The following is a 72089-nucleotide window of genomic DNA, read 5'->3' as shown; positions in this document are numbered from 1 at the left end:
ATGCTCCCTAAATAATATGGGTTTTAGGCTAGCCTCTTTAATCATAGTGTTCATCCAAAGTTTTTTTTCCTCAACACAGGAGGAATTCAAGAGGAAGGGGACAGCATTCTGCTCATAGTTCCTTTTCCCTTTTGCAGGACACTTGGTTTAAGTATTTGTCTTCTTTTGAGCTTTTCACCAAGCTTGTAAGGTCAAGATACGGATTTTCTTGCTCTTCTGCTATATGTTGTTTCTACTTCAGACACCCAACTTTTACAAAATAAGACCTAGAAAGACTTATCTTTCCATGGATACAAGTGTAGTGTTGTCTGTGGTTCATACTGAGGCTGTTGAGGTTGAGTTCCACAAAAAGACAGTTCCTTCCAGGTGAGAGGCAGCAGCTATATTTAATCCATTAAAAGCACCTTTGCATCTTCTCACCAATGTCATGAGTCTACAGTGGTGGTAGTCTAAAGAGTATGTCCTAGACAAACAGAAAAATGGCATCTATTGCAATTATAGTTTAAGTATAATTACATAATTATGCAATTCCCTCTTGTCAGAATATTTTCATTTTTCTATTCTACAATTATTTTATTCCCATTCAAGCAGTCTTGAAAGTATATAAATAAAACTTTTACCCCAATGTGTGCTTTTGTAATACAAGAAATTATCTAAAAGGCCTGAAACTTTTGCTGCAATCAGCACACTTTCAAATCCCTTATGTTGCTGTAGCAATAGAGTCTCTAAACTAGAAGTTTAATGTCTCTTATCATCTGTTTCCCATATGAAAAACATTTTAAAATCCAGAAAAGCAAACTCTGAATGGTCATAAGAGCCTTTGTAACTCCAGGAATGCTAAACTATACTCTGGTGACAATGGTTTTCTGCCACAATCTCACCAAATCTAGCTGATGTTATGCAGTAGCTGCAAGCTTAGAAGTAATCTTCTTGTTGGGAACTAAAATCCTCCCTGATACTGAATATCCAGAAGGAGCAGCTGTTTCAGGTCCCCTCCACTGTCATTGTGTCAGCAGAAACTCTCCCTTCACTACAAATCTGCCCAAAGCAAACTGCTTTTTCATTAGGAAATACTCCCTTTCTTGGGAGTTTTCTTGCAGCCTGATAGACTTAGGCTTGTCTCAGGCCACCCATAAGCCCACGAGGTAAAGACCATGGCTTTTGATGTGTGCAGCAGAACTGCTCTGCTGAGGAGTTAGGGGGACAGCTCCTTCAGGGCATGTCCCCACAAGATCCATGTGCCAGTGTCATGTTGAGATGCTTAAAAGCAGTTTGACTATTCTCTGCATAGCTGTGCTCAAGGTATAACCCCTTGCCCCATGACAGTGGGGAAGCAGCTGCATTCAGTGGCCACTGAGGGCTTCATTCTGCCCCTGTGAAACAGATCTTTCTATAGAGGTTCAAGAGATGTTTGTTAAATCCAGAGTGGAAAACTAGCCTGCAGAGGTCCTTGCAGCCTTGAACAGGATGTGAGGCTGCCCTTTTTCCTCTGAACAACCAGTGACACCCAAGGTGATGTGACAACTCATTCTCACCTTCTTGTAATTCCCAGCTCCCCAGATTATCTCTTGTACACACTTCAGCTAAGCAGTGCTCCAAGACCACCTCTCTATACTTTAGTTCTGTGCTGCTTTGGCAAGGAGCGGAAGGACAACTCCAGAAGCCTCGGCAGCAGAGGTTTGTAAGCCATTCTCAGCACTGAACAGCAAGCTTCCTGCACTTGTCTCCACTCTTCTTTCCCTGCTAGTTTTCATTTGTCTATTTGCTACATCTGTTTACTTAGTCTTGCTTTCTGGCTCACAAGCTCCATTCTCCTGTTTTATGTGCTCCTCATTAGAAATGTCTAGCATACAAGGGGGAACAGATTCCTACTTCCCATATACCAACATTTGAGCAGTTAAAATCCCTTTGAGATCCTAGGCCAGTTTCAGCCTCTGGGAAGTGATTTCTTTGTCTGAAAAGCTCCCATGGTATGTTACTTGTAATGGTGCCATTCCCTGCTCTCTGCAAACCAGTTGTCTACATGTCATTTTACTCACCTGTGATCCATATTTTTAAAGAATTTTCACAAGCAGGGTTTGTAAGACATGGTTTTCTGGCACTTACTCAGCTATTAGGCGTAATGAAATCCAAACTGTTTATTAGCTCATCCACTATCTTGATTACCCAGAAATATAGCTCAAATTCCAGATGTCCAATTTGCAAACCAAACTTTCCCAACTGTTGGACAAATGCACGTTTCCCTGTCATTGTCTCCATTTGAGACCAATTAGTTGGTTCACATTTGGACAGTCTACCTCTTACTATTTTTAGCATGTCTGCTCTATTGATGGTTATCCTTTAGGCAGTGTCCACTTTTTCCATGCATTTCACAGATACCACCAGATGATTTGTAACCAGTTTCCTTCTTCTGAGGAGAACCTTCTCCTCAGTTACTCAGGGTCTGAACAAAAACTTGTGGCCTCATTTGTGTATCTCTGGGCTTCAGTGACTTAATGTGGTGTCCTCGCAACTCTAAGACTGGGAAAGAGGCTTTTTACTAGCCTCTTGTGATGTTTTGTTCTGGCCCAGACTCCTATTATAAGAAGGTGACATTTTATAGCATTTTTTTCTCTGTACTAGCATTTAACTGCTTTCTTTCCTTTATGCATTATTGACAACTTCTCTTGTTTTACAAACCGTATCTATCACTTTTTCTAACTGTTCCAAAATGTCACAGACCAGACTAGACTTTTCCATTTGACATATCTGTCGTTGTGGGGTTCATGACAATTAATGTCCATCTTGCTAGCAGCTGCTCCCTTTCCTGACTGGCTGTTGCACAGAAAAACTCAAATGATGGGGCAAATTCCCCAAGCAAATTCCCTTTCGCTGATCTGGCCCAGCAAGTTGAAATCCAGCTAAATGTGTATAAGTTGTTCCACTGCCCATTTATCCTGGGAGTCCTTGTTTGCACCTGACTAAACCATGAGCAGGTTTTGCCCAGTCCTCAGCCAGGCCAGGGGATTCAGCTTTCCCCTTACTGCTGATTTTCTGATCTGTCTCTTTCTGTCTGATGGCTGCCTGTGCACCACTTCTCAACAGCTCCTGCAAACTTGGAGCACTTGGTTGTCTGCCATGGGCTGCTCTGTAGCATGGATGGAGCTGGCACGTGCAGGCTGCCTGCTGGAAATGTCTCCTATTCCTTCTACTAGCCACTTGCTTGGGTGAGACACTGAGCAGAGCCAAGAAGCCTGTTAAGGAGTTTTGTCTCAAAGAAATCAGGTTTTGAATTATTTGAACTGGACAATCTCCCTTCTCTCTGAGTGGCCTCTGAGGGTTACAAATGGAGTAGAAAATAGTTTTACTGAGGCCATTTGGCTAACCCACTTGTGCAGCCAGGTGGCTGAGTGAGGTCTGCTCCGACCTCTGCCTCTTTCATTGCTTTCTCAACACAGTTTCTGAGATCTGTCATTCCTTGCTGCTGCTCATGTCTATTAGCAGGTTTTGTGTTGTCAAGGCATCCTTCAGTTTCCCTGGCTCCACGGAAATTCTCCTCATGCAGAGCAGACAGGTCTATGCTTCCAACTATAGGGCTTCCCAGTCTGGCTAGACATTGTGCAGCTGTTGCTCCAAAAGCAATTCCATCGCCACATACAAGTCATCTCTCCACCATTATCAAAAGTTTTCTGGATCCTTCTTTCTTTTTTGTTTGATAATTTCTCCCTTAATGATGCCTCACGCTGCTGGCTCTAGATCAACAGAGTCCTTTTTCATGGGGAAAGTTGAATGAGTTCAAACATGCTGAGGGTTGTCCCAGTCCTTTCCGAGCACCATGGCACCAACACAGGCAACAATGACGGACACATGGTTGACATGCAACAGAGCTGTCCTTCTGCCACTTGGCACCATGACAGTGGAGGGAGAGAGCAGTAATGGGGAGAGGAAGAGGCAGAAGCACCACGGAGGGTGAGATGGAGGGATGGGGGTAGAGCAAGGACTTTGGTTCCCCATAGACTCTGCAGAATGCAGATGCAGACCAGATGTAGCCTGTGACCTCATGATTCCCACTTGGCTTTCAGATTTGCTTTTGCCATGGTTGGTTTTGAAGGCATCTCCATTACGCTATCTCTCTTGAGCCTGTGCACATTCATCTTCTCAGTTTCTCTTCTTGGAGCCTGATTCTTGCTCCTGACATGCACAGTAATGCTTTGCACCCCAAGTCACTCACCAAAATTCAGAGTACTGTGGGCTGTGTTGGTTAGGAGATGGAGGTGATGATAGAATCAGGCTTCTTTTATTATGATCCTCTGTCTACAAGGAATGTGCAGTGTCCCCAGACATGGGAGGAACTAGGAGCTGCTTTTTTTTCAGGTTACAATTGTCTTTTAATCAGCTTAGACAAAATCTCTCTCCTCTCCCAACCTGTCTGTGTTCTTGGAGCAATAATCTTGATGTTTAGGCTATGTTCTTAGCTTCTCCTGTCTGCTGTGCCTCCTTTCCATAAGTACACAAAACTAATAACTAGTGCGATATGAGACACCTGTAAGTAGAGGTTACTTCTTCATATTATTTTAGCAGGAATGCATGTCTCTGCACAGAGGCCACTTCGCTTTTTCTGGTTACAGAAAGCATCTTCAAGGCTTTTGTCTGTTAAATTTATCCCAAAGGGATGGTGGTTCTTATAGGCACCCTTGACTCTGATGAGGACAATCTCAGTGCTTGCCTGGCTGTGCAACTGGCATCTCACTTTCAAGAAATGGTGGGGTTGGCGTTTTGTAGGTAACAGCCATTTAGTCCCAGTGTCACTAACTTGGTTTAGCACTAACTAAAAGGGCACAAGATTACCACACAGTCAGGTATTTTTATGGTGGCCTTAGTCTAGCCCAGTTAGTTGCTGTCTGCAAACTGCTGCTATAACTGGAAGCTGTCTTGGGACCATCAACAAGAAGTCACAGTAACATGTAGGTCTTGGAGACCTGCCTGTCTGAGATGGATGAGCACATCACCAGCCTAAAGGCAGCTCAGAGGTTTCTTGTGCCTGCTATGGGCAGCAAATGGAGCCTTCAGCCTCAAGAACAGCCTATCAAGGTACTTCTGCAAATGACAAATTCAATTATTAGCAAAAAGGTACTCACTGGGGACCTGTTCAAGTGTGATGCAAAGTAGTATGGTGGGGAAAGAGGGGTGGAGAACTAAAGAGTGGCTGGATGAAAGCTCTGACTTTGTAATTCAAATGGAATGAGATCAAATCTTTTGAAAGTTACCCATTTGAAAACATTTCTGCTAACTTTTTCCTCACATCAATTTGCTTATAGATTAATTTTCATAAGCTTTCCATGGGGGGAAAATTGATAACGTGACCCAAAATATTTCTCTTCCAAAAATGTCCAAGTTACAGTGGAAAAAACCAGTTCAGCCACATAAAGATGTGATAGTTATAGAAGCAATGTGAAGGACTTGCACAGCTCTCCACCTGCAGTGGCTAATTAAGAAGCAGAGGCTGAAGCCAGGTCTTTCCCCTTGCTCAGAAAGGACTGCTTCCTGTCCTCCAGCACAGCAAGAACTGGGGTTTGCTTCTGTGATTATCCACTGACTCCAGCAGGCTGTCAGCATGGGGGAGACTTAAAAGCCCTTTCCCAACAGTGATTGCTCTTTCCTGGAGGCAGCAAATAATTGCAGAATTAAGCCTCAATTCTGTTTTTTTCATATGGTTGCAGCTAGGTGAGTGATAAAAGCAGCAGAGTCTTAGGAAAGGGTTAAGTGTCTATATAGTCAAATAAACTGTATAAAGAACCCACTCCAGTGCCGCTGTGTAAGTTTTCTATTTCCATGTGGTGGGACAAAGAGAGAGCAGCTTGTCCCTGGCCATGGCTCTCTTGTGGCTCAGTTCCTGCGTCACAGCAGCACTATCCAGGGTTTCACAGAATCACGGAATGGTTTGGGTTGGAAGGGACCTTAAAGTTTTCCTAGCTGCAAGCTCCCTGCCGTGGGCAGGGACACATTCCACCAGACCAGGTTATTCAGCACCCCATCCAACCTGGCCTTGAACACTTCCAGGGATGGGGCATCCACAAGTTCTCTGGGCAACCTGTTCTGGGCCTTCACTACCCTCACAATATAGAATTTCTTCTTAATACCTAATCTAAATGTACTGTCCTTCAGCTTAAGGGCATTCCTCATTGTCCTATCACTACATGCCCTTGTAAAAAGTCTCTCTATACCTTTCTTGGCAGGGGTCTCTTTACATACTGGAAGGCTGCTAGGAAATCTCCCAGACCCTGCTCTTTTACAGGCTGAAGAAACCCAGTGCTCTTAGCCTTTCATCGTAGGAGAGATGTTCCATTCCTCTGATCATTTTTGTGGCCTTCTCTGGACTTGCTCTAACAGGTCCATGTCCTTCTTACACTGGGGGCCCCATAGCTGGATGCAGTAATCCAGGTGGGTCTCACAGGAGTTGAGTAGAGGGGCAGAATCACTTCCCTCAACTTGCTGGCTGTGACTCTTTTGATGTAGCCCAAGATATGAACAACTTTCTGGCTGCAATCACATATTGCCAGCTCAGTCCAGCCTCTCATTCATAGGCACCCCCAAGTCCTCTACCCATTCTCTGCCCAGCCTGTATTTTTAATTGGGACTGCTCAGATGGTGCTCCAAGTACCCAGTAAATGCCATGTAGTACTGGCTGTGGCACCTCTATATGTTCCTGCAGGGAAACAACATCGGACAGGATTAGATCTGGGTTGACTGTTCTGTGAAGGCTGCTCTACACGGCACTCTAGTTCAGCTAAGACCAAAATCTGAGTCTATTACCTGCCTGGATCAAGCCACTCATTTGAATCTGGCCTTCCACTTCCAGCTATCTTCTGCAAACCTTAAAAGTTAACATTCATTGCTACCTCTGTCCTCATCCCAATGACATTCAGTTGCCTTTAGGGAGAGTCTCAAGAGAAGGATGTTACATGACAGGCTAAGATATTAGGCTGAACCCGAGTAACGTCCCACACAGATGGCTTCAGCAGTTGGCCTCAGGGCTAAGTGTCAGGTCTGTTGCCAGCCTCTGCCTGGCAGGAAGAGAAAGCTTAGTGACAACTTCCTCCTTCCTGTCTTGGTGTTGAGCCTCAAGTTCACCACATGTCCCTGAACTTAGACAGAGAAATTATTTCTTGAAAGCTCCAACTCAGCTGCCATGGCTGTGCATGAAACTAGTTGTCCTTTCTGGTTACTGTGGTTTCAGTGTGCAGCATTAGTGTAGGTTTGTTCTCCAATGTCTGCTAGTGCTGTCCCAGTGCCTTCTGTGCCTTGCACAAAACCAGGCATGACCTCTGCCCAAAGGAATTCCACAGGCAGCGAGATGTCTAGCTGCTAGAAAATCACCTGCAATTATTCACACCCTCGAAATTGCAGGAGCAAAATGAGAGCCTGCGTTTCAAAATCAGGTCCATTATATGTCTGCAAAGTATATAATCTCCACATAATTCATCAACACCATTAATCTAAACTCCTAGGTACTAAGCTCAATAGCGCATGTGTTTTCCATGTGTGTGTAGTATCAAACAAACCTGTGTTTAACTTGTCAGAATATAATCAACTTCCATCAATTACTTCAGTATGAAGTCTCCAGTACCAATGGTTCTTCATATAATCACTCAAAAAGCTTTTATTGTGGAGCTAAACAGCTCAATAACACTAATTAATTGTGTTTCTTGGACAACTGAGATTGCATAAGCGAAAAGGTGGTTTTGGTACATTTCCCACCACATTGATTTTCACATTTCTGGAACGCATTTCCCCATAATAGTCATTAGTGCACAGAGAGAAGAGTTGGAAAGGTGTGGTAGAAGCACAGCATTCCTAAAATATGATTTGAGATTTGTACTGGATCTGCACTGTTTGCCAGAAATCCAAACTCTGGCAAACAACTTAGCCTTTCTAGGCTGTTTGCCCAATAGGTTGAGAGAAAAAAAGTGCAAATCTAAAAATCTGCCAATATTTATGTACCAGTGTGTGATTCAATTGTTTTATTGCAGACTAAAAGTGACACAAGAAAAAGAGGAGGACGGAAACTCTGCAAGTCTAGGGGGAAAATATGAAGCATTTGAATGCTAGTGTTAAAGAATTTTAAGACCTTTAATTAAACCACCCCAAAATTCACAAGTTCCACAGAACCAAAACAAGAAAGAGAAAGAGTGCAATTGCTCTCCTGGGGCTTACAGGGCTTTACTTCTACACATATTTTTCTAATTCCACATAGAGGAACAAAGAATGTGCTTTTCCCACCTGAAAAGTGTTGTTTGGTGATTCATGAAGCTTTCTCCCTTGTCTGAAGCAGAGGGTTCTCAGTTACATACCCCAGGGTTGTGCCACTGCAGAGCAGTGGAGAACCGGCTGGGAGGGGAGATTGCCAGTAGGGAGGGTGTGAGGCCTGGGGGAACATTTTGGATCAGCAGGATATTACTTGGTGTTGTGTGTGTATGTATTTATATATCAGAAGTAAATGAATTGTTGCTCTCAATGGCAGAGAAGAATAAACAAAAAGGCTTTCTCAGCAGGATTGTGAACTCTGGTTGTGGGTTTGGATTCATGTTTCAAGGCTCCATTCACTACTGGGGTTTATGTTTTGAGGCCCTCTCTGCAACGCCAGTGTTATCTGCAAAGCACCATCTTTTTGTCCACAAATATAGCAGCACTCAAAATGCAAAGCTGCTTATCCACCAGTTCATAGCTTCTTGTCTTAGAAGTGTTAGCTCTACCCCAACATAAAATGCAGATTCACCTCAATGGAAATGCGTGGTAGAACCAGTGCCTTGGTAAATCAAGATCAAAGTGGGCTTAAACCCTATAAGATTATTCTTATTCAGTAGCTGCTTCTTCTTTAGTAATAAACATTGTGATAAAGAAGCCACCCTTTAGTCCTGTGCTCTATGGAGCCAGGCCCTTTAAAAGTCAATTTATCCAGGGAAAAGCTTCATCTGCTAGGTGGCAAGGATATATTGGGAAGTGCAAGGAAGGAGGGAAAAAAATTGTAGACAAATCAATTGTGATGGTTTCGGACTTCACATTTTCCCTTGGTCTAAAGGGCAGAGTTAATTCCAACCTGTAAGTAACTGATGAATGAAGTTTGTATTTGAATTCAGTTCAAAGAAAATAATTAATAATAATCATTGTCAGAAAATGGAACATCCGTTGCTGTGTTGCTTTTGCTGGTAATTTGAAAAATAGGTAGTTGGCAATTCCAAGAAATAGAGAAAAAACCTGTCTTTACATACAATCAGACTGTAATTTCCTAAAAGACCAGTTATAATTTTGGGTGTTTCATGCTCTTTCACTCTGACTATGGAGTTAATACCGCATTCTCTAGGCAAATCTAATAAATAAATAAATAAATAGGTTGGTGCCAAGCAACAGACAACACTATCAGTATTATGCATTGCTCCTGCAAGGGTCTCATGAGACTTTTCTGCCATTTCCTTAGGTAAGTATGTTCTCATAAGTCAGTTTTTCCAACTCTTGTTAAAGGAGCAGAATCTTAATCCAAGAAAATAACTGTTGATCTAAATAGAGAACTAGATTTGCAGTCTCACTGAAATATTGGCAAGTGACAATCAGGGGCTCTTCAATCTCTGACACCAGGTGAAGATAAAGGGCGAAATTCATATTCTGTCAATAACAGGTAATGTATTAGGTTGGTCAGATCTTGCAGATTTAGGATATAAGACTGATTTCCATCCTCTGGTAGTCAGTAGTTTAATTCAGTAACCAGCTCCCATTAGCAGATATTCCTCTTTCCTACCTTGAGAGCCAAAGTGTATTTCTATCATGCTGTACTTGGATCTGTTTCAGGTTTCATCATCCTCCTGAACACTTCTGTCCAGATACGCAAGTTCTTTGCATCCAGAATAGCTCTTTCGGCACATACAATAGCCGCTGTCAGTCTCAGTAGTGAACACCTTGTGAATCATGTAGCTGGCAGAGGAAGGGGGTTGAATTTGCTGTTGTCACTGGATTTGATATGATGGTAACAAAATACTTGTCTCTTTTGTATCAAAAGTGACTGTGTATCTCTGGCTAATGGTTGCTGGTGCTTGCAGAAAAAAATAAAAAAATAGAATCTTACTGTAGTGAATGTATGCAAGACTCTTAAATTCTGTTTTACTTTCCTTCTTTCTATTTCTGGCTCAGTTTCCATCTTTGTGTATAGCCTGACTTTGCCTCCCACTCCTGCCTCCCCATTTCCCTGTCCCCTAGTTTCTTTCTGAAGTGAGACACTCATTCCTAGGAATGTATTCAAAGTGTCCCTTGGAGTCAATATACCGAGTCTGTACATTTCCAGCAGAGCCTTCCATCTGAATGATCTATCTTGTCATGTAAGGAACATTCCTGATGTTTTTTCACACATCCTGCCAGCCTGCATGCACTCATAGGGCAGCTCTGGGGATTCTCCAGCAGCAATTTCCTTTGTTTTGTTGCACAGAGTGTGAATCCCTGCTCGGACAACAGGCATTTGTTTTCCTGTTAGCAGCAGCGACTGCAAACCTGTCAAAAGGGGCATTGGTTAAGATGTTCAGCAACCCCTTCTGAAGCTTGAGGCAAACTGTGAAATAGTTTCTTCCCCTTTTGGCATCTTTTGTGAAACTGGAATTCCTCAGCATTCACCAGATGCTCTGGAGCAAGTGTTATTTGAAGCAGCTTATAGGATCTGTTCCCGTGTTTTTCTTTGTGGTCTGTCTGCCTGTGTCAGGCTCCAGAAAACAGTGAAAACATTCAGTCTCCCATGACATTGAGTAGAGGCAATATGGGCTAATCCTGCAACACAGTCTTCAGAAAGCTCTCTGCAGAAACTCCAGGTTCTGCTCAAAACAAACATACCTTCTGGAGGGTTTCTGCCCAAGTATTTTCTATGGAGGCCAAAAGCACTTACAGATCCTTCAGGAGCTGTTCCATTGCACCTAACTGGAAATTTCCTTGCTTTTTTCTTCTGGCAATTTGAACTTTCATGTTAAATGTACATCCTTCTCTGTCAGCTTCCACCTTTTTCAAGTCTCTTGTCTTCCATCTGGGAGGCATCTTTGTCCTTTATGTTGGACTCTGAAAGGCTGTGAAAGTTAAGCAGCCTCCGATGGATGGCTGCCCGGTCTCCTCTGCTGGCTGGCTGATGGGATCAGAACTCACTGTCCTTCCCCTCCACTCTTACAACTGGAATGTAAACACACCTCACAAAAACAGAGGAATAAACCAGCTGCTATTCACTCTTTTAACCATCTATTGAGCAACAAACCTTCATGCCATGTTTATAAGGCAGACTCCTGAAATGGAAAATCAGAGTGGAGAGGTGACCTCGAGAGGCCATCCTGTCTCAAAGTAGGATCAATTACACCTATTTAATTCCTGATTAATATGTCTCTAACTTGTTCTTTAAAAAAGGCTTCAATGATGGAAAGTCTACCACCCATGCAGACAACATATTCCAGTGCTTCCCTATCTGATCCCCCTTCTTGTTTTGGCATGTTCTATCCAGGAACTCACCTCCCATCTCCTTTGCTGCAATTAAAACTCATTATTCCTCATCTGTACTATGGTACAAAGAACAGATTTTTCTCTTTGTGTCTCTGCTGACCACATATAACTGAAGATCATTAACTTTTCTATACTTAAAACCCCCAGATCAATCAGTTTTCCCTTACAGGACATGGTTACTCCTAATGTAATATAAGTGGGTCCAACTAAGTTGGTCCTTATGTCTTTGAAGTGCAGCCCCAACAGAATTCAACAGAGCAGAAGTCATTCACTTTCATTTCCTATAGTCCAACACCTACACATACAACCCAGTGTGTCCTTTTTTCACAGTAACAGAATGGTTTTGGATCATCTTCACCTTGTGATCACTCATCATCTGCAGAACTCCTGGCTACTTCGCTATGCTTTGTGCAGTTCATACCTTTTATTCACAGGTTCCTGCAATACAGTTGATGAATTCTGTTATTCTTCAGGCCATGTATCAAGGTAATTTTGAATTCCAACCCTGGCCTCTGATATACTTGCAAGGAGTACCAAGTTGACAACAAAAAATGTACAGGATTCTACTTTGCAAGAGCTCCACTTTTTTTCTGCTCAAGACCACCATGAAGAACAGTGCAGGCAGGGGGTGCACGCCCCAGCAGCAGCAGCCAGAGGCCTTTTCCAGGCTACATGCACTGTAGGAGCTGGTTGTATAAAGCTAATAGAACATATTGTACAGCTGGAGAACCTTTTCTCTGTTCCTTCAGACAAGTTATTGACACAAATACCAAACACCATCTGCCAAGGACACACCTCAGTGGAAGTCCTTGATGGATACTTCAATTTTGTCAATGAACTCCTAATAACTTCTCTGAGTTTTCCACTTGTTTTATACACTCTCAGTGGCAATTTCAGCTCCATGATATTTCCTCTGCTAATTTATAAGGATGTCATTGCCAAAAGCCTAACTATAGAGTCCCAGTAGCTGTCTGATCTACTGTGAATCTTCCATACGCTGTTTGCTCTACTGCCACAGAAGGAAATCAAATCAGTTTATGTGATTTGTTTATAAGTCCATGCTGACTGTTACTTTCTATACTTTCCTGCCTTATGCACAGCTTGACTGGCTGTTCCTGCAGATCCTTGAGATGTCAGCCAACTGTCTAGACATCCCCAATTTGTCCCTTATATGGATGGGCAGCACAGGTTTTGAAGGATCCGTGGACACCCTTGTGCAGTACAAACAGCCAGATATGGGACTGTTGATCCTGTCCTACAGGATCAAGAGTAGTTGTGTCTCTTACTGCCCTGCTATTATGAAGAAAGTCTGGCCAGGATCAGGGCACAGGTGAGCCTCAACTGTTTGTTCTGGTGGTTTCCTGGTTAATCTGTAGGGGCTGAAGAAGTGGATGAAACACAGATGAAGGTGACTTGGCTGCATCTGAGAGCACTTTGCCCTCCTGTCTGGGTTGGTGCAGCAGTGCCTCAGGCTAGAGTGATACTCAATCACCAGCACCCGAGGGCTCAGTGTGTCTCTGAGCTACAGCTTCTCTGAAGTATACTTCCTACCTGAGGAATGGGAGCCATCAAAACAAATTACTGAAATCAAGACTTCAAAGCACGTTGCTGGGATTCTCAGTAATAGGTGAAAAATGGAGGCTGGGATTTTTCATGTTCAAGTGGAAACCAGTATCAAAGCTCCATTGGTTTTGATGAAAGGAGAATTCAGCCCAGGGGCTGTGACATTTAAGACTTCACAGATGAAAAAGTAATGACTCCTCCTGGTTCTACATGGAATTGATTTTCTTTTTATTCTCACAGAACAAGCTGAAAAAATTACACTTGGCCTTTGGTTTGCATGCTACTATTTTGTTGCTGTTGAGGGAATGCAGTAAGAAGTAGCTCAGTATTAGTTTACATAATAATGTTTCCACATGCCTGTATTTAATTTCTAGTTGTAAATCGAGGTTCCACCAAATCCCACTCTCATGCTGGTACATGTCCTTGTGAAACAGATACAGGGAACATTTCATGTTATAAATTGGGTATAGAGTTCCCACCTCAGCTGCCCATTAGGAAATCTCAAAAAAAAAAAAGACTGCAACCTTCTCGTATTTTTGTTTCTGAAGGGGGTTCTGGTTGATATTTCTTAGAAGAACGTGTTTGGTATTAATTGCACTATACAGCACTGCCTATACAGTTGTTTTCATAGTAAACACTTGTTGCAAGTAGCCTTGTTTGAGATAGCAGTAAGAGAGAGATGGTTTTCCAGGAACTCAGACCATAAAGAAAAGCTTTTTTAAAAAAAAGGTGAAAGAGGGTGGATAAATATAACTTGTAACTGTAACACTTCACATACTTCAAAGTGACAAAAGCACCAGACTTTCCAGCTGAGTCTCTTCCAATCTGGCCCTGGGCAAGGCCTGATGGGGTTATGCCAGTTTGGGCATGCTCCTCTCAAGAACTTTTTGCTGTCCATCTACAGACACCCTTCTCAGCAAATGTCAGCTTCAGGACTGTAGTCAGGAGTCTAAAAGACTGGAAATTACTAAAATTTTCTTTGCTCTACATCTTGAAGCATGGTGACACCCCACTGGCTGTTTTGGGGAGGTGGGGGTGTGTTAACTTTTTTTTGCCTGTGTTTTCACTGCCAGTGAAAGGTTGGCACAAATCTTGGAGCACTCTTGAGTTTTCTGGTTGCCATTATACTGCTCACAGAGAAATACATTTATTATTCCTGTTGCAGTCTCTTTTTAAGTGATGGGGATGCCTTCTTCTGTCTGATACCCTTTCTTTCTCTTGCTTTTTCTATTATTTGTAATCAACATGCATGAACAAACATCACATAGGTTCTTCCATTACCACAGTGGGTGTCTGTTCTCCAAGGCTGAGAAGTACTAGCAAATGCTGTGCTCATAATTTTCATTTTCCATCTGAAGGCAAATTCCTTTCAGTATCCCAGACAGCAGCAAATGTCTTACAGTTTCTCTTAAACCTGATGTTTTTTGAAGGTAAGAGAATGTTGATACAAAGGTGACCTACAGCAAAAGCAACACTGTGCTTGCTGAAATGATTCAGCATGAAAACTAATACTCTGAAATTGAAGCACTGAGATACAGACTTTTATATCCACAGGTCACCACACACAAGTGCTCTTGTTTAAGACACTAAGCATTAAAACTTCTTCCATGCAACTCTGGAAGGTGTATTTTTCCACTCTGTAGATACTTTTGAGATGGTAAAACTCTTTTTTTGTTTGTTTTAAAATGGATTAGAAAGTGTAAGTACATTTAAAAATGAATAGAAATAGCCAAAAGACGACTTCTAAAAAGTCAGTAAACATAATGTGGAAAACTCAATATTTTTGTAAGTTTCAGTGATTTCTATTTTGGTGTTGATTTCAATCTTTTTTTACTATAATTATCTTACATTTCAAGACAATGAAAGTAAATCTGAAAAAAATAGACTTCTTCATTTAAAAAAAATTTAAAAATTGGTGATTTGATCATCTCCAAGCTTTCTTAAAAGAAATACATAGAAATTAAGCACAGTTGTCCTGACCCACAAAATGTTTCCCCTTTGCTGACCTGGCATCTAATTCACAAAGATCTAGCTGAAATGCTGCTGACCATTTTTCATGTCTACACTGGTTGCCACCGAGTACTTGGAACATTCTAAAATCTGGCCACGTATTTTGTGGCCATTTCACAAGATTCTCAAAGTTAAGATTCACATTTTAAGAGCTTCCTGAACCATTTAGCCATGTACTTCAGTTACACACTCTTGCTCCACCCAGTGAGTAGGATTTCTCTCTGTACACGAAGAGAGCAAACATGCATAGGAAATCTATCGTTGCAGAGGAACCCATCTGTGCAGAGCAGTGAATGCACTGAAGACCCCAGTGGGGTGTTTGCTGTCCTCTCCCACCATGACAGCACAGGGCAGGGTTGTCTGGTGCTGCTGACTTCTGGATTTCTTCTGATCGTGATGAGCAGACTCTCTTGTTTGCAGGCCTGGTAGAAAAATTCTTTAAAAGGTGCAAGAAGGAGCTTAAAACCCCTTAGAGTGAAGATTCTCCTCCTCACACCAGGTAATATGAGGAAGATCAGGCAGCTTTGCTGAACATTCCCAAGTCACAAGTCAATGAAACATCATATCTTACACCTGAACTTGCATATCCACAAATTCCTGGACAGCAAGAAGTCTTTTTAATAAAAAGACACATTTCATGGTTTCCAGGATGAGGTTTTCCACATGTGTCAGTGTGCTCCTCAGTTGATGTTGCAAAGGAAGGCAGGTAGTGATGGTCAGAGCCCATTAGGTCTCTTTGTGGTGTGGATCCCAATGGCTTGTGTCTTGAGAGTGTGGTTTGTCTTCCCCTTCAGCTGTCAGATTTGGGCATCTGGTCTCAGTGGCCCATTCTCCTGCTTCAGTCAGTGAAAAGATGGAAGTGCTGCAGAAGGTGATGCATGTGACTGAGATGAAATTTTAATGATGCTTAGCATCAGGTACCTACACTTCCTTCAGTGCATCATGTTGAGTGTGCCACTTACAAAACAGCACTGCTCTCTCCTATCACAGCAGTGGGGTGAGACAGTGAGGAACATGTCAAGATGGGATCCTCATCCCACATTTCCTGGTGTTTAGAGCATTCCCAGTGAAGCATCAGCTTTTCTGCATAGACCAAACTCAGGATGAGGCTTTTCTGGGGTCACACAGGAAGCCTGTAGCAGAAAAGTTCTTCACCAGCAAACTATCTTTCCTATGCTCAAGATAATGTGTCTTTACTGTAAAGAAATGTCCCTAATTTGTGGTTATTTACAGCACTGTAAATCAGGCACATGCCACAAAGTACCAATAAAAATTGTTTAAAATCAGCCTTAAATAGCTAAACTCTCAACAGCAGCTCATAAAATGAGACTTGGCAGTTCTTAGGTAGTTATGGTTAAATTGACAGTCCTTTTGGGAGTTAAGATAGCCAAAAGCAGTAGTAGTTAGGAGTGAAGTGATAGATGGTGGAACTTGTTGGTTGAAGAGCATCTATTGCACACCCTTGAGGCTTCATATGTTCACCGGCCCTAGAGTGGGAGAAGGGAGATACCAGACTTTGTCACTGAACACCAGTTTGTTGAGTCATACATCCTGTACAGCCCTAGAAATGGCATAGCGAGAAAAATGAGCTTTGGCCCGAAAGGTTCCATTGCTGCCTGCAGACTTTTCAGTCAGGAAGAAAGATAAAAGGACAGTCAAGTCCAAAGCAGGCCGAAAGTTAAAAAAATCTGGAGAAGGGACCAACACCACGAACAAAAAAAGCCCATCCATAAAGAAACCAGATCTCAGCTCCTTTTAAAAAGTCAGGTGCACAAGTTATATTAGCTTTGAGCCAGGTTTAACTTCCGCTGCCAATAACCACTTCCACTGCCAATAACCCAAGCTGACATAACAGCAACATTAAGAAGGTTTGAGTTTTTTCTCTGTTGCATTAGGCATTCGTGTCTCTTTTCCACTTCTTTTTTTTTCTTTTTATTTTTTTTCCCTCAAGGTACTTGTATTTTAGCCAACCACCTCCCTTCTTGTTAAACAAGAGGAGTTTCAAGATGGGGCCCAAACCTGAACACTGGCTCAGCAACCCAGCACTACGAAAGCTGTGGGTTTGGGTCTCAATTCTGCAGTGTGTCAACGCAGTACTTTCATGCAATTCAGCCTTTTGTACCATGCTTCATCTCCCTTTCCTGCTCCAGCTAACTAGGGTGGGTGTTTAAACAGAGCAGCTCCCAAATATCAACGTCCTCCTACACACAACAGCTCAGCCACACAAAGCTTTATTATTGTCCTCTTTGAAATGCTGCAAAGAGAAACTTGTGGACATAGTGAAAAAGCGAAGGCATAGAATAAGCAATGAACCAAAAACTGCACAGACGTATTCTCACCATGCTGAGTCCAGTGCATGCTCTGCTGGGGACCTTGGTGTAGCAGTTAAGGCTTGATGCCAAACTTGCTTACCCAGTTTCTGAACCAGGCCAGGTTTCTGTCTAGATGCCTCAAAATAGGCATGTAGTACTTGGCCATGGAAACATGACTTGGCCCTTGGACCTTCAAAAGTGTCTGAAACCCTATGAGGTCCTTTCTGATTCTCCAAGAGTCCCGTACATTGTTCATAGTAATACAGATATGAAAATGGGCTTAACATGCTTCAAGCTGTCACTGTGACTACTAAATTGGTGCACACTGGACTTCAGATCTGCTTGTGGAATACTAGAGGATCTGGTATTCTCAGTCTGTACCAAGTCTGGGCTCTATTTTCCTGCAAATAACAAGCCCAGTTTTAAAAAAGCACATTCAAACCGAGTGGAAGAACACTTGCAGTGAAGGTTTCATAGCAGAACATGGGGTTTCACAGGAAGAAATGCTGGGGTGTGTCAGAAACTCAGCCATGATAGAAAGACAGCTGTACCCTTCCTTTTGCCATATAGCAAGGGGGCATTGGAGGCAGTGCTCAGCCCCAGAAGAGTGGCAAGCTTTGCTGTTCTACTTTTCTCTCAAGGCAGTACCGGGATCACGGCTCTGTCAGGGCCACTCTGAGGTCCTCAAATTCTGAATAAGACTTGTATAGAACTCGTGGAGCTCAATTTATAGAAGTTTTTTTTGCAGCTTTGGAAAGTTGGATGACTAGGCACATTTACTCTCATCTTCAGCTCCACACAAGGGATTCACCAGCAGATACACCCATCTTGTCCAGCCCTTGGAAGCCATGGAGGGGAACGTGGCCCAGGACTTCCTCAAGACTGAAAGAAACAGAGGCATTATGGATCCTGAAAATCTCTGGGAGGATTCATGAAGGAGGATGTGAGTGTGGTGGCTGCAGTCCTACTACTTGGCAGTGCCTTGGTAGGGAGAATATGGTGTGCCTCACTGGCATGCTCCCTGACTGGCTCTGAGTGATTTCTCATGCCAGTATTCACTCACTGTGGTGAAACAGGGAGAGAGGGCAGTTGCCTGGAACTTCAGAGATCCCCAGGGCAGTCACAAACTGCTTTCCCTGGTGCAAGGCCACTAATGCAGAATTATTCCCACACTCTCTCTTATTGCTGGGGATGGCACAGGGGTACAAAGAAGGACTTTCTGAGCATTAAGAGTACAGTAAATTCAAGAAGCTTACGATTATTTTTATAATCAAAGCTGCTTCCTTTAATAGTATCTCATATTTGGTTCTCCACTGGTGGATCTCCACTGAGATTGTTGTGGATCTCCAGTGATGGATAGTTTAGGTAGATAAAAACATAATTCATCAAAGCCAGAGACCATAATCAAAACCTATCTGAGTAAAGAGATAATTAAGAAAGAGGTTTAAGACCACATAACCTTTCCCTTAGACAAAGCTAAATCATTCTTCCTTGCACAGTACAGATCTCCTACAGAGCTGGGAAGGGAGACTGTAATCTTGATCCAAATGTATATTCCAACTACTGAACTGAAAACTGGAGCTCCCCTTAGTCTCAGTGATTTATAAGATGTTGTGAGTCCTCAGCTATTTCAAATGATGTGACAGAGTAGATGGGAGCAGACTGAGTTGGTTTCTTCATGGCAGACTCAGGTACAAAGTAGATGCCAAGTAGCTCAGCATCATTAGTATGTGAGAGTTTCAGCGTGTTCCCAACAGCAAAAGTCAGGCTGTACATATTCCCTCAGGACTCACATACCAACTGAACATCCAGATCTCCACTGACATGTTGGATGGCCGAAGATGTTACAGCCATGTACAAAGACCACAGATTAACAAGAAATAAAGCCCCAAAGTGCTGATTGCCCACCAAACCTCAGCTATCACCCCTCCCATGCAAGCGGAGCTGAGGCACAAAAGTTAAGACCACTTGCACTGGGTCTCCACTATGATCACTGAGCTTTTGGCTGGGTTGATTGTATCTCCTCCACAGAGTGTCCACAGTCGAGTATGCAGGGGAACCGTAGGGTAATGTGGCCAAATGTAGCCTGTACTCCCCAAATCCCCTAAATAACCAAAGTCTTTCCCAACTCCACCAGTGATTCAGGTCAGTGACTAGATAAGCCTTTCCTCTGCACTGCTGCAGTGTGGAGGATTTATGAGCATCATGCCATGTTGTAATTAGCAGTCATTACCCTAACCTTGCTGCAGTCATTTTCATCAGGGATGCACTCAACCACTTCACAAAATTGCATACCACCAGGTGTGTTAATGAGAAGACAAATATTTCTGTTTCATCTTTGTCTATCACATGCTGGTATCCCAGCACAGAGAAACCCTGAACCCAGAAATCCAAATGCCTAAGGACAGATAAATGAATATTTAATTCAAACCAGCAAGATGTTGTTTGCAGTTATTTATTTTACTAAAATGATTACATATGTTGAAACAAAGAAGAGCAATAGTAATAATGATTGTTTTTCCAATATCATAAATAATTATTGAGTTTTCATCAGCTGTTGGCTCAGCACTGATCATGACTTTTGTTACTTAAAAAAAGACACACACATAATTCATTAGAATTTGTGTTTTCAGAAAACTCTAAAGCAGCAGTAGAAAAAATAAATTAAAGGAAACAGTAACAAGAAATTAGGCCAAGTATTTCTTAAATTTAAAACCCACTTGATGTGTTTTACAGTTATTCTTGTGCTTTGATCATTTGAAAAAAGAACAATTAACAAGATGTTTATACAATGGCTTATCTTCTCCAGTTTTACTTCAGAGAAGTCCCCAAAAATACCTTTTTTACATGACAAATTTTGTTGTCATTTATACAGACAAAACACTGAATATTTCTAACAGAAAAGTTTGTCAAAACCATGAATTTATTGTCACAAAATATTTAATATCAGAATAACTTACAATAGTATGAACAAAAGTGAAGTATTAACTCTGCTATTAGTTATAAACTCACATTATTATGTCAAAATCCAGTAAAGTATAAAAAAATTAATGTCATGGAATCTTAGACACATAATGATGCAAGTCAGTAAAACATATACTTCAACTGTTCATACAGTCACAACATACATTTCTTGCTTGGCACTTTTAAGTCAATGCAAATCAGCAATTTAGAAAACAAAGTAAAAATATATATGTACAAAATATTTTCATATCAAATAATTTTCATTGTACACTAAATAAACCCAACAACGTTATGTTACATCAAGGAGTTTTCTAAGAAGTCACACCAAGGCTGATATTTGCAATGTATCTTGACTACTTTAGTGCAACTGAAACAGCCTCGACTTGGAAGTTAATTTCATCATTAGCATAGTCCTGCTTCCACTGAAGTGGGAGTTCTGCCATTAAGCTCAGCAGGAGCAGAACTAAAGTCTTATCTTGTTCCTTGACGGCTCACCAAAAAGAGAAACAAGGAAAGGGGTAAGTAGGAAAAAACCTGACAGGATACCCACAGGAAAAAATCCAAATCCTAGCAACAATCAGCTCTTTTCCAGTTTTCTATAACCGATTTAGGAAATATTGATTTTGGCTTTGCCACTGTTTATTCAAGCACTGTAAACCTCATTAGACCATTGTTATATGACTTAAGAATAACTTGTACACCTCCAAATAAAATTTAAAAATAAACCTGGTTTTATGCTAGTTATTACACTCAATAGCAGTGAAATTTAGAGACGTGACATTTAATACATGGTTTAGTATCTTCTTAAAACCCTTCTGCCTTAAATGCTGAGATTTTTCAATCTTTCAGTTCTCATTTGTGATTCTAGCTTGGGCTTTGATAGTTTATATTATAGATTTTTCTCACTGAAATATGAAATGTCAATCAACTATCCTCATTTATGCAGTACACACAAAATAAAAATGTTTAAACCACATTAAAGTAGTAAGTTTCACTATGGAAACATTTTTGAGTTCCACTGCAAATAATAGATGGCACTATAGATTTAGTTTTGTACCAGAAGAACAAATCAATTTTACTTATATCAAAACTTCAGTAAGTCACTAATAAAGCTTTAAAATTATAGAAATTCGACTTGAATTTATAGCTAGTCTGGCTAATACCTTTTCAACTAGAAATCTTTAATGAACAACACAGCTGGGAGCATATGTATAAGTTCAAAAGAATCTGAACAATAAACTTATTTCCTAAATTTTTGTGTTCTAGAGTATTGCACTTTTCAAAGGAATGATTTTGGTATTTTAATATACTGCATATACAAGTAAGAAACATGCATAACAACCTCATTGTCACTTTGACAAAACATACTGTACATTTTTATAACACTGTTGATTAAAAAAGAGAGAGAGAATGATGTAACAATTTCATTAAGATTCATCAGTTTGTACAAGTCAAATAAGCACAACTCTCCAGGGCTTTCAGCAGTAATGTGTTTAGCCCTCGGCTGCTTAAGCCCACTTGGAATAATATACAAAGTTTAAGCATTATGGCATTGTCATTTTGAGGCATAACACTGTTGTACTATGCCCACGTTATAGCTTATTTTTTCAAAGCAAGGCACTTACTGTAATAGCAATGCAAACATCTTATGCGCACTTTGCTTAACATAAAATAAGTTAATGTTTTGATAAAAACAGGTTTTTTTATAATTTACATGCCTTTTACAGAAGCAATTGAACATTTCATTTAATACAATGGAAACGTCTGAGTCAAAAGGGACCTTATTTTTTTTAACTGACCATTCTGTAAAAGGGGAGCTGTTTTCCACATTTGCCTCATCTCTGTGACTCTGATTTTGCTGAAAACCAATCCAGTGAGGGAAATGTCCATTCGACATGAAAAAGGACACATCTCTTAAAACTGCTGAACTAATGGCACTTTAACAGTCTTTACTTCTGATATATGTGATGATTTCTGAATGATGCAGCTGGTGGTTCCCTGCAGTTTATCCTTCCCCTGGGCAAGGTTCGTTAGGGCCATAGCTGCGTTGATCTCCTTCCAGTATGTTTCATCTTTGCTGGTTCCTTTTCTGTTAGCTGCACTAGATTCAAGCAATAACAAATATTTACACATACAGCTTACATAACTAGATGATATCAGGAAAGCTGTAATAACAGCAATAACTTTGGAAAACTGCGAAGCCCCTTACCTTTCACACTTATTTGGTCCATTCTCCAGATTTTCTGAAAACAGGAAGAAAAAAAGGCTATTTTATTTTAATAGTTTTAAAAACAAGCATGTTCAGGGAATAGGCATGTTGAAAAATTACCCAAGATTTATTAAAAAATTGCTGCCAGATTTAAAATAAAATCTTTGCTTTGACACATATAAAGGATGAGCTTCATGAAAGCATCTGCCTCGAGAAAGATACACTGAGCTTGGAGCACATGCCAACTAAAAATGCTGTGGAGAGGTTCCCAAGACATGCCTTTACTAAAATAAGCTTTTGTGAAGCAGAACCTCACTAAGCCTCACCAGACCTGACTGGCAGAACTGGTGCTGGACCCTGCCGACCATATCCCACACCAGTCTATGTCAAGGGAAAAGTTATTTTGGTAATAGTGAGAATAAAGTTGGTCTTGAAGGTTCACCTACATTTTCCGGGGCGATAGAGCAGTTTTTAACATGAATCCCAAGGACATAAGGAATTGCAAAACCTAAAAATAAACATCAGCTTCATTGCCCTTCAGTGAATGCCTTCTTGTATGCACTAAAAATAGAACTCTCACCCGTGCACACACCATGTGTGTGGGTTTCAATGTGCCCCTTGCCCAGGATGTGCCTCAGTCCCAGAGGCCGCCTGAGAAGGATACAAGTAACAAGCACACCTGGTTAACAGCCTTCAAAGATGAAACTGCATCACAGGCATAAGCAACACATTTTCATCAAGAGTCTCATTTGTTCATTCATAAATCCTCACATTGCAGAGAAGCCAGAAATATTTACCAAGCAGAAATGTATAAGCTTTATTCAGTGGATTTGCTATCCTGACACAGAAATATATTACAGAGGAGCAAGAAGCCAATGTCCAACTGCAACACCTAGAAAAAGAAGTCAAACAAAAGGAACAGCAACAGCACAAGCACTAATGGCTACAAGACCCCAAAAGCCTCTAAACACAGCATAAATCTCATAAGCTAATGCACATCTTTATGAGACCAGATTCCCAACTACAAATCAACATGACTGCTGGATTTCCATTAGATTATTAGTTAAAAGTTGACCTGGTATTTAACAGAGCTTCCAGTGGAACAGGTACCAAAGCACATGGCAACCCTTGGTAACCCTTCACTTACGAGCAACCTTGCCCACCACAGTCCATCGTCTCATACAGCAGTAACTCAGCACTGCCCAGCACATGGGGGTGACCACTGGAGACCACAGCTGCACCAAAGATATGCATGGAGACCAGCTGTAATTTCAGAGGTCAAGCTGTTTGCCAAGCTGTTTGACTTAGCAGTCTTCCATCCTTCAGCAAAACAGCTTTATAAACAATTGTTCACAGGAGACTAAAGTTTAAGTTTTGTTTCAAAAACACACATCTTACATCAGTATCTTTTAAGCTCTCCTAGATCAATGTTTGAATGGGATTCAAAAGGGGGAAGTCCAATCTATGAAGAGGACAGTGAAAGAAAAAGAAACATTTGATCCAGAAAGAGATACTGAATGACACCAAAATTAGTCGACTTCACACTGTACTTAGCTACAAAGAATTTTTCAGCTCTGCTTCATTGTTTTTTTAGTTAGAGACAATTTTCAAAAAAAGGTTTGGACTGAATAGGTCAGTAGGCATAGAAATGGAAATGGCATGTAATAGAGAACATCACTGCCAGAGCAAACCTGGATATAAATACACTTCACTCAAGCATCTGTCAGTTTCTTTCACTGTTGGAAAATATTTCCTATGAACAAAAAAATTGCTTGTACAAACTTCTGAGGAAAGTAGGTGTGAATGGTGACACACATTCCAATTCCAGCATTCATTTGAAGGAGTATTTGCAAATATGTTTTACTGGTGCTCTAAAAGAAAGTGGCCAGCCCATGGTATATAAAAGCAGTAGCAAAACTAAAGAATAAAATCCAGGAGGAAAAAGCTGCCCATTCTTTAACTTTGCTGAAGATGTTTCCTGAATTATAAGTATTTTCTTATTCCATTCAGTTTTTATGTTTTCTTCAAATAATTTATATCAAAGAAACTCAAAACTGGCTTACAATAAAAGCACCATTGATAATTTGCAAAGCTCTTGTTAATAATTGCTGTAAAAGCATGTTAGTACAATGAAGTCTGTAAATCCATCGTTTCAAAGCACAGGCACCCTTTTTCTTTCCAAAAATTCTATTCTGCTATACCAAACCTCTGACAGCATACCCCAGTTTGCACTACCATAGCATCCAAGCAGCTCACATCTGTCTGAACTGCCCTTAGTGAAGGAAATAATTATTACCATCATTTTTTGGTTGGGGATAACCACACTGAGAGAGACAAAGACCATTCCTTACGATCTCCTTGACATCTTGCCAGTCAAACCATCTTGACCTAACTCAAAGCACAAGAGGGGTTCACCTCACATTCCTAAGTCACGTATCTTTATCCAGGCTACTTTTCCAGACTCCGCTCCTAAACAACAGAGATGTCTGTCCTTTAAGAAGTGGCTTCAGTCCACCTACCTCACATCACAGGCAAACATCCCCGAGTGCTGCTGCAAAGCCAGATGGCTAAGCAAGCCTTCTGTGGCCACTTCCTCGCACTTTTTCCCTTTGGACAGCATTACCATTCATGTGGATATGCTGTGAGCTGGATGAGGGGAGGACCGTATCTCTCCTTTGGATATCTAGTATATCCACAATCCGTATCTATATTTATGTATAGATATTTGGTATGCTGATAGTATAACTACAGCCTTAATGGCTTAGCTCAGCCTGGAAGAAAAGCAGTCTGGTCATGCCTGGCTCCTCACCCACCAGAGACAGAACATACATGACAAAATTTTGTCAAATTTGTAACAACAAAAAGAAAGTGAATGTTACCCAACATTTTCTTTTTCTTCATATGTCATAATCTATCTGCTCTACCCTCAACTACTAATTAAAGCTTTTGATATTTTACATATCTGCACCAGAATTTCCAAGTATATTTCAACTGTAAAGCAACATTTTGGTGAGATTGTTTCATGAAAATAGCCAAAGAACAGCATTTTCAAAAAAAAATTTCTTGACTATCGTACAACATGTTCCTAGATTTCTTCTCTGATGCAATGAGGAAATGGCGCAGGAGCTGGGTAACTTTGGAAATGGTGACAGAAGGAATGGAAAAATGATGCAGCATGCTGAATCTCACTGAACAGCCTCAGCTAAGGACTCACCCCAAAGCACATGCTGATGGGCACTTCACTCATGAGCTTTCTCTTTCTGCAAAATGCCAAGCACCCAACACGGAGAGTCAGAGAGCCTTCTTGCAAGGGAAAAGGGGGGAGGGAAAAAACCCTGAAAAACCAAACCCTGAAATGGCAAGCTTCTTATAGAGAAGAGAGAAAATGTAAAACAGAGTATGATATATATTCAGATCTGGAAAAAACCCCAACAACTACAACAGCTCCACCAAATTGCCCACCCAACAATACAGACCTCCACCACCTCAGTCCACAAAAACACCCCAAAAGACTCCCCCAAAAGACACCTGGCAAGACAGGAGAAAAAAACATTGACAAAAAATGTTTTCTTCCCAAACCAAACAGCTTTGAAGTGGTGGCAAGGCCTAACACTACCTGCATGGTGATAACATGTTCACTCAGCATCATCCATGAAGGAACCTGTCTGAAGTCCCTTCCACACCTGTTTTTATACTTGCTGTGATGTCAGATTATGGTATGGAATAATATACATACATATGTATATACACATATATACATATACACATATATACATATACACACACACATACACCCATAGCTAAACCCGTAACACATGAGAAGCAGCACTTTCTATGAGGCATCAAGGATGCACCACAGCTGTCCTCTCCAACACTGTGGTTCCCGTTAATCTCACACGCCTGAAGGGGCAGCCACCATTGGTCCCTTCTGAAGGAATGTGGCCATCTCAGTAGTTGGAACAAGGCAAGCTGTCACACAATTTTAAACCCCTATACATATGTCAAGCTTAGATCAATGTATCAAATGACTCCAGGAAAAGCCAGTGCTGATGAATTCTTGTATTCCACACTGTTCCCAGGACTAATTTCATGGGATAAACAATGACATTTACCCTACTACATACGTACATACATGCATACATACATCTCAACAGCATAACACTAGCCAGCACAAATAACTTGCCTGAACAAACTACAGTTGTGTTCAATAGTATATTTATCAATTGAAAGGCAAAAGAAGCTGCTGCTGAAGGTGCTTTGTTCTGTTTTAGAAGGGATTATGTTTCTTATCAAAGGACTTTAGTAGGCTTTCAGCATATATTGAGAACCTACAGTAAATCTATTTAATATTAAACATCAGAAACATCTTTTTGTTACATGTTTGGAAATCACTTAAATAGTTGTCATTTGCTCTACAACCAGGAAGTTTTAAACACTGTGAAAATGGAAACTCAATCATTTATCTTTAGGGTTTGTCATTTATACCTCACTTTCTGGTGCTTCATTCCACTCCCAGTTTCAGGCATCCAGAGAACCAGCTTTTGCCCGGCCAGGAATGTCTCATTCTGCTCTCAACATCCGCCCAAAGAAACCAGCAAGGCGGGATATTTGTTCCCTCATGTTTATAATAGGAAGTCACTATAAATCACTTACCAATGGAATCCTGTATACCTTTCCATTAGTATGAGTTTTCAGTATACAGTTTACTGTAGGATGTAGTGCCAGGAGTGAAGACACCAGACAATATCAGCTTTGTAATACAGCGTGGTATTTTTCAGGACTCACATAATTATAAATAATATACACGGCATTTTTTTTCACTATGAAATTTCTTCATAAATATTCACCAGCTTGTCCTGACAACTCTCTTGCAAGGTAGCTTGCATCCCCTTTTAGCAGAGATGTAAATGACCCTCAGAAATCTAAAGTCAACATGCACAGGCAAAATTCTGCCCATTTCAAAGGCATTTCACAACACAATTTTCAAGGACTTCTCTTATATTTAAAATGTTTTCTTTTGTTGTTCTGCTATCAGAAAGGCCACTCAAAGAAAGTGAACTCCAGGGTTCTTGAAGGCAAATCATCCTTTAACTCCACAGAAACATCACTTACCTCCAATTTACTACGTACAAAGGCTCTCTGGCTACATGGTGCTTGTGGCACATTCAAATATTTCAGAACAATTCAGGTTCTTATTGTTCACCACATCCAAATTAGTAATTTTTATATACTTGGACAACTTCAGAGGTATGCTAAGAAATGTTAATTACAGTTATATTTTATCCTTTGGATATAAGAATTCTGACCTAAGAATATTGTATGTGTGAGGTGATGAACTGACCTTACCTGAAGGCTCTGCCAGGAACAGCGAAGGCAACACCGGTCACCTACGTAGGACCAAGAAGCATCCACATTGCTCCCCCTCTTGCTCTTATATCCAGCTCAAGGTGAACTGCAACAACTGGCTTAAACCCTGCTTTGTATTATCCAGTAACACTGACAAAGCAAAGATGGCTTGAAATCAATGTGTGAATGAGAGAACGAGACAGAGAGAAAAGGGTATAGAACATTATGTAGTGGGGAAAAAATGGACACTAAAGTCAAGACAGAGTAGGTCAGTCTCACATGACCTTCGTATTTCTTGAAGCTACTTAAACATGTACAGATTCCTGATGAATTACACACCTTCTATTCTAGCTCAAAACAGAGGAGGACAAAAAAAGAGGACTGTTGGCCTCAAATGGTGAACACTGTAAAATATTTGCTGGTTCAATAAAAGGTCCCATATAACTTATCTTCATTTTAAAATTGGCAACACTATTCAGTTGTTTATCTTGCTGCCTCTCCTGAACTTCCTGTTGTTGGTTTTGGAGACTGGCTTAACATGTGTTGACCAGCATTTTCAAAACAAACAAGAGGAAAAATATGAACAGAAAATAAACTGGGGCATCTGAAAGAAAAATGAAGTTTATATGCGTGAGTAAATTAGTGATGAGATGAGGTATTTCTGTAGGTTACATACTCACACACAACCTCTCCTTGATTCCAGTAATTTCCAAACTGCAATTTCAGGGCACAAAAGACTTTCAGAGTTCTTTCTCTAAGAATAAAATTAGGTTAATTCGAATTAATATTTCTGTATTTGTCTGCATTGCTGCAGCTTCTTTACCCATGAAGGGATCCCAAAATAAACCATGAATCACACAACACCACTAACTTTCACCCACATTTGATGTGGGAAGGCATTGCAAGGCTGCTCAGCAATGCAAGGGAGGGGAAATTGTAGCCCAAAGTACCTTCCTCTTATAAGAAATGTCATTTAATCTTGGTGTAAAGACTGTAGCATCTTTAAAAAAACAAGAAAACTTCAGTTTCTCCAGCTTGACTTGGAGGAATCAGGAGTTGGCTGTCCCATGCTTACACTTGCAGGCTCCTGTTCTGAGCCTGATGTAGACAAATGAGTTTCTAAACCAGGATACTGCTCAGCCAGCAACCCACACTACCACAGGCTTTCTACACACAGACAGGACTCATCCCATCCAGTACTGAACCTCCTAAAATCCTTTCCTTTTTGCCCCATCCTCCCAGGTTTCCTCAGGGACAAGAGACCTATTAAGGAGGAATTATGGAGAAGTGCAGACAGGAAAGCTCATGCTGGAAGAGACTCCAAACCACAGAGTCTTCTACAGAAATATTCCCCACACTTGCTCTGGTGGCTGACCTCCTGCAGACCCTGGGCCACCTCCACAGGGGATCCGTTCAGTGTTGTCCCTTGTGAGGCCACTCCTGCCCAAAGCAGGTCCTGGGCTGGGAAGGTCTCTGTGAAACTGCCTTGTTGGGGCTGGCAGTGCTCATGCAGCAGAGCCCTTTGGTGGAGGGATGAAAGTCCCTGTTGGAGTTTCAGGTGACCTGTGGCTGCAGACACAGCAAGGCAGTGTGACCTGGGAGAGTGTATGATACTGATCACTGCTGGTCCGATCTCAGGGGGGTACTGGATTTCTACTGACAAAGATTTATTACTATACCTTTTAGTTAGGTGGGAGGAGGAAAGCTGTCAGAAACTTGCAGGAACAAGCTCTGGGCCCAGGCTCTAGAGAAAGCTCCCTTTCAGCAAAACTTTCTTCCAGGAGGAGGTTACAGAGCAGTTTGTAGTAAAGTCACCCCCACAACCTCCTTACCTCACTCCTTTGGCTTCACAGTGACAGCAAGTATAACAACTGACCTGTCATCAGCTGTTATGTCTTTTCAGATGAACAAACTGCATAATGACATTTTATGTTTACAGTGACAGCTAGAGTGAATAGTTTTCCCTGTTGACCCTGTGTTTTTTTTCCCAGGAACAGCTACAGCCCTGGTCTTCTATTGAGACCCACAGGTTGGGTTAGGTCTTGACAATGTTAGAAATATCCCTTTCCCATCATGCCCTAGGGCCAAGACTTTTCTGTGAAAATATTTTATTGAAATTTGCTTCTTGCACCAAAATTTCATATATAAGCTTTAACTGTGAAGGACTGCTACCACTCAAGTGTTTTTCCTGAATACCTGGGAACCCAAAGACTTTTTTACCCTGTGCAGCTTGGAGCCTGCTGCAGTGGGAGTAGGCATCTAGTTACATTTTAATATATGTGATTTTTTATAAAATGATTGTACATGCCCACAGAGACTGCAATAGGTGTGTTTTATAAATCATAAAAGAGAACTGAGTTTGAATTTCTATATTAATATTTGTATTAATAAATGCACTGAAAGCCTCACATAACAGTAGGTCTGGTGCAAATAGTCTTACACTCTGGAACTATGCACAAGAATGTAAGAATTTATGAATTAGCAAACTAGATTAAAACGTGGTGTAAATCACTTTATTGTTCAGGCTGTCATGGCTGGCTCTAAATTTCCCATGACCAGTGACAGTAAATTCTCCTTGGTGTGATGCAGGGCCCTGTGTGAGACTTGTTTTCTCAGTCAGACCTTAGCAGAGCTTATAATGGGAGCCAGGGCTGGGAAGTGTTGAGGCAAGCTGTTAACGAACTGATGGTTATGTGGTATTACTTTCTTTTCAAGTTTGCTGCAAAGCCGACTGAAATAAAATCTTTTCTCATTCAGTTGGCATGTAATTAGCAGTGCAATGTTGTCAGATTCCTTGGTGATAGTCTCCCATATGCATTTCACAACGGATATACGAACATCTGACCTGGGCTTCTTTTCTTTTATGTGTTATTTAGGAAGGCACTTACAGCATGCGCTGTGCTGACTGACGGGATGAAGTTGTTCATCCTCCTGCTGCAAACCTTTAGGGGTTAACTGTGAAAACCATGTTTGGCAGCAGATAAGGAGGAGGGTGAAATAAAGAAAAGAGGAGAAAGGGGAAGGGAAAGAGAAAAAACAAATAAAGGGAAGAGTGTGGGAGATCTTACAAAAATGACAAAACAGCAAATGAAGATTCATCAGGAAAAAGAAGAGTAAAGAATACAAAAGGAGAAAACATACCACTGTGTCAATTTTCTTCAGTTTTAATACAAAAATATCCTTTTCCCCCCCAGGAAACTTGCTGTTGTGCAGGCAGGCACGTTCAGGCTTTCACTCGGGATCTAAAGAGTTTAATTGGGAGCTCTTAAAAGTCTAAAATAAGGCTTTAAAAATAAAAAGCTAAAGGCAAATGCAGCCAGTATAAGCACTATTACACTCCAGCACGATTGTTTTTCATTTAAAAAGTGGGGTGAAAGGGAGGGTTTCAAAGCCATATTTCAACCCTAGGCTGACATTACAGCAGTAAAATCTGATTTTGTTATGCTAGTTGGCTGTGGGTTTGGGAGCAGACCCTACATATGTGGTGTAACATTATGATACGAATGCATGCACACAGGATATTTTCAGAAGCCTCTCACAGAATTTAGAGAAGTGTCCCCCATTCCTGTGGCTCCACTTGCAGAAGCCAGCTCCTCTTCTGCCCCTGGGAGCCAAGGAGGATCAGACATGGCATATGCTGCACAAAAGGCAATTTAAATTACAAGGTGCTGTATTTTCAGGCAAGTGGAAGAACTTCTAAGTTAATGCCAGAACCTATTTCCATGCTGTGCTTAGCCAGCAGCATGGAGTAAAGAATAGGTGAGTCATCTGAGAGAGGAAATTCTCAGTTTCTTTCACTTGCCTGTAAGATAAAGAACCAACTGACAAATATTATCTCTTAAAACACAGCTACATCCACCCACTGCATGGGGTAGTCAGATGTGCACAATGCTTAATACAGAATTATAGAATATCCTGAGCTGGAAGGGATCCACACAGATCATCGAAGTTCAACTCCTGGCCCTGCACAGGATGGCCAAAGAACCACACCATGTGCCTGAGAGTGTTATCTAAACACTTTTTGAACTTTGGTAGGATTGGTGCTGTGACCACTACCCTGGGGACCCTGTTCCAGTGCACAGTCACCCTTTGGGTGAAGAATCTTTTTCTAATACCTAATCTAAACTTTCCTTGACACATATGCAAATACAAAACCCCAGGTACCAAAGTGATGTCCCAAACTTAACACGCTCTGTGAGATTTCAAGAATAAAAATTTAGATAGGTTTTAAGAAAAGTTCATCAGCAGGGCTCCAACAATCAAACATAAAAATGGCTGTAAGCTGCAAAAGAGCCTTATGGTAACCCAGACAACTGTTGCACAACAGATCCTGCAAGTCCAGGGATTACATATAAAATTTTAAAAATTATTTATATCTCTAAGGAGATAGAGCTATTTTCAAATATATATATACCTGTACCTGTTTGTATTTTATGTGTGCATAAAAATGGGAAAGGACTCAGCAGTCTGCCTACACACTAAGCATACTATGAGATAAAGCAGTACAATCACACAGGGATTTTCTGTGGTCACTCCTTCCCAAAGGCACAGGATGGAGTTGTGCCAGGGCCAAATCCACAGTAGTAGGTAAGATCTTTCCCTGCACAACCTCAGTGCCATGGCACAGCAGCTCGGAGGCTATTGCAGGAACAGGACAAAAGAAGAGAAAGGACTGTCAGATGGATTTAACACCATCAAGTAAATCATGTTAGTGATAGACAGTGTTTCTGCTTGTGCTACAGGTTTGTGTGGGGCTCAGTTAGTTCTTCTCACTGACCTTTCCACAGAGGCCAGAGTACATTCCCATGTCCCTAGACTCCTACTGGATAGCATGGGCTCTCAACTTCAGCAGTGCTAAGTGCTCACAGGTACAAATAAGGTCAACAAGAGCATTGCTTTGCACACATACAAAACCATGAAATCATGAGCATCCACAAGGTCTTATGTATCTAACATTACTTCAAATTGTAATTGTTTGGTGCCTTGACTCCCCTTTTGTGAAATTCTACAGATGTCTTTTGAAACACCATTATTAAAGTTTGCAAAGGACCACGTGGAATGTATCAAATGGCACTGAACAACACATCATGAAATTAATCATCCTGTCCTCAGAGATGCCCACCTGCATTCACATTACTGTTTCAGTGGTAGAGAAGCAGCAAGGAGTGCTCAGTGAGGATATGAGCTGGGTTTTAAGGTATCTTTCAAACCAGGCCAGCTCACATATGTCAGAAAAATATCCCCTCATCTAGCTTGAAATGTGATAGGAATCCCTTTATTAAGCATCCTGAGGAGTTATTGTAACCTGGACAGAAAGCTGCAGTCACACACGTCCCTGACCATATGCAGAATAAACAGCAGAAATAAACACTTCTGAGTGAGCTGCAGGGGGAAGAGCTGTCCGTGGATTACTCTCATCTCCAATTGTACAAAAGTGATTTTAGTGTTTAATTGCATTATTTTTGAGTCAACTGTTTAGTTGTTTCCTTTGCTTTCTCTTGTGAAGCTATTGCAGTCGTCATACTCCTGCTCACCACAACTTGCACTGTTATTATTTCCATTACAGGATTTCTTCCCAAACCTAAATATTCCCAGACACGTTCTAAACAGGCCCTCAGAGATTCTAGTAAACTGGGAGGTATCTCAAGAAGGGCTGTGTTTTCAGTTTTCCTATTCACCAAGCAAGTGAGAGGCAGTGGAGCAAAGCACGTAAAACGGGGAAGGCTCTTGGAGCAGAAGAACAGCATGCCCAGAGTTATTCAGGAAGATGTGCCTATTTGCCAAGAGCTTTGAAGAAGCAGAAAGACTTCCTCCTTCTACTCCAAACATAATCTTGTGTTTAGAACGGTTCAAGTCCTAATGCACTGCAGTCCCAGTAACTCTGCAGGAGAATCATACTTAGAAGAGGTCAAAGCCTATCCTGGCTTTGTGGAGATTGGTGCAGTGTAGCATCTCAGCCAGACTAAGGTTGAATCCTCAAGGAGCAGCAAAACCTTAAAATTGCAGATGCTCACATATTGCAAGTTGTAAGTGCCCTTCACAGCGGAGTCTTTGCCTGAGACAGATGAGGCTCCTGCACTCTGAAGGAGCACGTATGGGAGGTCCTGAAACAGTAGTAGGCCAGTACTTAACATTGCAAAGGCCTTGGATGTGAACCGCTTTGTGGAAGAAGATGGAATTGCTGCTCTGGCAAAACATATGAATCTGTCTGTGATAACGGGAACAAGCAGGGATAATTGAACAAATATTTGCACTGACTGCCTTGTCAGGCCAGGGGAATTGCTACTGATATGATCTTTACTTTCAATGTTACTGTTTCTGACAGTCTTACAGACTTCACAGATGTTTATTGGCCACTGTATCATTCTTCAAGAATGTTGGCTCTTTTCCAAAACCTGAAGAGTCTGAATGTGAAGGGTTTTGTTATTCAAGACACACTGCTGCTTTTGGAGACAGTGATTTTTCAAGAACCCAGCAGGGAAGCATCGTCAACTGATAAGAACACAAGGGCTGGATTCAGACTTCTCAGCACTCAGGGCCTCAGCCACCACAGAGCAGGGCATGTGTATCCACGTGGCAGAGAGCACTTCCTGAGCCGGGACAGCAACGCTGCACCACATTAATGGACCTGTATCACAGCAAAGATCAGTGTGGAGAGACAGGGCTTGCTAGCTATCCTGACCTTGATATACTGCCTGCAGTTCTTGGTGTAGCACAACTGTGTGAATTACAGAGCCTCTGTGAAGCTCACTCCATGATCCTGCAGAGATTAGCTCTGTTCCATTCTGCTCCTCTAACTGCAGGACACACTGCATAACAACGAGGCTCATTCAGACCCTTTGCCATTCATCTCAGGAAGAGCAGCTCGCAAAGACGCAATTGCTGAGCTGTAGAGGACCCTAAGCCACAATATTTCAAGACAAACAGATTTGCTTTCAAATAGCGATTTTGAACCACGGGCAATATGCCCAGGCTGTTTCTCTGAGTGAAGATTCCAGTTCTCTGAGATCACTGCAAACAGCTCTCACGTGAAAAAGCTACACTGACCACTGCAAGCTGTACCTAAATAGAGACTACACTAAAATAGTAGTAATAATAACTGTGACAGTAATAACACACATTTTTTAAGTGAGTGATAAAAAGTCAACTGTTCCCTTTGTACTGACAAAATTATAAATTATTGAAGCACAATGTATTATTACTACAGGAAAAATGTACTGCCCAGAAGTATTAAACATATTTCTCCCCAAAAGGAACTGACACCTTGACCAGTGTAGCTCAAATCACAATAGTGGATGTGATCTAAAAGGAGTCAAAGCCAACAGCCTCCTCTAAAACCTAATCGAATTGCTGTCTATCATCAAAGACAATATTATCTAACGTAGACTCTCATAACATTTTTCCACAAAATAAGGTTAATACTGCTTAAAAAGGTCACACTGGTGCACAGATAACATGCTTCAAAAATATGTACGACAGGTGCAGAAGGCAATAATGTCGTATTTCCTCCATAATTTTTTTACATTAGCTCATACATGTTTTCCTGGAAGTCAGGAGATTTCTGTCAGGGAATTCTCTCCTTCAACAGTTTGCTGTGTTAGACTTAAAACACACATGCATATTTATGGTAAAGCCATATGGTATTTATGGTTAAATCAACTGACATACTTCAAAAATAAGAATTTTGATTAGTTTGGAAGCTCTGCAGATCAAAAACAACTCAGAAGCTTTATCAGCACATATAAATAAATAGTCTTCACTCCTGTTACCATATATTAAAAAAACAAACCACTTCACTCATCAGGGTTTGCAATCAGGGGAACCTGAGCTACATATATGTGAATAAAAATACAGAAAATAACCTGCATTCATTGAATGCAAATCCTTACACAGATGCAGTTGAAAATTACTGCAGATTTTTTGTTCAATGAGCAATCAAATTAACAGTATCTCAGAGTAATTCACACATCTGGCATTTTTTTTTAATGTGTTTTCCCTGGCCTGCTCAAACGCTTTCCTAAGGCCGAGCAGCATTTGCAAAAAACATGTACTTGTACAGATAGCCTTGCATGCTCACCTCCCTTTTAAGAATTAGGATTCTGAATTTCCAGTTCTATAGAGCAAATCAATGAGACAGGAAGTCATGGTCCCAGACACAGAGAACATTCCTATTTTTTAGGAAATAACTATGGTGAAAAAAAGTGAGATCCGTTGGTCTCACCAACACAGTTTAACTCTAGGCTTTGAGCTGTTGCATGGAGGATAAGAGGACTTTCAGCAGCCACACAAGCCAGGCAGACACAACACAAAGGCTTTAAGTTCTGTTGCATATTCTCTAATTAACTTGCTGGTATTACTAGGAGTACTTCTGTTTCCACTTTTGTAACAACAAAAGCTTTTTCTTTCATTTTGCAAGAACTTTTTATTTTTGCTCGTGAGCCAAAGTATTCCCATAGAGCAACAGCTTATACATCACAGTTTGTGAAGTTTATGAAAACCTGCAAATGGCCTGCAAAGCAGACACAGCAAATCCCACAAGCAGACAGCGCCTGCCCACTCTCCTTCTCCAACAGTGGGCAAACAGACTGCACAGAACCACCAAACACTGCAGCCAGTGCTTGGCTAGTGCTGGCAGACATTTAATTTACCAAACAGCAACTCCAGGTTCAGCATATCTTTTTAAATACTCTCTGGACAGCACTTTCTAGACAACTACCACCTCAGGTAGGAGCATCTTGAGAGCTGCTCAATGCACCCTGAAGGCTGCTGACCACCCATCAAACACAGCTGGCTACCACAAGCTGTTACAACACAAGGCAAGTTCTGCCTGATGGTCCTAAGCTTTGCAATTAATACTTGTATTGCACCCTCCCTTCAAACACCTAGAAGTCTATTTTGCGGGATTAGATGACACTGGCACATTCTGGTTTTATTTTTGTTTTTCTAAGTCTCATTAGCCTTTGTGGTGAAGCAGAAATCCCAGAATGTAAAGCAGGGCACTGACACCGTGACTGTCTGTACCCTTAGACTCCAAGCAGGAGCTGCCCAGAAGAAACAACAGTGTCTAAAATCCCTGGTATCAAGGCCTTTTCCACATAATTTTGGTCAATGTTAAGAAGCCAAATTGCTCAGATAGGCCTGGGAGTAAAACCTCCTACCTTATTTCTGAAATCTGCATTTCAGCAGAGAGAACAAAGTAAAGGAACATATAGAAATGGATAGCCATATCCCCTGATTGCAATTGTCAGTCAAAATTGCTTCTCAGTCCTGTTGTCCTCTTTTCTATCATCTCTGTCTTTTTCCACTTCCTTCCCATTTCCAAATGAATCCTAATTTTTCTTTTGTTACTATGATAGGGGAAGAGACAACTGAAGTAAGAAGAGACTTTGCTGTGGTTATTTCAAAAAACATCCAGGACTGCCTGTTGGGATGGCACTTGGCTTGCACAGTCAAAGTCATGCTGTAGCAACCCATCAAATACAAGGTGCTGTGTATGTTTGGCTGCTGACATTAAACTGTTGCTGCTGTAAGAATTGGTCAGAAATTGGAAAACAGTAATTGCTGCCTCCCAAAAAAGCAGATTGGGAAGTATGGCTTGTGAATATGAGGCACAAGGACTTTGGGAAATTTCCCCCTGGCCACAACTCTGGGTACGTGTCCTACCCGTGAGTTTGGTGTGTAAGCTGGTTTCTATGCAGCACTTAAAATTTAAAAAAATAATCCCTTTGAAAGAAGTGCCTTGAAACACAGATATTGGCAATGGATGAGACTCAGTTTCTGTAATCATTGAAAGACAAATTTTTGATCAGGACTCCTATCTGAATTCTCTCCAAAGCCTCTCCAAGCTCCAAATGCTGCGACCTTTAAAATCAAGGGAGCAAAATGTTCTCTGATCAAATGACTGGTACCGTAAAAACAGAAAATCCACATATGAAAACTAAGGTTTAAATTGTACTCCTGTTTTGCAATAAAATCAGACTTTTTTTCTTTTTCTGTCTCAGAGAAAATGAGAGTCTGTATTTAGAAGGAGACTAAGCTTTACAAAAATGGGCAAAATTTATAAATGGAGGTCCTACTTTTTCTATGATAACGAAAACAGTATCTAGGTATGTAGAGGCATAAAATCTACTGCCTAAATGCCACATTCACTTGCACAGAACATTAAAAAAAGGCATTTATGTTTCAAGACAACAATAGAAAGTTTTCTCCCATTATATAATGAAGTTTCAGCTGAGTTTACAGCCCTATCTCTGTTATTCTCGTTCTCACAGATACAAGCAAGAAACATTTCTGTATGAAACGTCCCTACTTTCTAAGTAGCAGAAAGGATGCCCTCCTTTGGACAAATACACACTTTCCATTTATTTGGACAAAAAATTAAACAGAACAAATTTTCAATCAACACTTGTTAATTTGAAACACTGAAAATTCTCCCATATTGAAAGCAGACTGCTCTGAAGAAACATTCATTTTCAAGGTCATAACAGCACTGGCAAAACTCAAAAAATTGTAGTCCAACTTGCTTGTGTTCAGCTGTGTTTACTTAGTCTCAATTTGACAAAAGTCTGCCTCTGATTATACATAGCAGTCATCTGCCCACAGATAAATAGATATTACACAAATGTTTGGAGGGAATGACATTTGGCTACAATTATTTTTGGAATAATTTACTCTGCATCCTGAACTTAAAACACCAAAATGATTCATAATGGTTTTTAGACCCAAGTATTTCCATTTAATAAATAAATTTACCTCTATGACCTTTGTGGATTTTATATTGTACGTGTTCCTGGATGAAATAAAAAAATACAATTAATTGTTAAATATTCTGTATGCTTGGAAAAGATGGATTTATACAGAATTGAGGCCAAAGTCAGTGACAAACCTGGTGCACTCACTGCAGCAGCTCAGAGCCCAGAAAAGGGCTCAGGGTGCTGCTAGAGAGGAGCTCTAACTCAGCTCTACAAGACATCCCACCCCATCACAACCTGCAAGCACAGGTGCATTGCTCAGCTTCCTGCAAAGCACACACCTGCAGTGGAAACCCACACCAGCAGAAACCAAAACACAGTGCCTGACATACAAACATGTTTTCTATTTCAAATGTACCTACCTCAGTGTAAACTTAACGGTTTTCTGCCTATTATTTGCAGGAGGGAAAATACATATTTGATGCCAAACTGAAAGTTTGCTTTATCCAAGGGAAGCAGTTGTTTAATGACATTTATAGAATAGTTTATATTTTAAAGCAGACCTTCAGTATTTCTCTGATGTGTATAGAAATTTTGTCCAGTTAAAAGTATTACTAAGCCCTGAGCATTCTGTGTCCAGGAATAAAGCAAAAATTTATTAATAAATCATAATCCTAACTCCCATTCCTTCCCTGATGCCTCTTCCTAATTCTCTCCCCTTTAAGCCTCTCTCAGGTCCCCAACACCAACTATCCCAGACCATGCTTCCACATCATGCACTGGAAGTATCAAGGGCAGTTCAAAGTCCACAAGGGACATCATTACTGCTGCACACTTAAAGTGGAAAATGTTTTCAGAGTGTGGTAACAGATGGAAGAATAAAACCTAGACCCAACAGAGTCAGACAGATTAGTTTCTGTAAAGTTAGTACGCTTTCAAAAATGTCTCTTCAATTAGAATACCAAAATTAAGAAAGCCTCTGATGCAATAGGAACCATATGTGTTTGACATACACAGCTTTTCTCTTTAACATCTAAATACTCACTTTAAAGAAAATTAAGATACTTGTTTACAAAGAACTAGTTTATGTGTTTATAAGACCAAGCTGAATGTTTTTAGATGGAACGATTATATACAAGTCATTTCCCCTCATTATCCCTTGTTTCAGGAAGGAATATTACTGTGAAGAAGGAATGTGTTTTCAATGTGGACAGCTGGAGGTACAGAAAACAGATTTCTGTTACATGGAACAAATGCAGCAAATTCCTTCTTTATGGGCTGTTTCCTCACAGAGATTAAGTATTAGAGCTCATTACACTATGATGCAAAGCCCTACTCATTCAGAAGTGTGCTAACAACTGCAACCCAAAGAAGAGTTAATTCAGATGGAATCCAGGAAAATGAGGCAGCACAGAAACCTCATCAGCAGTCCAATCACATGACAAAATGCGAGGCATCTCCAAAGCCACTGCCTGCCAAAAAAAGAAAGGCTGCTGCAAGAAAAATACTTTCACAGCTTGATATCTGGGTCTTGTGACTGCTATCCAAACAAGGAGTAAAAGTGGTACTATATAATGTGGCAGGGTAAACAGAACCACCCACTCGCCATCACCAATCATGTTTTTAATTCAGATAAATTCTGTTTCTTTAAAAAATTATGGGGGAAAAAGAAACAAAACCTTTTGTTGAACTTGAAAATTATATGTATAATCAGATCTGGCGTGACATATGTTAGGTTCATGTATACCATGAACTATATAGGAATGCATGTTTTGACATGCACGATCACACTATCGTTCCATCCCAGGTGATGTCCTTTCTACACTACTGACAGGTGCTTGCCTCAGAGGAGCACAAAGACACTGCCTTCAGCCAGCTGTGCAGTAGGTTAAGATTGTCCCTCTGTAACTTACAGATGGTGACTTGAAAAATTTTCAAACAGAGTATCTGGTCTGAAAAATTTACAGAAAGGAGCAGACACAGGAGTTCAAACTTCCAGGAATGCAGGGTCAGGGAAGCCTCCACATTTGGCCAAACTGTCTCACAGTAGCCTGAAAACTACTTAAGAGTTTTCAAAACAGGTCTTGGTCAAATCAGCGAAGTCTGGGTCGGGTATGAAAAGTATTCTATACTTTTGTGTCCAGCTTAGTCAGGGATTGTGGACACATCAAGAAACTGGGAAACTAATAACCACACACACCTCCCTATCACTACTACCACTGCCACCAGAACTAGAGTATTTCCCAGTCCCAGACTAAGGTGTGTTTTTTCTCTAAGTTGTGGAGCAACAGTTTGGATTAATTTGCTTTGTATTCTAAGCAAGGTCATACCTTTTTCTGGAAGTGTATTTGCTCTTAGCCTGTGTAACATGGAAAAAAATGCCAAGACATAGTAATCAGATCCAAAGGTGCCTTCCAAGAAGGGTGACAATATCTTTAATGCTTACCTATCCTTGTTTCTCAAATACTTTGAAAAGGAAAATGTCAGGCTTCTAATTTTTGACTGTGAAAAATGGTAGTATTTCTGATGCTTCTCTAGTTTATTCTAGAGCCCTTCCTTGTTACCCTCCAGATTCCCACCATTATTTCCACATCCACTTCCTCAGTATTTTATTTTCTGACCTTCACCCCTTTGGTCTCTTTTCTTTCCTCTTCCTTTTCGTTCTTGTCCTTAATCCTGCACTGCCCTTTCCTCGTTCTCTCCCAGCACTACCTTCTCTTTGCAATCTTCTGTAAGTTTCTGTTGTTTATTTTCCCACCTGTATTTATTTCCCAGCTGTGAGTTTTTCTTTTTCCCCTCATTCCCAATCCTTTCTTCTATCTTTTCCCTTCTAAAGCTAAAATGATACTCCAGCCATGACCTACCTGAAAAAAGAGGTACATCTTTTAAGTTCACTGTCAGTACTAAAGGGATGGAAAATGTCTCAAAAAGAGCTAAACGATTATTCCAGTCATTGTCCTGGACAAACAAGTCTAACTCCCATCAACAGCTGGAGGAGTTTTGCACCTGAATCAAGTTATTCCCCATTTGCCACCAGTTACAGGCAGGGGAGTCCTGCTATACCAATCTGTCCTCACACCAGGGCATGCAGAGACAGACAGAATTGCATGCAGTGGCCACAGGGTGTTGGTGATGAGAAAAACAACTCTGATAATATAAATCCTTTCTTCACTCTTAACTGAGAACAGCACTAACATATGCAAAAACTTTGTTGCACAAAGTAAGGAAGAGGTCTTTATAAATATGGAGTCAGTTATACACCGCTGCAACCCTGTGTTCTACAGGATCCCCAAGATACGGAAACATCACAAGAAAAGCTCCTTGTATGGCATGGCATCCTGTAATCAGTATCACTAGAAATGAAAGTCCTTCTCTTGGCTTCAAATGAAGTGGTGTAACATCCTGTGAAAGGACAGAGTTGCACCACACAAGCAGTTAGGTCAAGAGGATAAAAAGACTAAGAAGCATTCATTTCCTGAGCTTCTTGAGATCTGCTCATCAAAATAGTAAATGTTTGCTTTCCAAGACAAAACAAGCTAATAGAAACATGCACTGGAAATCATCTTGAAGGCCAAAAATGCAGAGAAAATACTGAGCAACACTTTTGTTTTCCATGGTGAATGTATTGTTCCTGGTAACACTCCCCAGTTGAAAGTCCCATTTCCCCTTCAGCTGGTGCTGCCTGGGCAAGCTGTCTGTGCACAACCCAATCCAACCTGCATACCTGATCTTTTAAAATTTTCTATGTTTTTTTTGTCTCACTCTTTTTATATTGCTTCTGGTGGTTTTTCATGGGGGTTTTTGTTGCTGCTTGCTTCCCACCCTTACCACTCTCCAATTGCTTGCTGGGCAGGCACAGCAATTCCATGTAAGGAATGTAGGGAAGAAAAGCATTCTTTCATTTTTCTGTGCACAGTAACTTGCATGACATTTGATCATAGACAGAGATTAAGTCATTCATGAATAGGGCCCAAAGGGAGGAACAACTCCAGAAAAACAAACCTCTTCACTTGTAGTGAAGCATCCAGGACTCCACAGTCATTACTGCCACACTTACAGTTTGTAGCCGATCTGGCAAAGTGAGGAATCCAACTGGAGGCTCTGTGGTTTAAATAAAATGTATCTACAGCAGCTTGGATCAATGCTTAAAAATGTTCCATGTTATTTTAGTCCAAGGACAAGCTCTTAAAATTAAAAGAAAACTTTGGCTTTAATTACAAATTAAAAGTGAAAGTTGTTTAAAAAGAATGCATATTCTGAGAAGAACAGTAATAGAAATTATTTAAAATTTAAAACTTATTCCTCTCTCTCCAAGCATGTGACATATCTCCTTGTAAATATTTAAACACAAGTTTGAAAGCCATTAAATTGTGGACAATATTTAGGGTGCTTCTGCCTTGCTATTGTGGATCTTTGGCATAGCTCAACTTTTTCCTACATTTATACTTTCAAGCTAAAATAAGTGTCAGATTTTGATGCATGTTGCAACGGCCAAAAAATAACCACAACCATAATTTTTACCTTCTTTTCCCTTAAATTTTCTTACTACATATGTATGATGCAGCAACTGTCACCACCCTATACATGAGTGCAAAGGGTTTATTCCAGAGCAGCTAGAAGCAATGCGATCCCAAAGTGGTTAGGTGCTACAATGGAGAAGCTGCTGTTCTTGGGATGATTTTCAGCAACAATTGCCCATCTGAAAATCATTAGTGCATAGCAGTGGATTTTCCACATGTTCATATGCTGGACAAGCAGGTTGCCCTTGAAGTATGGTTCCCTAGGGGAAGAAGGAAAACCCAGAGAAAAGTATTCTATTGTCAGATCATGGTTTCACTAGAGCCAGACAAAAATATGGTCAAGCGTTCACTTGGCTGCACTGCTGGCAAAACGATAGGGTACCGAAATGGAGACAGCTAATGAGGAAGGCAAAGAATGAAGCTCAGGAAGAAGAAGATCTTAAAGGAGAATTAAAAAAAAAAAAAAGAAATAGGGGTAAGTATGCAAATGTAATGACTCTCAGATTAGTGACCTTTACTTTTACAAGGCAAAAAAGGTTTACAAAGGGTAGTATTTTCCCAATAAAATACAGCATCTTTTAATTCATCTGTGTTTGAAACACCAAAGTTTTTCAAAAAATAAAGTATTGAAGGAGAATAAAAAAGGGCATGATTCTAACTAGGCAGTATTAGCTATTTAATGCCCCGTTAATCAATAATTTGGTTTGAATGAGGAAAAAAGTTGGCAAAAGGGAATGGAATTCTTTAGCTTCTTGTTTTACTTAAGGAAATTCCCAATGGGCTTCACTTAAACAAAGAACTTTAGTTTTCCACTGGAAAGACAAAAAGAAAACCTTGGTCTAGCATGTCCTGCCACATGCTTTAACTACACAGTAAAAGAGTATGTACTTGGATCCCAGGCACATTTCAGAAGTGTAGTATTTATTAGCTGCTCTGTTGCCAAGTTCCACTATTATCATTTTATTATAACTAAGGTATATTTTTACTAACTAAATTGTATTTAGGTTTTTAGTTTAAGTATTTGAAGGTCTTGGAGTCTCACGTACAGATGACATACAATATACCAAAGGTGTTTGTTGATTTTCTCCCTCCTCTCCTCTACAGCTACCCTGTATTTGTGATCTCAGGGCATCTGATTTACCTAAGCCCATAATCCAGCTGTAAAGATACGCAGGAGCTAAGGGAGCAAAATCCTTGGATGAAGCAGAGCTTGCCAAGGTTGGAGGTGAGGCCTCCAGATAACCCAGAGCAGGTGTCCCTCGCACCGTGAGGGGCAGCACAAATCCACCTCTCCCCTCTACCACCTCCAGACACCTTGCTCCAGCACTCCTCTCCTGCCCTTTTCCTGGCTCACCCAGATCTGGCGTTTTGCCCAGACCTCCTGTTCCCAGCTGGGGCCACAGGCTGGTTTTTCACATGCAGGAAGTGTTCTGTGGTGGGACACAGGCTCCCCATGTATGAGGGTGGGCAGGACCCAGCGGCTCATGGGGAGTTTAACCTCAGCAAAGCCATGTCCTACACCTCCTGTAAAAGGATTTTTGGTCCTGTGGGGAGTGTGGAACTGCTGCCTGCAGGCTGTCCAGAGGGGATGAAAAGAGGATATAACCATGAGGCAGGAGAGGGTTTTGGTGGGCTCACATCAGGCTGGGTACTGCCACTGCTCTGGACAGGGACAAGGTGTTTCTGAGCAGCCATGAAGCTCACAGAGAGATGACAGATCTCCTCAAACCTCAGCAAATGCAGCAGTACTGTGGCACTGAATATAGCCTTTATTCTTCCTATTTTGTGCAAGGAATGAAGGATGAGCAGTACCCAAATATGAACACTTACATTCTCTGAGGGTCACAGTCTTTGATCTGTGATCAAAGATCACACAGAAAGCAGCTGGAGTTCACCAAATGAAGTTTGGAAAGCTCTGCAAACACATGAACATTGCATGTCAAACCATGCAGCATGCTTTGGGGCCAAAACACTCAAAATACAGACCAGATCCTGGAAAATTGGATTTTTGCTTTGTCCAACATAAAACACTTCCAAAGGCTTCGTTTTAAAAAATATTTGAGTACCTGTCCATCAAGGTAAAGGGACTTTGAATTGGATATCAGATGTAATTATTTTCCTCTTCTCAAATAAGAGTGCAGAGAATCAGAGATGTAAATATGTGAGTTGAATGAGGTATAGAGGAATGAGAAATACTAATGACCTTTTCCCTATATAGATCCACAGCAATGTAATAAATCCAAATTAATGCTTATGTGCACTTGTAGCCAGATGAAACTATTATTGCTCACAGTCTGATTAGATGAAGAGTACAAATAGCATCAGAAAAGCTTGTGACACAATACTAAAAGGAAAACAGGCTTATAAAGACATCTGTCATTTTTATAGATTTACAGTGTTTAATAAGCAATTCTTTACCTCAGTTTGCCCAGTGAAAATAAGCTTTTGCATAAATTGAAAGATCACTGGGATCAATACCTGTAGGTCAGCCTTGTCTTCTCTGCTGATCTCTGTGAAAAGGATTTTCAGCTTTGCTAGGCAATCTGAAGTCTCACCTCAGTGAGACATGAGATTTGAAAGCAAGGTATCTCTTTGTGGGCAATACAGTTGGAAGCCTCTTTTCCTCTGCCTTTGCAAAGTTCACTGCCATGGTGAACCATCAAACAGCTCTGAGCCGAAGAAGTAAGTACAGCAAAACAGCAGGCTTGAATTCCACAGATATCATCATCATCATCATCATCATCATCATAATAAAGTACTGCGACTGTACATGTGTGTGCATGTATATATATATTAAAGACTGTATGTCTTACAAACTACACTACAGTCTCAGATGCTGACCAGAACAGGACAGCTTATTTTTGTTCTCCTCACTTCAAAAAGTGTCTCTAAATGTCCAGTACTACAGAGGTTCAATAATTAGAAAGCCCAGAACTACTGCAGTTATGATCCTGCAGACAGAGAAGGGCTCCAGGCTTCATTCACACAGCACCCCTGCTCCCCCAGCTGACATAAGTCTCCCAGGCTACACTGAGCTCTCAGTGACACTGCCAGCACAAACAATGCTGCAGAGACCCAGGGCTTTCCCTGATACAGGAACAAAGGCTGTTGTCTTCTGGAGGAAGCTTTTATTTGAAGGTGATCCTGGGGAAATGGATTAGTGATGCAGTAACCCACAGCTACACCAGCTAAACAGCATGAGAGGGACAAAAGTAGGACAATGGATTTTAGTGTGTCCATGTAATGGACAATCCACCACCCCTCCTATGCAAAGGTGCCGTAACAGCCAGAAGCAGACAATAGAATTTGCACACCAGCTCCAAAACCCAGTCCCTGAGCAGCTGACAGTACAGACTCCCCATGGTGTAGCCCACAATGGGGCAAAGCTAGACCCTCCTCCTTGGGGTAGGAACAGCAATTAGACAATCAGAGACCTGGTATGAATGCCTCCCTTAAGTCAACGGGTGAGACAAATTCTCCAGCACACCAAGATCTCATTAAAACTGCCCACAGTGTCTAGCCCACAGAGTACATCCAGTGCAAGGAGAGCAATCCTGATGCTGTTTTGCAATACATTACAAAATACCTTGGCTAGCAGAAAGAATTTGAGGCAATTTGCTCCTGAAGAGCCAGGTCGTGAAGAGGCTTCATTTTTCCAGCAAACTGGATTTAAGTTGACAAATAGTAAATGAGAGAGAAAAAAAGCCCTGAAAAAGTAAGGGGAGATGGAGAAACCGACAACGTTTAACTTGATCTTCGAGGGTGTAAATCTGTCAATACCCACAAATGACCACAAGGCCACATGCCAGTTTTCACTCTGAGATACCATAACGAAGACATTTGGCTGGTACCTCACACTGGAAAGAAAGTTTTTACATTTAGAAATGTAAAACATTGTAACATTTAAGGAATTTTGGCTACAGCCCACTAGCCAGCCTTTCCCCAGCTTCAGTAAAGGGATTATTTTGAATGTTGCTTTGCTTTTCATGCATCTGTTGCCTAAATCAATGTGGAGGCATGAGGGAGGGACTGAAAACTGGCCCTAGAAATAGCAGTATATTTTAGTGTCATAATTGAGAGTCTTGGCAATCGCTTTGAACTTGAAATGTCAGTGCCATACCAAACAATCTGGTCATCATAACCTCAACTTCTGGCCATCAGTGAAAGAACAGAGATAGAGTCTCCAACATCAGGATTCAAGGCCACTGTGAAAAATTAAGGAAAACAGATTTCATGGCTCACTGGAATTTTTCTTTACCTATTTTTGTGTGTTTCTTTTCTGATGTTCCAGCTTCAGCTGTTTATCTGATCTCTGAATTGTTTTTACTTTTCCCAGGTTTTATACAATGCAGTTTACCACTCCAACTTACTTTCCTGCTTTAAACTCCTGCTGCCTCTTTTTTTTTATTTTTTTGTAGCTCACATAAAACTCACTTATACAAGCCTTTTGCTTTGACTGGTAGGACAGATTTCTCCTTTAACAGATCTAAAGTGATCTGATGCCAATTTAATGCCATAAAGCATAAAAGACCTAAACAGGTCTTTAGTAATCACTGGTAATTTCCACATCTGGTATTTTTAACTTTGCAGTGAAGTGGATTAAGTAAAACTAAATACAAACCTGCTTTTCTGGATAATTAAAAATTCAGCTTTACAGATGAACATGAGGGAAGGTTTTCTAGAACAGCTGTTTTTACAAGCACTTCCCTTCTTCCATCAAGATGACAAAATCTTATTCACAAACAATACCTGCAGGTTCCTGACATTTTTCAAACAGCGCATCTAAACTCATCCATAACCCAACACTAGTCTATGTAGAGATCCCTTCAGTCCACTTCTCAAATTTTGTCAAAACCCTCCCAAAAGCTCCTCTGTGAATAAACATGGATGACCAGAAATCTGGTCTCACCAAACTGCTTTCATTGTTATGTTTCTGCCATTCACATCATGGACAAATGACCAAAAAAATATCCGTTAAACACATAAAGGAGCTTTTTTAAATTACATAATTACTTTCAAAAACCAAAACCTTGCAAAGGGAAATAGGATTTGCTGGATCAGATAAGTTTACTAGTCTATCTGGTCAGGTACATTCAGTGTGTAGCTTTCTAGAAAATAAAATTAAAATGGTGGGAAGCAATAGTGAATAAAACTAATTTTGCCGTTCAATACTGTATCAGTTTTGACAGTATTTTAAGAACAATCCAATAAAAAATCTCACTCTGAAGAAAATAATCTAGCCTTCTTACTTCCCTAATTTTTTCTACTACTATCAATAGATAAATTCTACCATTTGCACCAGCATAAATACAGTTTCTTAGCTTACTTGAAAGTCAACAAACACTGTTTTGGGGCAAGACTCTGAAGAGTTTCAAGTATTTGACACACATATCAAAATATTCCTGTGGTAAGGAAAATGCATGTGCTTTTGCATGAAAGACCCAAAATGTTTTCTTTTTTTTACAGCTAGATGACTGCATACAAACAAGTTGCTTTTCAGTAATCTCACTACAGGCATAAAATATTTCAAACTCCATGACTACTGAAAAGCTTACAGTTTTACTCACCAGTCCTCATGCTCCAAATTTACAAGCCTAACTCAGATGGTTGTTACTGGGATGTACCTGTTTAAATCCTTTCCACAGATGGGAGAATGAACACTGTTCATGCCAAGTTTCAGTCTGGATTGAATTTTTACAGCTGGGTCATAAATTTGCAGATTAAAAGGGTTCTAATGGAAACACAGGTACAGCCTTAACTACAGCAGCATGAACAGCAGCAATGTAACACTGCACGGGGGACAGTCTGTGTGACAAGCAGCATCTACCAGGAGTTACCCAAAATGGCATTATTTCTCTCCAGCAGCAGGAGGCTGAGACATGCAGGAACCCCATGCCAGGTATGAAGTTTCAATTCAGATATTTTTCCATAAGGAAATGAAACTTTTATGGGCCTGCCATTCCTTTAAGTTTACTGCCCCAGAATACAAGAACTCCATCCCTTGTTTCCCTCCTGCTACTATAGCCCATCCTATCTGTGCCTGCACCCCATCCCCTCCTGGTCACATTTCTTGCACTGCACATAGACTAGTGTATTAGTAAGAACCACTGAAGACAGCGATTACTAGTAATGAAGATAATACATTTCATATGTAAAAGTAATTCACTGGGCAAAAGGAGAAGGATTCTCCCTGTAATTTTTTCTTTTTCATGCAGGTGCCATGGGCAGATGTCTCAGTGCAGGAGCAGAGACAGCTGAAGTCGCATGTGAGCCCCAAGAAGCAGAACAGGGACATTTCAGTATTGGAGCCTTCCTTGCAACCCACTGATCTGCCTCCAACCATGGCTTTGTGTGCTCAAACACAACTTCCCCATCAGTGATACATGAAGTTAAATGTGTGATTTCAAAGCCACTTCTGGTGGGGTGACAGAACCCACCTCTGTGTTCCTGTCTTGGGAAATCATGTGTTTTGTTCTCCTTTTTCACTCTTCCAGGTATAATATCGTGCTGTATTTTTGCACATTTATTGACCTACACCCGCTCTTTGGCACAAACAGCTGATACTCATATTTTGCTGCTGAGTTTCCTGGGTAGGGGACAGAGCAAGTACACCCTCCTTGGTGCCCTCAGAAGCATACTAGGGGTCAGCTGCACTGGCAGGACCCCTCTGCATGCACATGAAGGCAGCATGAGGCAAAACAGGCTACAGGGACAACCCACGGGATGCAAACCATTGCTCCTGCCTGGTGCTGCTCTGCTCCATCCTGGACTGTTACACCAGGGCTGCAGCATCCAGCACGCCACAGCATTCCGCTGCTCTGTTCAAGCTGGGCCATTGCTTGGTTACCTCATCCCCTTATCTCCCCCAATCCCTCCTTTGCCCTGCTCATTTGAGCAGTGTTTTCTTTTGCAAGACATGCACCACTTGCAGCAGCAGTGGTCCCAGCTGGCCAGCATTTGCAAGGCTGGGGAACCCCTGAATCACTGCAGAACCACAAAAGGTAGCATGGGAGCCCAGCAATTCTGCTGTTACTGATCAACACACAAATTTGGGTACCGGGGAAAATCCTGCTCAGGCAACATCCATTGCACTAAATGAGTTTTCTCAAGCTGTAGTTTCACACAGTCTTTAAATACTCCTTAAATTAACTGCTAATTTTCTAACTAATTTCCGTATTATATTCATCACTAACCATGCAGTCTACAGCTGAAACTGGGAAACAGTCTGATTTATGATCATATGCTTTTCCATGCACATAATTTCCTGAAACATTCACATTTGGGCTGGTCCCAGGTTTTAAGATCAAGCATAATTCTGAAGACATTTAGAACAATAGGAAAATGGGGATAAATTTTTTTTCTCTTTGAAAACACCTTCACTAAATGAATGAGGCCTGAGGCTTGCCAGGGAACAGCCCTTGCTGAGGCCTGGAACATTGACTAACTCTGAAGAGGAGGATAAAACTATATAGTTGTTAGCAATAGGTGACAGCACCACATGTTTTTCCTGCTGTGTCTGAGAGGTCTTGGGCAAGCACAGGGATCTGCAGTTTTTTTGGCCGCTGCTGTGAATATTTGCATTGGGAAAATTTTAATGGTCTTTGAGAAACAAAGGCACGCTTGCTACACCAGCACAGACAGCGACAACATGTGGCCATGGAAACATGGCTGATGCCCTGGATTTTCTGGTGTTTCTGATTTTTCAGTCAGATGCTGTAATCTTTTCCATTTCAAATAATTCATGCACAAACATCTTATTCTCTGCGATGATAAAGCTGTCAAGAGTCCTGAGACGTGCTGCTCTGAAGCAGGCTGATTCGAAGAAAATCCTCTGCAGCCAAACAACTGGCTCAAGACAGTTTCTACGGAAGTATGCAGAAAATTTGCCATGACATCAACAGAAGTAAACCATAAAAGGTGCCCAGAGCCCCCGCTCTGCTCTGTGGGGTCTCCACAGCAATTATACCTGAATTCTAGAATAGCCACAAAAATGGTGCTACTTAAAGCACATCTGGCCTGCGCAGAGCCCAGTCTCTGGAATCTGTAATATTTTGGGTTTAAAGAAAAAAAAATCTCCAACATTCATAGACTTTTGCATCTGAAAACAAACAGACAAAACAAGGATGCACAGATTTTGCACCCAGCACCTGTGAGAAAACAAATACTCTCTTTTCCCACAAAATGAACCACTAAAAGTAGAGTGTGGAGAGAAATGGCAGAGAAAAGCTGACACTGCCGGCAGCACCGCTTCCCCTCCCAGCATGGCTGACTCCAGGCAAAACTATTCCTTGACCACTGGCAGTCCCTCGGTGCTCAGGCCTTAGGAAGGGTGCTCTGTTCCCAGCCTACCCAGTTCTCTCTTCCTTTGTTCCCTTACATGAGAGAGGTTGGAACTGCTACCTTCCCATTAAAAAAATTCAGTTCTGATGAAGCACTGTTTTCAGGGTCACATAGAAATAATCCTGACCCATTCCCCTTGCCACTCAAATACCGAGAAACTGAGAAATTAAAGGGAACTAAAAAACAGCCTATTTGATTTTTGCTGCCCAAACTGAAGGAAATGCAGAATGTGAACGAAACTTAACTAGTGGGGAGAGGGTAGGATCCTTAAAATTCCTAAGTTTGGGTTATCACATCTGGTATATTAAACCTGACACTTTCCGTGTAGTAAAGCCATTTACTTTTAATCTTTCTTTAGAAAAAAACAACAGAACAGTAAATTAAACACAATCTTCTCAATTCTCAGTTCCGTGCTATTTTAGTGTTGACGAATCAGGTCAAGTAATAATAAAATTCCTGCAGAAATATGATCTTAACTGTGTAACCTTCAAATTGCAGTTACGCTGCTGTGTGCATTTAGTACTGTACTTGACATTCACCTTTTCCATTTCACTTCTGGATGACATTAGGATCTGCAACAAGGACCCCCTTCAGCTCTCCCAGGTTACCATTTATTTCAAAGTATCCCCAAGGACTCCAGCCCCGTTTAGATCAAACTTGCAAAAGTCACTGGTATGAGCAGTTTTTGCGGGTCCCTTGAGTTGTTTCTGAAAACAGGTTCCACTGTGTTCATATTACGCTTTCAAATTTTATAGCTCATTTTTAAATTACATGTTAATTTCTAAAAATGTCAAATTGCAAGGAAAAGTTGGCAAGGACCACACAAAATCATAGCACTGTTCTGCAACTTGTGTGTCTCTGTATAGTACTTATGTGCATGGCTACACACTTACATCTGAGTGCTCTGTAGGAATGTGGGCCTGATCCTACAGTGTGCCGAGGGTCTCATCAGAGTTGCTTAGTGTGCTGCAATAAACGACCCAGAATCATGCTTTATAAATCACCAGCTCTGCAGGATCCAAATGAAAGAAAGAAAGGAAGGCGAGAGGAAAGAAAAAGGCAGTAGTATTGAAAAATCAGAAACAGAGTGTACTCCTGAGAATAAACATCCAAAACCAGAGATCAAACATCTTCAAAAATCAGCCAGTCATTCAAGAGTTTGTTTAAAAGCCATCCTCCTTTCCGGGCCTGCAAGTCTTTACTTTTCTGACCATTTTTATTTGTTCTGGCTTTTCTACTGTGCTAAGTAATGTATAAAGTGAAATCAACAAAAAATCTGCCTACAGAAAAAGGACTCCCTGTCCTGCCATTTCGTCGCTTTTTCTTGGTTTAATTTTTGCTTTCTTCACTAGACAACAATATCCCTGAAAGTTGGGCATTTTTCATTTCCTTGTGCTATAATGACACAGAACATTTTGTTCCTGCAGATGACTGATGATGGGGTACTCAGGGAGCACTGCAGCGTGATTACAGAAAAGTCAGCATTTTAGTGATCCGTAAACCAAAGACTGACATTGCTGCTTTAGATTTATGTTCAGCTTCACTACAAACATTATTAGATCTTTTCCTGGTACATTTCTGGAGTGCTTGTTGCTGTCAGACTGTTGTTTCTGTGTGCATTTGTACAACAATTACAGATAGGCAAGTCTGGTTTCAGTTATTCCTGTCACACAGAGAGCCTGCTGTGAGTGACAGCATGCCAAGGAGTTAATGAAAACTAGTTCTACAACACGGATTTTTAACTAAACAAAAACACTGAACCAAGCCTTTCAGTGGTCAGTTTAAGGCACATATTTGACCAATTATATATATTTATATATTATACCTGCAGTAGGATTAATCTGAACTGAAATTTTCTGCCTTAATCGAACACATTGGTGTATGTCATATTATATACAGAAGCGTATCAGCTTACAACAGAACATTCACATGTACTCATACATGAGTACAGCTGCGCTCTTCCCCGGCTGCTCTGTTCGCCCTGCACTGTCCGCCCGTGCCCCTTCCCACAGCAGCTCCCTGGCTCCCCAGGCCAGAGGCTGGGGGAGACGGCAGTGTGTGCACTGCACCTGCAAGGGCTCTAACTTGGGGTGTGCTGCTCCTGCCCCAGCACTGAAGCTGCTTCCCATGATCTCATGACAACTGTGCAGAGGTATAAAATGAGGCTGCTCTGCTGACAGTTATAAAGCCCGTCCTTGATCTCTATGTGGGATTTCCCAGTTGCATGAAGCTGGAATAGTATATGGTCCTGTGTTTATAAGCATGTTAATGACTGAAATGGGAAACTCTACAACCCATTTTCCTTATAAACTTTAAACTGCAATTTCATGTTTTTGTTATTGGACACTGCGCTCGTACCCTGTTAATTTGGCACAGGCTGTTGAGACACACGTGGCCACGCTGACCGCGGGCGCTGGGAAAGCGAAGTAGCTCCAGACACGCTGATGTACCTGAAATCAGTAATCAGAACCAGATACAGCTCTGTGCTTATGATCTGCTGTAAAACTTTACTTTTCCAGGGAAGCACAACAAAGGATGACTGCCTGTCATTAAGAGCACAACAACCTTGCCAAATATTTCTCAAAAATAAAACGTCAATCAGTTTTCACTCTATGCTTTTTGAAATACTGCTTAAAATGTGTTCATAAACTAAAACACCTAGTTGGGATTTTACAAGCCTGCATCAGCTCCTTTGTGTTAAAAAATAGCTGTTTCGCTCAATATCCATGGTGAACTCCTTGTAATTGCTAATATCTCTGAAAATACACTTGCCACTTTCAGGAAGGTAAGAGTGGTACAGTCAGACATATCCTATTATTTTGCTATTTTTGAGAACACAGACACAGGCCTGCTACACATGATGACTCGGATTCACAAAGGAAGATTTGGGAAGGGCTCTCCCCATGTGGGTGTTCCCTTCCAGCCTGCGCAGTGGATTTTTTAGGTGAGGCACAGCATGCGCAGAACTGGCCCCATCCTTGAACTCCTCAGGTTCATCTGCCACGGCCGAGAGAGCGTGGACAGTGACAGTGAAGTCCTCGGGACTAGAACCTGCAGCTCCTGGTATTCCCAGGAGGTCTCCCATCCAAGTACTAACCAGGGCTGACCCTGCTGAGCTTCCGAGATCTGATGGGATCGGGCATCAGGGTGGCATTTAACTGCTTCCTGCTACACAACTGCACTGAGAACTCCCATTCCATTCAAATTACACAGAAAAAAAAAGGTAAAAAAATAAAATCATCCTTATTTATCTCTCCTTACCTAACAATCACGTAGATAATTTCATCTATTTGAAAATAGGTTTCATAAATGGATGATAACTGGAAAACATCTGCTTTGTTCATGAAGGGCTTAATTCCTGCATGTTACAATATCATCAGATAATCATTAATGGGACTGTAATTTTGTAGCTGAAAAATGCTCATGTGTACCTATTATTTCCTAAATGTACATACATGCATAGGAAGGATATAGCAAACAATATTGTATATACACATGATCTTTTTCTTTCTAAAAGTAGGTTATTATTTGTCTGTTTTCAAAGCGCAAACACAATAAAACTATATCCTGAGAGTTGCTGTTGTGTTTTCATCAAAGGCTGTAGCACTTCAAAATGTTAAGGAAGCTATTTAGGAACTGACTTAAATACAATCTCAAGAGGAGTTCCAGGAATGTCACTTATGAACTTTAAGGACAAATACAATAGTTTTTAGTAATTTCAGCACAGCTTGTGAACTTAGACAGCTACAGTGTGCCTGTTTCAGCATTCATATCAATGACGATATTTTTCAGTGTAGTCTGAAACTTGACAAGAAGAGCTTAATCTAGTAGCAAATTTATTACAAATTTAAAAAAGCTGTTGTGTCCATTGTGTCCATTTTTAGGTTACAGTATAAAGAACAGAAAAACATAAGTTTACATATCTGAGCTGCTGCATCTGTTCTTTAGTAACTTTTCACTTAAAAATAAAACTTGGCAGGCTATATGCCTGTAATGTGGACCAAATGTATTTGGTATGTTGAGGAAAAAAAAGTTAAATGAACAAAGAGAGTTAATTTTGAAACTTACTAATCATGCATGCACTATTCTTGCTGCCCACAAGATCCCATTTGTCTACGGGGCCCCCACTCACTCCTCGGTCATCCCTGACAACCTGCACGCACAAACGTCCTCCGACCTCCACCATGGAACGCAGCGTCCTAAAAATCCTTGTGGCCCCTCCGCACGGACAAAAAAAAAAATCACACGAAATGTGCCAGAAAAGAGAGAGCAAAGGCCGCAAACTTGAGAGGTTGCAAAGGCACCCGAACCTGACTGCCAGGGAAGCCACAGTAAACCAAGTGCAAAATCTAAATATGTATTAAATTTAGTGCAAACTCCTCTGGTACTTTTCATCACTATCCATCCCAAAAGCGATGCTGCCCACGAGGTGGTCCCTGGCAGAATAACCTGCCAAGAAAGGCACTGGGACAACGTGTAGGACTGCTGCAATGAATGGAAACCCTGAGTTGCTCATGGAGACCTTCAGAGACTGGGATGCAAAACTTAATTTTTTTCAAAATGAATTTTTTTTTTGCCTTATGTCCCAAAGAAACACATAAGAGCTTCACAAGAGGAGCTTTCCAGCACTCCCTGTCCCACAGGGACCTGGGCAAGTCCTGATCTTGCCCTAATTGACAGCAGTTTACTGGCATAAACGAGGCATCCCATGTGCCTTCCTCTGACTGGTAACAGTGGATGATATTAAATCATGCTTTCAAGTTTTTATTGAGAAGATTAAAGTAATAAACTATGTGTGACCCTTCAGAAAAACATCAAGAGAAGGTATTCAATGGCCAGGTCTGTTGCTCCTTAGCTTAGTGCACTGTGTCAGGTGAGTAATGCAGAAATTAGTCTAAACTAATCCATGTATTCCTAAGAGATGCATGAGCAGCAAAAGACCACATACTGGAAAAGCACTCTGAGGACAGAAAAGGTGCTGTACAACGGGAAGGTGTTCACATGCACTCCACTGAGGCGCACATGACTCGGGGAAATGTCACAAACAGCCACCTTGAAATTTCAAAGCCTTCTCCCTCCCAGCTGAGGCCATGGAGTACTTCAGTCCCTCTCTAGTCCTCTCTTACTGTAACAGAACGCTTAAGAGTTTTCTCCTTCTTTAGGCTTGTCTCAGTGCTGACAAAAACATTTCTGTGTCATTTCAAAAATCATCCCCATTATTCCATTCATAAAGCAAACCAGTTTCACCAGGGGTCAATAACAGCACTTAATTGTAAGATTGCAAGCAGAAATTCTCCAGAGAAAGAAAGGGTGGACAGGATTTATCCATCCTGATACCAGAGGACAGACAGGAGTGACCTACTCTCATTGCAAGAGGACAGACAGAAATTACCCACTGCCACAAGAGAAGATGGACAGAAGCTTCATAAAAGGCACAATCATGTGATTAGCATTCCAGGTGACACTGTCTACTAAAGCTGGCTGTATTAGAATTGATGCAGAAAAAAATCCCTTACCTGTCCGATAGACAAAATTGCCTTCTGTCTCAGATGATGATGGAGACACCAGTTCTTCCTCAAATTCATTGGAACTAAATGAACCGGAGTGATTCCTTTGCCTTGTTTTTTCCATCATAGCTGCATTAGTAGCCATGACATGTCTCAATGAGTCATTTAGGTAACGATTCAATAAGCTGCTTTTGTATTTGGGGGGTGACACGTAGTCCTCATTGGCACTTGTTTCTGGTCTCACTCCTGTTTTTATTACTGAACTTTCAGTTTTAATCACAGTGTGATGAACTGGTTTGTTATATCCCCCTTCATTCATATGGTTTCTTGGAGGGTTTTCCCCATCTGAAAAGAAAAGAACAAAGACACAGCAATACACTGAATGCCTAATACAGAACACAGGGCTTTCTCTGCATGTTTTGAATTGTGATAAATACAACTAAAACTAGGCAATAACTTCAGCATTTGACACCAATTTTATTTTTCTTCTGTTCACATATTGCTCATAATAGTTCCCATGGTTCTCAGATGTTCCAGCTATTCCAACTTAATTAGCTGGACAAAACAGTCTTTGAGTCTAATTAGTTCACAAGTAACACAAAGCAAGCAGAAAAAAACTGAAAAGTGTTCTAATCAATGACAAGCATTTAAAAATATGTGTAAATAAAATGAATTCTTACTATCATAACTTGAAATTTTGTTCTCCTGAATACCATATCATATTTAGGTGCATTTGCTTAACTGTACTCTTTTATTTACCTGCAACCAATCTTTTCAAGGGAAGTGCATACCAAAGAACTGTGAGTGCAGACCAAAATTGAAATAAAGATATTTGAAACTGAGTACAAAGTGAGACATATTCTTCTACAAATTCACATACAGATTTCTGACAATTTTCTGCAGCATCTGCTCCTGTCATTGTAACTCCATGTCACAACTGTCTGAAAAAAAGAACCTACAGACCTAACTAATACAACTGTTCTATTAAAAATACAGGATATTTAAAAAAAAAATCCTGTGCATGTGTTAATTTGAATAAGAAAGAGAATTTCAGTGCATGTCTTATGAAAAACAATTGCTGGCAAAATGCATAAAATAAATAACAGTGATATTCAGTTTACCATCTAATAAGGCCCATCAAAGTTAATCAGATTCTCTTCTTAATCAGGTTCTCCTATTAATGATGTGATATTGCTATGGCCCTTCCATCAAGGAAAGCAACAGTCAAATGATTTCTCATTTCTTTATACAACAAATGTAATTAATTTTTTCCTTTAAAGGAATAGGCTTGTAGCATCTAATGAACTAACAATTATCTGTCTAGTAACAATGAAATATAATAACATGCAGCCAGACTGCCACCATGAATAACTTACACAAACTTGCTTTGCACGGCTGTATAGTAATTGGGATCCAAAAAAGGCACCTAATTCACAATGAAAGTAAAGGTGGATCCACTGAGGACATTTTTTTATTAAAAATTACAGCTAACTTAGGGTATCTGATACTTTCCAAACATATTTCAATCAGTTTAAAATTGATAAAAAGATCATCAACAAACCTTCAGAGCATGAGTCATCACTGCTCACACTGAGTCGTTCAGCATTTCCTTGAACATATTTGTTGTACAGTTTGATTCGTAATGCCCAGCTAAGGTCTGGTTGCCTGACAGTATTCTTCAGGCGACGTCTTGCATTGGCAAACCAGTTTGATACCTGCATACAAATAGGTGTATTAGTTTCCTATGAAAATCACACAAATAAACAAATCCAAGCCTTTCAGTTTTCATGTATTTTATGAACACTTCAATGAAACTGCAAACAAGAGAAATAAGGACAAATGTCCATGAAACTGTCACTGAGCTGAGCAGGAACCTCAGACAAGAAGGCAGGTTCAGGCTTCCCACCCTTCATAAGTGTGTTAGCAAAGCTAAGTTAGCACAAGGTTTCAATTAAGGAGTCACAAATATTAATTTTACATTCATCTTTCTTTTTTTATTTTAAAGATGCCTTGAACTTTCGGTATGAACCTTCAATATACTACTAATATCCTAAATTAAAACAAGTATCTAATATTCAGTCATTTCCTTTGACATTTATATAGACTACAATAAGGCTGTTAAGCAGAAAAACTCCTTCTGAATTTGTATGAGGCCAGAATCTCCCTTGTACTTTAACAGTACTTCATGTCTGACAAAGCAGTGGATATCAAGAAAGTCGTACACAGAGCACAACGTACTTCAAGTCACTGCAGAAATCAACTACATGCTCTTCAGAGCAGCAGGTTTTATGCACATTTTTTGTTGTGTACACCCATAAACCCAGGGAAGGTGCAGATTCCTCAAAAGGTCACTACTAAACAATAGCCTGGTTTGCCTTCTTTCCCAGCTGCAGAGCATTTTCTGGAGTTTGACACAGCAATGGGTATGTTAGTATCCTGTTAGCACACATGGTTACTGCAAAGTCAGGCTCAAACACAAGGATTTCACAGTGTTTTTAGGCACTGAACAAGCAAAAGGCAGAGTCTACTCTTCTGTGCCAGCAGTGCTAATCAAACCACCAAATAGGATGCATGTACTTGCAGTGACTTTGCATGAAAGCACATCTAAGAAAACACTGGCTTTGATTCTACTGTAACTTAAAAGTATACAATACAGAAAATACTGACAGAGTGACATTACTGTAACTTTACTACAAGCACGAGCAGAGGCAAGCTACCTACATTCTAACAACACTTGTTTAATGATAAATCAGGTCTTAAAAGTGCTACTACTTCTTGGAGGAATAAGTGTATTTTGACATGACTTCTGCAAGACAGAGAAGCATTACTTGCAAAGGAGAACATAAAGAATGTCAGGAGCCTATAGACCCCTCACATCTTTGCATTGTGAACATGCACGCAGAGGAAGCCAGAGACTACTTGCTGTCGTATTCTGACCTGGGAATGATCATACCGTTTCATTTACATTAACCTGCAAAACGATTTAACAAATGTTTTATCAAAACATACTACTCCAGCTAACAGACTGTAGACCTCAGTGTTGGATTTTGGCCATAGTTTTGTCATCTGCCTATTGTAGCTAAGGTTGTATAAAACACACAGAAGTATCTGTATAATTATTCTGGATCAATAATCCCATCTAGGGTGATTATGAGAAAAATAAGCACTATCTGCTTAAAGGAAAAACAAAGCTTCAGTTCAGAGTTCCATCCAGAACTTAGCAGTGGTGCCTTAAGCCTGTCACTTTGATTTTACTTAAAATCACATTTATATGAAACAGGGTTCCACTGAAAATACAGTGAGCCCTGGATCAGCGCTCAGATGCCAAACACATGATTTTACAAGCCGTGTAGTTTACTATGACAGGTTAGAAGACCAAAACTTTGGCTGGCAGAGCAAGTAATTTTCATTCTCTTCCAAGGCTACTTGTTTATATTCATCATATTGACACAGCAATTTTTATGGTAAATGAGAAAGGGTGGGCTGGAATCCGCGTACTTTCTAGTGCTGTTTAAAAACTCACTCCAGACTGCTCAGCCAAAGCAGCAGTTACCTGGCTGCCACATGACTTAGTATCTAACTCTAAAATCAAGTACATAACAATAGAGATGGATCAATCCAGGGTCTCACTGAACATGATAGCAGTTACTGCAGCATTTTACAAAACTGACAGCATTCCAACCTCTCACAAGAAAGATTTCATTATGCTCCATTTCATTACATATTGAAATATTTCATCAGTGAAGTGCCATGTATGGAGAAGAAAGATAGGGTAGTATTAGTGTGACTCATACATAAAAGCAATTAAATTTAGCAGGAGTGATTTCTGCATGGTACACTTGGTTTATTTTGGGCTCATTCTTCCCATGCCAATGCTTTGCTTTCTGCATATCAGTATGAAAAGATGAGTCATATTTTAAGTCCTTTGCTATAAGGAAATAGTAGTATTCGATCATTATTTCATAATGAGACAAATATACTGCACCTTGCCCCCCCGCTCTTTGTGGGACAGATCATCTGGAGTGCCATCACACAGCACATACAGGACAATCAGGCGATCAGGCCCAGCCAGTGTGGGTTTGTGAAAGGCAGGTCCTGCTTGACCAACCCAATCTCCTTCTGAGACAAGGGGACCCACTTAGTGGATGAGGGAAAGGCTGTGGATGTGTCTGCCTGGACCTTGGTAAAGCCTTTGACACAGTTTCCCACAGCATCTCCCGGAGAAACTGGCTGCTCATGGCTTGACCAGGGGTGCTCTTTACTGAGTAGGAAACTGTCCAGATGGCCGAGCCCAGGGAGTGTTGGTGAATGCAGTTACATCCAGCTGGTAGCCGGTCACCAGTGGTGCTCCCCAGGGGTGAGTGCTGGGGCCAGTTTAATATCTTTATCAGTGATCTGGACAAGGGGATTGAGGCCACCCTCAGTGAGTTTGCAGACATATCAAGCTGGAGGAAAATGCTGAATTGCTGGAGGGCAGGAAGGCTCTGCAGAGGGATCTGGACAGGCTGGATCAATAGGCTGAGGCCAGTGGTAGGAGGCTCATGAAGGCAAAGTTCCCGGTCCTTCGCTTGGGTCACAACAACCCCCAGGCAGCAGCCCAGGCTGGTGGAAGAGTGTCTGGAAAGCTGACTGGTGGAAAAGGACCCAGGAGTGCTGGCTGACACTGGCTGAACATGAGGCAGAGTGTGCCCAGGTGGCCAAGAAGGCCAATGGCATACTGGTCTGTGTCAGCAACAGTGTGTTAAGCAGGACCAGGCAGGGACTGTCCCCATGTACTCGGCACTGGTGAGGTCACACCTCAAATCCTGTATTTAGCCCCTCACTTCAAGAAAGGCATCGAGGTGCTGCAGCATGTCCAGAGAAGGTGAAGGGTTTGGAGTACAAGTCCGATGAGGAGTGGCTGAGGTAGCTGGAGGTGTTTAGACTGGAGAAAAGGAAACTCGGGGGAGACTTTACCGCTCTCTACAACTATATCAAATGAGGTTGTAACCAGATGGAGTTAATTTCTTCTCTGCAAGTGACCAGTGGTAGGAAAAGAGAAAATAGCCTTAGGTTGAATCAGGGCAGGGTTAGATTGGGTATTAGGAAAAATTTCTTTACAGAAAGAATTTTCAGGCATTGTAACAGGCTGCCTAGGGAAGTCATCACAGTTGAGTCACCATCCCTGGAGGTACTTAACAGAAGTGTAGATGTAGTGCTTAAGGACATGGTTTAGCAGTGGATGTGGCAGTGCTGGATTAACAGCTGGACTTGATGATCTTAAAGGTCTTTTCTAGCCTAAAGGATTCTATGATTCTGGAAGAATCTCAAGTCAGCTTTTAGAAGAGAAGCCTTCTACTAAAAGACAAAGCAGCAAATTTAGCCCAGAAACTCTTATCCCAAATGCAATTACAAGAAGGCCCATTAATGCTGAAGAAAAGCTAGGCAAATCCATTTAAGATATTTTTAGGCTAAATCTATGATGTGGTATCCCTGGTTGCTTTCCTGCTCTTGGGCACTGGTGTATGTTGCTGGAAAACCCTGGGCTCTAAGACATCACGAGATTCAATCTCTCCCACTCTTCAGTCTTGGACAATCTCCAGATATGTGAACTGGAAGAGCCTGCATGGCCACAGGCTGTACCAGACAGCAACTTCATATACCTGGACTGGGTATATACTACATACCAGTCATCACTGGGTTATTATAGGCTGTTCATGGCTTATTTAAAGCTAAGAACAATTTCTCCATTAATTTCAAAATGTGACATTGTCTATCCAGGTGTTCTTTTAAAAGTTGCATGCCTACTGCTATAGGTCCCACTCAAAACAAGTACCTATTTGCAGTACATTTACCTAAACCATTGCAAAGAGAAACCACCAAAGCTGCCAAAAGCATCTCTCCTTTCCCATAGTTCCAAGTTACACTATTGTGACCTCCAAAAAAAATAAAATCTCCAAAACAATGATTTACAAACAAGCCAGTGGGAAAAATCTTTGTCACAGAAACCTTCCAAGAACTAAGTATCTTGAAAAAAACACATGATAAAAATCACTATTCTGGTAAAGGAGCAGTTGTCAAGTAGTTCTTCAAGAAGTAAAAAGACAAAACCTTAGGGGAATGATAATAAATGTTCTTTCCATCATTCTTTTTTTTACAGCAGCTCAGTTGTTCCCAAAATGCATCGGACACTTATATCGGCATCATGAAATACTGACCCTTTGGCTTTACTTCAGAAGAGACTCCTTAATTTTTATTGCAATTTGTTCTGCTTCACTGCTTAAGAGTGGCCAAAGTTTCAGAAAAGGAAGAGACATCAAGCGATTCTCCTCCTCCAGTATTCCAGATAGGCCTTTATAAATCTGAGTTCTATTAAATCCATAGCAGCACATGACTGATATATTAATTCTCATATTGAAAAACTTCCTCTTCAACAATACACCCATTCATATTTCTTTCTGGAAGGAATATACAGCCATTTTTCTTTTTTATTTCATGAGAACACCTAAACCAAACTTTAAAATAAAATAAATCAAGCACTGTGGTAATAATACAAATGAAAATGCAGCATATTAGCAGGACAAAATATTGGATTCTGAATTGGAATATAATTGGAGTAAAACATAAAATGCCTTTTCAAACTATATTGCTTTCTTGGTTTCCTGCTTTGGCAGTTATGAAAGTAGAAAACTTTGGACTGTTGGACTGAAATCCACAATAACATTTGCCTTGAGGACTCCCAAAGACCTTGTTGGCCTATACAGGAATAAATCGGCCCAGAATTTGCCCCAGGTTTTGCTACTACTACTTAAGAAACAAGATGAATTATGATTCCTCTAAAATCCTACCGCCTTGAAAGAGTCTGAGTTTTCTTCAGCACTGCAGTTGGACATGCAGCTGAACAGTCCCCTTGCTATTCCACTGCACCCAAGAACAGGAGGGTAAGCCAAAGTATTAGTGAGGTAGAATAAATTAATTTAAAATCAGCCAACTGGGTGACAGCACAACTAATGAAAATAAAGTTGTGGAAGATTTGACATGCAAATTCTGTCCTAATAAAAAAAGTAAAAAACAGTGCTGGATGTTCACCTCTTTGTCTCACAGAAGAATTGGTTTTATGTATGCCATGATCCTGCAAAAGCTCCTTTGGATAGACAGCACATACCACCATAGTAAGGTTCATTAGATTAAAGAAAAGCACAGGGAGAAGAGTCATAGCTGTATTATCAAAATTACTGTGATCAACCTCATCTTCCAGGGAGCTGATGAACACCTTTTCCAAGGCCATCAGTGAGGTGAAAAACAAAACAACCCAACCATTCACTCTCTAAACAACATTTTGGCAGAAATGAAAAGGGATTTTGAACACTACCTTCTGCATCCCCTATGGCTTGTGAGGACAAGGCGTCAGCACACAGGGGATGCTGGGAAGAGGTAGCAGCTGTCAGCAGACAACTGCTTCCACACGAGTTGAAAGCTGTGGGGCCAAATGCCACAAGACAGCACTGAAAAATGGAAAAAGAGTAGGAAATATGGGCCAGGTCATTGAACATGAAAGGGTGTAACTCACAGAAAGCATCATACACTGGTTCTCTTAAGCATCCAACTATGTTACTAGATTAGAAAAGCAATTTGCGGGCAACCCTGGTTGATGCTTGCAAAGTGCCCCTCCTGGGACAGAAGCAAAACTTTCCAACCGACACTGAAGCCCAGTCCCAGCCATCTCTGGGTTATACTACTCTTCTGAAAGAGTACAGCCTTCACGGAAGCTATTTCAGATGTACCCAGTGTGACAGAGATCGCACCATGCTCTTTCTTACTCTCAGAGAAAAAAAAAATTGATCTGGATTACAGTCTTGTTCTTTCTGGGCATTCAAAAAGTAGGTGTGGAGTATGTGTTGTTTTGTTCTTCCAGGTTCAGGAGTTACTGCAGCTGCCAGACATATGTATTTGTATCTCATACAGATGTGATAGTATTCCTAAGTTAAAAGAGTATTGCACCCAAATAACAGAAGAAACACCTGGGGTTTCTTTTTGATGGTGTGCTTCTCTAAATGAAGATAGGTGTGCCTGTTCACACAGCTCTTTCAAACAGTACAGTACATAGAAACAAGGTTGGTCAAATTCAGCTTCAGCATAAATTCACTACTCACGCAGGTCTCACAGAGGTAAATGTAACCCGTCTTGATTCTTTTTAATTTTATTCTACACCTTACATAGATCATACAACTACGTGGAGTATTAGCCATGTCTCACTTGATGGTTTTATAGAGGCTAATACAGTTTACCCCCATCAGGATTTATCAAGCTGCCATGAGAGAAATATTGCAAAAACCCACCAGGTTTTTTTTTTCCCTTGTCCGTTCATTCTGAGGCATTTGTAAAAGAATAGCAGAACTCCTCAAGCCATAATCCAGTACAGTATTCCCACTGAATTGTGCCATTGAAAGGATAGTGTTTATGTAATTATATTTTTAAAACTCTGAGCAAATCTTTTATGTATATTTTTTTAAAAATAAGAGTTGTTTTAACTACATCTTCCAGTTATAACTGGCATTTTCTGAGACATTAATACTATTTTTGTCAAAGCTATACTGTTTTTTCTAGTGTAGTAGTTTCATAGTGAGGTACTAAAGTGTAAGTTTCCCATTTTCCAATTACTAGAATTGAAGTTCATAGCACAGGGTTTTTTGAAGGACCACTCAAAATAATAATGGTTAATTACCACCTGCTTTTTCTAACACTTTGCGCTATTTTGATCTGTGTCCTATGTGAAGTGACACATAATGTGTTAGGCAGAGTGTCGAGGACCCAATCCTGCAAACACATGGATTTCATTTTATGCACCTAGCAGTAGCTTGCAGTAAAGGAAATTTGATTATTCACAATGCATAAATCTTTTCAGCATCCAGACTTGAGATAGCATCACTCTGCAAACGATAGCATTTAACCACATATTTCAACAGAGTGCCAGATGGCAAAGAGAACAAAGAAGTTAGATTTATAACCACTTCCAGCAAACCTTGTCTCTTATTGCAAGACAACTACCAGTCATTTCAGGGCAGTATTACCTGAGAGCAAAACAATTACTTCCCATGTCTAATTACACTACAATGATAATTCCTGCAACATTGTGAAGCGTAGTCCCTGTGTGCTGAGCCGCTGCCCACAGTGCAAATGGTAACACTGTCTATGCAACAGATGATGACAATTAACAGAAGAATGGAACAGTGTTTACCTAGTGCATTTTCAAAAGGGAAGATAGTAGCTCCCTACAATTTCCTCAGCAATTCCTATTCTGTGCTGAAATCTCCCATCACTGATTTTTTTTAACTTGAAGATTTTTAAAGACTTAGCAAAAATATTTCCATTGTAGTTATGAACGAGATGAAAGGATGAGAGTATCTATTCCTAGGAGGGCAACCTTTTGCTGGTTGTCTTTAGCACTTCCCCTGCCAGCATAGATCAGATGCGGTAATTCTTACTTGGGAGAGACAGTCCTGCTGGGGTAGGGGAGCCCTGGCAAGGGTGGAGGAAGGATGCAGACAGGACCCCTGGTCTTGCTGGCTGCACTGGTGCTCCTTGATACATAGCACTGACCCTTGCTCAGCTCTCAGGGGAGTTTGGCTGATGCTGTCCCTGTCCCATCCATGAAACGCCTCTGATTTGGGGATAAGGCGGTTTCTTACCTGCACCAGGGTCATCTGGGAGCCGAGTGCCAGCAGAATCTTCTCGGTCTTGGTGGGGTATGGGTTGTCGCGGTGCTTGTAGAGCCACTGCTTGAGTGGCCGTGCCATGTCCTGCAGCGCCTGCCGCTTGTGTCGCACCTTCCCGCCGCTCTGCCGCGCCCTGCCGCGGAGAAGGGGTGCTGAGGGCCGAGGCTGGGGGCGCCTGCCCGCTCCCCCCGCCCGCACCGGGGCTCCACAGTGCGGCCGCTGCCGCGGGCGCGGTAGGAGCGCCCTGTCCGCGGGGGGACCCAGCCCCGGGGTGCGTCCTGCCCGGGTCTGGCCCTACCCAGGGGTGCGCCCCGTCCCGGGGAGCCGAGTCCCATCCTTGCGGGATGCTCGGCGACTCTCCACGGCCGCAGCCCTCGTCCCGGCCGGCTGCTCAGGAGAACGCGATGCCCACAGCCCCCCGAACTCCCCGTGGAGGGTCTGGGAGAGCAGACCCAGAGCGGGTGAATGGCCGCGATAATGCTGCCGGTCAGGGCGGCTGCCCCGCGGGGATTTCAGCGGGGCCAGGGCTCCGCCTGTGCGAAGCGGTGCCGGGCACCTGCCAGGCGTGTGTGGTTGGTTTGTTTGCAGCGGGGCTTCCAGCGCGGCCAGGGTGCGCCTCGCACAGCACGGCTCTGGTGCCCGCTGCCCCGGGGCCAGCCGAGCCTGAATCCTTCCCGGATTTATCTGCCGGTGATATTCAGGGATACCCGCGGCACCGAGCAGCTCCCGGGTCATTTCTCTCCTCGGAGACAGCGGCGAGGGGTGTTCCTGGGGGAGCCGGAGTGCCGCTGCCAATGCAGCCGGCAGCGACGCGAGGCAGCCCGCTGAGGGAAACGGCGTATACTGGGGGAACGAAAAGCGAGCTCCGTTTAATAAAAAATGTTAAAAAATTGCAAAGGTGTCTCTTCGTAAAAACCAGCCTAAAATAAAGACCGAGCGAACAAAACCGGGGGAATCCGAAGGCAAAAAAGCCAGAGGCGGGCAGGGGCTGGCGGCAGCGCTGCGCGGGGCGGAGGGGGCTCCGTGCGGCGGCGGCAGGGGGCGCCACGGGGCCGGGCCGTGCGAGGCCGGGCCGAGCTGCCGCGGGCGCTGCCTCGCCTGGGGCAACCTCGGCAGCCCCGCTCCGCTGCGGTCGGCTGCGAGAACATTGAGGTGAAACATAACACGCGTCCTCCCGGCCAGCACCGCCGGCAAAACCGAGCGCTGATGCAATCGCTAAGGTGGAAATTCGGCAGTAAAAGCAGCTCCCCGGGACTCCTCGGTTTCCGAGCCGCCTGACTGTGCTCCTCGGTCTTTACTTTGTAACACTGACCCGAAATGTCTGGTCAGCGCTCGCCAGTTCAACCCTCGGAGCTACGGCTGACAACGCGCTGAAGCTCGCACGTCCTCTCATCACCTTCTATTTCACCTGTTCCAGCACAAAAGGAAAAAAAAAAGGAAAAAAAAAGGCAAAAGAAAAAAAAGAAGCCGCAGGCGGCTCAGCCTCAGCTGCCGTTTTAGCAAAACCGATCCTAATTCACCTAAACCAGACCCTCACTGGCATTGCGCTAGTCCGTTCTAAACCCTATCCCTGGGAACGCACCGACAACGCCGCTCCTTCCCGCCCGTCCGCTCGGCGCGCCGCGACCCGCGGGGACGGCGGAACAAGTGCCGGGGCCGCGCAGCGCCCGCGCCCCGGCCGCGACACCGCCGCCCCGACCCCCAGGTCTCACACGTCTCGCCTGGCGCCTGTTTTGGGGATTTTAATTGCCTGAGCGAGCCGCGGAGCCCCGGTGTGCCCGGGGTGTTTTTGTTTCGAGGCAGTGAGGGAAGTCAAGCGCAGCAAGACAGGAGAACCCTGTCTGGCACATTCCAGCCCGATCGGACGCCCCTGTATCATCTATTGCCGGAATTTCCCACCACAGCTGTGCAATAAGAGTCCCAGACATCACGGACCCGGGGACGTGGGGGAGGACCCAGCTAGAAACGCATCTCGCAACCCCTAATCGGCGACGCGGCTGCCGGGAGCGCCGGCAGCGCAAGCAGGGCCGCCCCCGAAGCTGGTGCGCGGCGCGGAGACAAGCGCACGGCATACCCTGTCCGCCGGTTGCGCAGGCTGAGGCTCTCCTTGATGGACGGGCTGTCGGGGAGCAGCACCTCGGCGTGGTGTGGGCCCTCCACCACCCCCACGTAGGGCCGGCCGCTCCGCTCCCGCTCCTTGGCGTCTTCCTCGAAAAGCACCTGGCCGCTGAGCTTGCTGAAGACGATGGTGTTCATGGTGGGGGGCTGGGGGCCGCCGTCGTGCTGGCCGCCGGCTCCGAGGTGCGGGGGCTCGCTGTGCGCTGCGGGCAGGCGGCAGCGGTCACCGGGCAGCCGCGCCGAACCGCCGAGTCCCGCCCGGCGCGACCGGCGGGGGGGCAGCGCGGAGGCACCGTGCGCCGCCTGCTCACCCACGGGGGGGAGCAGCCCGCCCCTCCCACGTCCGGCCCGCTCCCACGGACCCCCCACCCAACCCCGGTCCGTTGCCCCGGCCCGGCCCGCTCCCACTCGCACCTCGCCGCCGGTCTCCCCCGCGCTCCTCACTCCGTGTCGCAATAGTTCGGAGTGAGGTTTTCTGTCGGGTTTGATGTTTCTCTCTCGCTTGTTCTCTTTCTCGCTCCTTTTTTTCCCCCTTTCCTTTCCCTTCCCTTCCCTCCCCTCCCCCGGAGTGATTTTCCCCTTCCCCCTCCCTCCTCCCCAAACGGGGAGGGAAACAAATTGTTTTATCGACCACCAAATGCGCGGATACGGCGCCCGGAGGCACAGCCGCCGCGCAGCCACTCACACTGTAGGGACGGCCGCTCCCCATCCCCGGGGGGAGTCACCGCCGGCGAGGGGACACCAGCAGCCGCAGCAAGGGCACGGGCCCCGCCCGGGCAGCGCGGCGTCGAGGGGCGGTGCGTGGAGGGGCGGTAGGAGTCCGGACAGGGGCATCCGAGGGGGCGGCAGTGCACGGCTGGGCAGTCCACCGTCTGTATGGGGGCGTCCCCCGGGGAAGGCGGCTGAGGACACCGGCTAGTGTCACGCTGGTCGCGGGAAAGACCCTCGTCGGGGACGCGGGGCGCAACCGCAGCCCGTTGCCACTCATTAACGCTGGCGTTCAATGAAGCCATACCAGGAAACATCTCGTCCCACGCTTCTCCGTCTTCTCTTGTGTGTCGTCTCTCCCCCCGTTCTCCCCGCCCAAGGATTATAAATTAGCCCACAGCCCAAGCCAGGAGACAGACCGCTGCCTTTAGCATCCTCGGCACGGCCGGCGCGCTCCCGCGGAGGTGCGATGCTCTGTTGCCCGCGATGTCTGCGGGCACCCCAGCGCACTCCCACGGACGTGCCCCGGCTCTCCCGGCCCCGCCGCTCCACACCCCCCGCACCCCGCGCCGCCCTCCGGCGCAGCAGCCCGGCCCCGGCCCCGCCGGGCTTAACATTTCGGTTTTCTGTGCGCAGAAACGAAGAAGATGGCCACAGTCAATATTTACAAGGATGTAATTCAGACGTTATTTGACCGCCGCGGGTGAACGGGGAGCAGCTGTCTGCGCCCGCGGGCCCGGCGGGACGTGCGCGACGCGGACCCTCCGTGCGCGCACCACCCGCGACCCCACGCTCTCAGCACCTCGCTGTCCCCATCCTTGTCCCCGCAAGTGTGACCCCAAAGGACCTGAATCGGCATAGCTGGTACCACTTGTGATCCCCCGCCCCCTCCCATCACCCTGGCAGTGTCCCTCCCTGGGCTTCAGAGGCCACCACGGAGTGATGCGCGGTTCTCCGCTGGCTCGGCGCTGGAGCAGTAGGGACGGAGGGCGCAGGTATTTGCTGCGGGCGTGGCAGATCCGGTCCGAGGACCCCCGCTCGCCCGCCGCGCCCCACCCCGAGCTCTGCCGCACCGTTTCTGCCCCGCCGTGGAGTGCTTTCTGGGGCCCACTTCTATCCCACGGGAGTGTGACGTCACGGACGCTGTCTGCGACGTCACACAGCCACTCGCACTGGGGAAAGGGTCCCTGGAAGAGAGGCACCTTGTCGTCGGCGATAACTGACCCGATTTTCATTTCTGCATTTGCTGAAGGGAAGCGGGAAGGAGGTTGGAGAAGTGCAATGGACTGAAGAGAGACCCTGTTGTTCAGGGAGAAAAATTGCTGTCCCCAAGGTGGGAGAAAATACCATGAACAATTTGATGCCAGCCACCTGACGAGAAAACAAAGGGTAGAGAGGTGTAAATGACCACGGGCGTGCTTCTGCGCAGGCCATGTATTTGACACTTCCACAGACCTTTGGGCAAAGCCCTCATAAGGCTGTCTCACAGCCAGAGCACTCAGAACCAGCTGGAGGAGAAGGGGACATTGAGGAGCATTGCAGATTGAACATCTCCTGTTAGTCTGTGCTAATTTGCTGGCTAGGGGCTTTCTTGCAAAACACACAGCTCCAGTCATTGCCATGCCCAGCTGAACAGTTTATGACCTGGGAAGTATTGTTATATCACAGCAAAAGGAGTCCAAGAAAGTGACAGGTTTGAACAAAAACAAGCTCCTGAGGACTCCTGCTCACTCCAGTGATTCGGGAAGGTGATCTCAATTGTTTGCAGCCTCAGAAAAGTCTTTTCCCTGTTGTCTTCCCGCTCTGGTTTCTCAACCCCTCTGGCAGAGCAGGCACAGGCTCTGGTCCCCACCTCCTGAGAGGAGATACAGATGGGACACAGCAGGTTTCTATGGGCCCTGCAGCCTGAGGCAGCCTCTGGAGCAGGGGCAGCCCATACACTGTCAGGGTACTAAGCAAGTGCCCTTGGAAGGCCCTCCCCTCTTCCTGTCCACCATGGTGGAATTGATGCTCCTTCCCTATGTGGTGGCTCAGAGGTTATGGGAAGGCAAAGATAATCCTTCCCATCTACTGATGATGGTGCTGCTTGGGCATGGGCTCGGGGGATTGTTGTCTGCGCTTCCAGGGGCTGTGGCTGCCCTCAAAGACATTCGTGGTCCCCAGGAGCATGGGAGCGTGCGCTACTCACCTGCCTGCCTGCCTGCCCAGAGCTGAGCAGGGCATGGGCAGCCAGGGCAGCAGGTTGCTGAGGGCCTGGCAGATCCCACACCCACACCCAGAACAAATCACAGCAACAAGAGCTGGTGGCAGAAATCAGCATTTGGAAAGCGGCTCTGGAAAAAAACAAAAGTCTGTGCAGGACAGCCGTTGCCAAACGTGGTGAGGCAGTGGCAGGAGCAGTTGGCACTGCGGCGCCTTACAAGCCTCTAAAGCAGTGAGATCTCTCAAATCATCACATGTAAATCTCACACACACCCGCCCCCTCCATATTTTATTACTTAGATCACAGTTGAAAAGCTTAAATGAAAACAGTGTTTCTATTTCCAGAGCTTGTTTAACATCGTGAATGTGATACAAACTGTGGGCTTCATGTTTTTAATTAAGGCTACT

The 72089-nt window shown here is 42.6% G+C and overlaps 1 protein-coding gene across 1 annotated transcript; it reads right to left on the bottom strand.

Annotated features, from left to right (window-relative positions):
* Window positions 1–19873: 19873 nt before the first annotated feature.
* MKX (mohawk homeobox) lies at window positions 19874–68988 on the bottom strand. Its single transcript, XM_071560056.1, has 6 exons — window positions 68728–68988; window positions 66627–66786; window positions 58520–58673; window positions 56968–57303; window positions 22555–22588; window positions 19874–22446 (listed from the first exon to the last, which is right to left on the bottom strand). The coding sequence occupies exons 1-6, from the start codon at window positions 68907–68909 to the stop codon at window positions 22260–22262; spliced, it is 1053 nt and encodes a 350-aa protein (XP_071416157.1). The 5' UTR covers window positions 68910–68988; the 3' UTR covers window positions 19874–22259.
* Window positions 68989–72089: the final 3101 nt, after the last annotated feature.

The sequence above is a fragment of the Pithys albifrons genome, chromosome 7 (assembly GCF_047495875.1).
Source record: "Pithys albifrons albifrons isolate INPA30051 chromosome 7, PitAlb_v1, whole genome shotgun sequence".
In the NCBI taxonomy this organism is placed as follows: Eukaryota; Metazoa; Chordata; class Aves; order Passeriformes; family Thamnophilidae; genus Pithys; species Pithys albifrons.
This window is presented reverse-complemented; position numbering and strand designations above follow the sequence as displayed.

What these genes read in the sequence shown, in the direction of transcription:
- MKX (XM_071560056.1), bottom strand. Translation starts at nt 68,909, where the DNA reads ATGAACACCATCGTCTTCAGCAAGCTCAGCGGCCAGGTGCTTTTCGAG. An exon ending in CTGCGCAACCGGCGGACAGG is followed by an intron (nt 66,787 to 68,727) that starts GTATGCCGTGCG and finishes TCTCCGCGGCAG; the next exon opens with GGCGCGGCAGAGCGGCGGGA. An exon ending in CAATTTTGTCTATCGGACAG is followed by an intron (nt 22,589 to 56,967) that starts GTAAGGGATTTT and finishes TCCTGTTTTCAG; the next exon opens with AAAATCTGGAGAATGGACCA.